Source organism: Apus apus, chromosome 3, assembly GCF_020740795.1.
Source record: "Apus apus isolate bApuApu2 chromosome 3, bApuApu2.pri.cur, whole genome shotgun sequence".
In the NCBI taxonomy this organism is placed as follows: domain Eukaryota; kingdom Metazoa; phylum Chordata; class Aves; order Apodiformes; family Apodidae; genus Apus; species Apus apus.
Genome location: NC_067284.1, coordinates 88,866,297 through 88,938,385, shown reverse-complemented (window position 1 = coordinate 88,938,385; position 72,089 = coordinate 88,866,297). Strand labels below are relative to the sequence as shown.

The 72,089-nt window shown below is 39.8% G+C and overlaps 1 protein-coding gene across 2 annotated transcripts; it reads right to left on the bottom strand.

The window, feature by feature from the left end:
* Nucleotides 1-33,284: 33,284 nt before the first annotated feature.
* THBS2 (thrombospondin 2) lies at nucleotides 33,285-68,426 on the bottom strand. 2 transcript variants are annotated; one of them, XM_051615237.1, is made up of 22 exons: nucleotides 68,355-68,426; nucleotides 67,002-67,076; nucleotides 65,481-66,037; nucleotides 63,888-63,972; nucleotides 59,265-59,461; nucleotides 58,334-58,474; nucleotides 57,440-57,536; nucleotides 56,100-56,270; nucleotides 55,096-55,272; nucleotides 53,581-53,754; nucleotides 53,012-53,139; nucleotides 52,757-52,909; nucleotides 51,483-51,701; nucleotides 47,605-47,712; nucleotides 45,708-45,867; nucleotides 44,158-44,276; nucleotides 43,312-43,546; nucleotides 40,323-40,550; nucleotides 39,593-39,864; nucleotides 38,551-38,648; nucleotides 36,166-36,305; nucleotides 33,285-35,485 (listed from the first exon to the last, which is right to left on the bottom strand). In XM_051615237.1, exons 1-22 carry the CDS (start codon nucleotides 68,359-68,361, stop codon nucleotides 35,478-35,480), a joined length of 3,549 nt encoding a protein of 1,182 aa, XP_051471197.1. In that variant the 5' UTR covers nucleotides 68,362-68,426; the 3' UTR covers nucleotides 33,285-35,477. The 2 variants fall into 2 exon arrangements, with proteins under 2 accessions (XP_051471197.1, XP_051471198.1); XM_051615238.1 differs by having other exon boundaries at nucleotides 67,002-67,073; nucleotides 68,355-68,421.
* Between the last annotated feature and the right edge of the window lie 3,663 nt (nucleotides 68,427-72,089).

Here is a 72,089-nt window from a genome sequence, read left to right as displayed (position 1 = left end):
GGCACAACGAGCTTGTGGGCTTGAGGCAGCCACTGACTTGGTGTGTAGGTTGGAGTCTGACAGAAACGGCCACACTCTGTTTTACTCAAGCAAGAACCAGCACTTAGGTACAACTGCTTTGACATCAGAGGTTGTAACCCAGTTTTTACCTGGAGAATAGTGTCAGGATCTGGCAGGAGGCAGAGTTGTCCTGGTATCTGTATCAGGATGCTGAGCCTTGAACAATATGGTACACTGGAGCCCACAATTTACCTTGCCTGAGCAAAGTCTTTTCTGTTTTCTTCTTCTATGAAGCACAGAGCAGGACCTAGCAGGATGATATGTAACCTTATCTGGGAGTATTTGGGGCTGCAGTCATCATCATGAGATACTATTTATCAAATGAGTCAACATCCGGACTCATCACTTAGGCCCCAAGGAAACTTTAGCATGAAAAAGATTTATGTCAGAGAACATATTATTTGGTTTACAATGCAGTTTTATCTGATAAAATAAATGCAGAGCAGCTGCCAAGAAAAGACAAACAAGGAGCAAAAACAATGCAACAACACTGTTGTTATTTAGTTTACCTTTAAGAAGTTTGCTAAATAGCTGGAAAGAATTCACACATACATTTATCCTAAGCATGTAAAATCCTGCTTTGTCATCACTACAGAGCCTTCATAGGATTTGCCCAGGGCTTCTTAAATTGCTTTTCCCTCCATGAAATGCCAAGTTTTCAAGTACTTTTAAACAGTTTCAAATTCCAGACGATTAACTGACTAGTGAAGCAATCTCTAATCTCATTTTTGCATGTTGTAACTTAGCCAAGAGAGTAAAATACAGTGAGATTTCTGAACCAAAGCCTTTGTGGGCTATCACAGAGCAAGACTATCAGAAGATTAGGGAACAAGAATGTTAAAAACCGTTCTAGGTTTAGATTAAGAGGGCTTCATAGACAGATAAAACTTATGAAATACAGAGTAGGTTGCAACTTCAACTCATGAAATATTATACTTTTCCGCATGTGTTTTGGACAAACACAACTGAAAGGAGGAGGAACTCTTCCTTAGAAGAAAAAAGACACCCTGGTTTAGGCAGGGTATTTCCCAGCCAAGAACAGCTGAACTGATTCTGCTTGTCTAAGCCATGTCTGTAGCAATTAGTGACTAATACAGATCATGTCAACAGCTGGCAGTATTAATTCTATTCAAAGGTTTTATTTATAATCCCTGCATCTGATATTGTCCAGTGTACTCTCAACAACAGCAATAAGAGGGTTTGTAAATAGCCACACTGAAGAGTAAAGTTCTACTGCAATGGATTTTTTTTCTTTATTTTTGTTTCTGACCCATTTTTTACAGTTTTATTTCACTTTATCTTATAAAATATGTCCTTCTAAAAGAAAAGCCTAAAGAATGAGGGAAATTACACTCATTTGTGGTCAGTGGCCTGTATGCAGCTTACAAGAACATATGAAAGTTTGACTCTTGAATATGTCCTGCCAACAAAAATTTAAATCATTGGCATAGATGTAATCTGTCCATCATTTCTAAATGTTCTGTTTAATGTCAAATGGTTTTCCACATTTGCATATCACACAGTGTATGAGACCAAAATTTATGGTTGTTGCTCTCCTAGGAAAGCACTCTTTTATAGGGTTAGAACTAAACAAATATGAATCATATCCACTAATTGATGTTGGGTTTAAGTTAATTTAATAGAATTACAGATTATCAAAACCTTATGTTGGAATTAGAGATGATCCCAAGCTCTCATATCATAAAGCAGGAAAATACAGTGGTCTGGTCCTGGTCTATCTCATTGCAAAGAGCCAGTGGAGTTCAGATTTACTCTGGGTCTAAATTTACATAATTATTAGGTTTCCAAATCTGGATATCCATTAGAGCCTTGCCATTTGGAACATTATAGCTTACCATCAGATAACTTCTGTTATCTTTTCTAGGGGATCAGAATCCATAACCTCTCATTAGCCTGGATTACTGCAATGAGGTGAAAATTCATGTAACTAAATAACTGCATCACCTGCTTTAAAATGCATGTAATAGTAATATCAGAGAGTATCAGAAACTATGAAAGAAGCTATTGAATTCTAGGTATGAACAGAGACCTGAGACACAGGAATGTAACTGCCTGAAAAATAAACAGCAAAGAAACAAAGCAATAGGATCAGGCTGAAATATTTCAGAATTTCACAAAATATAAACGTTAATGTCAATATTACATTTTTTACACCACTTCAATAGAAAAATGCATTTGGGCCAAAACAACACACAGACCCCACTATAAATTTTGAAGAATAGGACAGATGCAGAAATTGGGGACAACAGACATGATAGCAGAAAAATTAACTTTTTTTAACCAAATTAACAAGGAAATATGTCTTTCTATAGGTTTGCTTTTTTTTTTTTTCAGTCCATCACATACCATTTAATTGGTAATAGTATACTGCCTGCATGGTAATAAAAAAAGGAACAATTAAAGCAACTCAATTCCATAGAATTGCATTTGCTTCTAAATAGCAACAATAAAATCCTCATCCCATTTTTTTGCTTTCTCCCCTCTATTACTGTTGAAATTTTTCTCTGGGGGTCAGCTGACACATTCATACGTTCAATACATTGCAAATAAGCAAACAGTAACTGAGAGTGCATTCTCCTTGGCATATCTGGGGATCATGATCTATGTGTACAGCCTTTTTGAAAAAGATATTCCCTGTAATCACAATATCCACACTTCTGCTGTCATTCTGACTATTCATCCACTAGAAGATGTTATCACTAGAGAGTAAGTCAAGAAAAGGGGCCTAGCTCAGCCACCGTACAAAGACATATATGTACAAACATGTCTACCTTTCTTCATTCACTGTAATATAAGCCACATAAATCCATAATGTAGTCAGGCCTACAGGAACGTTCTCTGATCTGCTTATTATCTGGCACTGCTTTTCCCCTGGTACCATCCTAAAACATTAGGAAAGGAGTACTTTCTGGAGGAACTGCGTGTGTGGCTACCTAAGTTAATCTCAGCATTGCCAGGCTGGAGGAAAGAAAGAGTACAGTAAATTTTGTGATCCAGAGTCATTAGAAAGAGTCAACACATCGTTTTTCTGGAGCAGTGGAATGTATTCATAGTTCAACTACAGTTATAAACACTTTGTATAATTTCTGGAAATTAATAACACATTTACTTCTTTCTGCATCATATCTGTTAAAGATTCTGGGTGCTGTGAGATCACCTGTTTAAATCTAAACCACAACAGTACATTTCATTTTGATTCCACCATACTCACAATTACCAGTGGTAATTTCCCTCAATTTAATGTTATGATCCTGTACTGGGTCTGGGTGGGATGGAGTTAATTTTCTTCATAGCAGCCTGTGTGGTTCAATGTTTCGAACTTGTGACTAAAACAGTCTTGATAACACAGCAGTTTTGACTGTTGCTGAGCAGTTCTTGCACAGCATCATGGCTTTCTCTTTTTCCAACACTGCACCCCAGACAGTAGGTTTGGGATGCACAAAAAGTAGAGAGGTGATGCAAGCAGTGCAGCTGACCCTAACTGACCAAAGCGATATTCCATGCTATATAACATCATACTTAGTAATTGTTCAGTAATAAAAAAGAGCAGGGGGTGCTGGGATGATAGCCATTGCTTGGAGACTGGCTGTGTACTAGTTTGCTTGTGGGAGGTGATGAATGGTTGCCTTTGAATCACTTGTTTTGTTTTGTTTCTTCTTCCTCTTTCCTTTGCTTACTAAACTATGTTTAGCTCAACCCCCAAGCTTTCTTATTTTTTCTCTTCCTATTCTTTGCCATGTTGCACTGGGGGAGGACAGGGAGACTGAGTGGTTGAGTGGTGCTTAGTGGTCTATTAGAGTTAGTCCACAACAGAACCTCAAAATGTTCGCCCCACCTGACTTCAGCTATCAATAGATAGGGTTCAGATAGTGAGGTTAGCCAAAGCTCTTCTGCCCAGTTCCCTTTGTAATCAACTGAGAGGCACAGGTAAGGACTCAGATCACTTAGACAGCTGTCCCAAGAGCTGACTTGCTGTCTTTGCCATTCCCTCTTCTCTCATTTGCTGAAGAGGGAACCTAAAAGGTACCTCAGATGGTGACAGTAGTGAAGCCAGATGACCAGTGTGGAGTTGGCATGGACAAACCATTCAGTATTCACTTCACTACTTGGACAGGTTTTAGATCCCTAGCTTTAGATTTCCCAGACATAAATATGCATGCTTTAATACATACATGTGGTGATACCTGTGTACTGTGTTTCTCAGACAAGAGTCCAAGGCCAGAACTCCAGGCAGAACTGTCCCATCTTTTCTGTAAGGTTTGTGTACCAAAGCCACCAAAGAAGATTTCAGTCTGTAGAAGGAAAGAATAAATATTTTATTAAAGAAAGCATTTCAGTCTGCTGTGTGAAACAGATGAAAATCAAATGCTTGAAAACAAAGCCCTTCTCTAACCCAGCATATTTTCGCAGCACGAGTCCTTCTCTCAAGCTTTGCTCTTTAGTCCAACAACTTTCCATAGCTTCTTCCATTGCCACAACTTTTGCGGAAGGTCCCTTGGGGCTTTGGGTGGGCTCCCTGTTGCAAACTGGCATGCGGCTGCCTTGAGGAACCCTGTGGGCTTTGGCAGTGCTTCAAGCTTGCTGCTTGCTGCAGCAGGCTCTGGCTGCTTGGGCTCCAGATGCCCTCCCTCAGCTCTGGGTTTGCTGTCAGAAAAAAAAGCAATTGTTCCATTTGCCCAGTGAATTGTGTCTGAGCCTCTGTCATAAGCATATAGTTTTCTGTGTTAGTCCAATTCCATGTCATTTTAGCAAAGTATAGTATCCGATTTACAATAGACAAATGAAGCAGCCCATCCATGACAATCAGACCTGCTATGCATTTTTTTCTCAGTACGAGTAGTAAATCCAATGTGCACAGAAGGCATTGAATTTCTGTTGCATGTGTAGACCACATGAGAAGAGGATGTTCAAGCAGTTTAGCCAACACTTCCTAGAACCTGTGCAATTGCACAACGCTGGGCTGACTATGTTTGGCAAACCAGCACAGTGTGCAGGAACAGCACTTCCAACCATGGGTTCCTTCACAGAGACTTAAAAACTAAAAACCATTAAAAACTTTGTATGGAACCAGAACTTGTGAAAATAGCAGACTTTGGCTTAGCCTGAGAAATCCAATCCAGGCCTCCTTACACTGATTATGTATGTATCTACAGGATGGTACAGGGCCGCTGAAGTCCTTCTGAGATCCACTAGCTATAGTTGTCCAGTAGATATTTGGGCTGTTGGTTGTATAATGGCAGAAGTTTACACACTGAGGCATCTTTTCCTGGCTGCCAGTGAAACTGATACTATATTCAAAATTTACCAAGTTTTGGGAACACCAAAGTAGAATGACTGGCCTGATGGCTACCAACTTTCAGCCCCTACGATTTTTCGCTGGCTTCAGTGTGTGCCTAGGAACATAAAAACCCTCATATCTAAAATGCTAGCAGTAAAGCAGTGCAGCTCATTAGAGACATGCTGCAGAGGGACCCCAAAAAGCAGCCAAGAGCTAGTCAGGCACTTTGCTATCCATACCTCCATGTTGGGCATGCCCTGGGTGTTCAGGAACTGTGGAAACAAAAGGAGCGGCATAATGAATCATCTTTGCATATTAAGCCTGTCCCTCCAGCACAACCCACTCCAGGATAGTACATCTACATTTCATCAAGGCCTTTTCAGCAAAGCCTGCTTTTTCAGCACTTGCTGTACCCATACAAGACAGACAGCTCTGGGATTAAGCACAGTAACTATTTAAAGGAGGACAAATCTAACCAACAAAAAGCACACTAAGGTTAATGCTTCTTATGACACCGGTTCAGATGATCCATAGATGTGTTGACTGGTCTGCAAAGTATTGTGCTCACCAGTGACATGTGGAAATACTCTCTGAATCAGTGCATGTTTCCCATGGAAGGGTGGCTAATGAGAGACAATTTGAGACTGTTTTATATACCTGTAAATTTAAAAGAAACTGAGTTTTCTATGAATGAGACTTTTTGAAGGGTTTTATTTACTTTTGTTTGTATTGATTTGGATGCAATCTTGCACCTTGTTGTGTAAAATAGTTTTGTTACATAATTGGGTCCAGTTATTTTCATAAATCTGATATATTCTCTATATATAGGATGAGGGGAAACAGCACCAAGTTGCAACACAGGAAGTTCCACCTCAACATGAGTTAAAACTTCTTTACTGTGAGGGTGATGGAGCACTAGGACAGGCTGCCCAGAGAAGTTGTGGAGCCTCCTTCTCTGGAGGTTTTCAAGACCCATCTGGACACATTCCTGTGTGATCTGCCCTAGGTGTTCCTGCTGCAGCAGGGGGGTTGGACTTGATGATCTTCAGAGGTCCCTTCCAAACCTCATGATTCTATGATTTTATGATACAACTTAGGGGGAGTTGGCATTTTTGTACAATACATTTTTATAACAAACTTTTTTTAACATTTAACTTTTCCATATTAGATTCAACTTTTTTTTTTTTTTAATAAATGTGGATTTAAAAAAGCAAAATGGCATCATATTGCAGTGCAAGAGGAGTAGTGAGTAAAGGGCGTTCATTAGACATTTTCTGAAGTTTATGTGCTAAATGAGGCTGTATAATTTCAGTGATGCCACATTTTGATGCCACCATTCTGTTGTCCTACACTAATTTGCTTTGTACTAACAAGAAAGGAATGGGTGACTTGACAGTCTAAAATCCCCTTTGCAGTCACTGAGAGACTGCTGAAAGTCAGCGGGGAGGCTTTTCTTTTCTTTCTTTTCTTTTCTTTTCTTTTCTTTTCTTTTCTTTTCTTTTCTTTTCTTTTCTTTTCTTTTCTTTTCTTTTCTTTTCTTTTCTTTTCTTTTCTTTTCTTTTCTTTTCTTATTTCTTTCCTTTCCTTTCCTTTCCTTTCCTTTCCTTTCCTTTCCTTTCCTTTCCTTTCCTTTAATATGGAGTATTTTGGAATTAATTCGCATTTGTTTGGCTGCTGTATTTGTTTGATTAGGACAGATTGCATTTGGATTTTGTTTTGTATTTTTTCTGTTTACTACATTTTTTGGCTTTTAGACATGAAACATCATGACAGTAAAATTAGAAGGTTTGTTTTTTTTTTTTTCATAATCTAAGAAATGTTATTTCCTTCTTACATTCCTTTCTTTCCTCTTAAGATATCACAATATACCTGTGTAAAAAACTCAGCACTGATCATGGAACATGAAAGAGTCTCCTCTGACTGCACAAGAATATCTCTTGGTTATGAGTCCTGACATTTGGGATTGAAAGTGCACACACAGGAAGAAAATGGGGGACATGCTGAACTTCAAAAGAAAACTTGGACAAAAATGACTGAAAAAAGATTAAGATGACTGAAAAAGATTAAGAAGTTATTTGCTCTGGGGGTTATAGGCCCTGCTGTGCCTCTGATGCTCATTGATAACTTTGATAACTGATAACATTGATAACCGATGTAATTCCAAAATTATAATCTCAAAATTACCCCTATGAAGGGCCCAAACAGGGCAGTAAATTGAGTGCTACAAATGAGTAGTAATAGCTACGTATCAGGTGCTCAACTTCAAACTTATGTTCTAAAATGGATCATCATGATGAATACACAAAAGGATCTCCTTCCCTGCAAAATTAAAAACATCTTGAAAGTATGAGTAGCTGATATTCTCTGAAAATAACATTCATTTTCAGGCTACTTTCTGACTCAGAACCCCAAGGTAGTAATGCTATGAGCAGCCTTCTGCTTTGTTCCAATACCTGCTATTGTTGAGCCTTTCAGATATTTTTCTTACCGGAGATAATGCTGGTAAAATATGTGAATTCAGGGCAAAATCTCTGCCCAGAATTACTTTATCTGGTACTATAGAAATAATTTGTTTTTTCTCCTAGAACATAGACTGTGATCATATGCAGTGCAGCTCTTCTAATAGTTCCTGCTTTGATTTCTGTCCTTTAGGCCGTTGCCATACTGGAGAGCTCCTGGAAATAATTCTGGAGTCAGAAATTCTTTCTGTGTAAAAAAATTGAGACTTCCTGCAGCTGTTGGATAGAAGCCAGCAGACAGCAGAGCTGGATTTTCTTGCCAACTCCTGCACAGTGCATGGCAGCAGAAAGGCCCATAATATCATCAAAGTTTGATATGAAGGTTTTCCATTTGAGAAACAAGGCAGCAGTGATTGTAATACACTAGAACAGAATCAGAGCGAAGAATATCACCTGGTTATTCAGGACAGATATGTAGAGAGCTTTTTCACACTAATTTCCGTGAAGAGGAAACAGTATCTGACATGGCACCTGGTCCCCTTACTCCTCTGTCTGGCATATCTCTTCCCCTTGTCCATCCCATAGCCTGGACCTGGACCACACATAAGGGCTGATGGTACCACATGAGCATCCCGATTCCTTGCTCCAAACAGAAGAGAGAGCTGATCCCAGAATGGCTACTCCCAAAGCAATCTCAGGAGAACATGCTCTGTTTTACAGCTGGGAAATTCTGCCTCTGGGTCATAATGGCATATAGCTTTTGTTATCAAGATAGGAAAAAAGCATACTCCTTATTATGAGTGGAATTTTAACCCTAAGGGAAGTCAAGAAGACATTAGTCTTGACAGGGTATCAGTGAAGACCGGATTTAACTCCATGTCTTTACCATCAAATTTAAAAGGTTTTCAGGTAAATACACTAAAAGCATCTCAAAGAGAATATGAACCCCTTGGATCTAAAATCCTTCTCATTAAGTTTTCAGAAAATTTACTAGCTAGTTTCTGAAATTCTATTTTAATGGTTTGGAAACAAGGATTCATCTAATGAAACTCCCATTAACAGCCAACCATGAACTGGTAAATTGGCACCATGACATTCTGCTTCATCTGGGACTCTCAGCTGATTTTGCTATTAGTTCAGTAGTCTCTTCAATGCCTGTTGCTGTAGACATTCTGTGTTTCCCTAAGATATGTATTTCAAGTAAATATCCAAACTGGACAAAGTCAAGGGTGGTGGTATCCAAGATGGGCATATGTGGCAAGGAAGTGTATGAGAGAAGAGTGTTTGTGGTTAACAGGTGCAAAAATATACATGCAAAAACAAAGCAATTCATTAGTTATTTGACTGTAGGAGCCATCTAACCTTCAATAGCAATGCAGCAATAGCGTGGACTTTGGACTTCAAACACAAGTAAGTGAGGACCAAACTTCAGTGGCTGGCTGGATAGGAAAAGCACCTGGACCTTTTTTTCCCTTTAATGGGACTTGCTCAAGACACCCTGCACCACAGTTCTTCCCTGCTACTACTGTACCACATTCCATGCCATCTACCAAATGTCGTGAGAACAACAAGCAGAAGCAAATATAAATATTTGTTCCTTGCCTCCTAACAAATGTACAATATTTAGCTAAGGCTAAAATGCTTAGCCGTATGTTTGTCATATGTTTGTTACTATGGCTTTGCTTTGTGCTAAATAATGTTTTTATCCATTTTGAAGTTCAGAAGTCGATTTAAGGGAAGGGAGAAACCATTGGTCAAAGGTAGCTCATAAGGGGAAAATTTCTAATTTTCTCAAGGAAGAAGAAAATGCAGTGAAAGAAAAAAATAATTCTTGCCTTGTAGTACAAAAGCCAAGTTAATCACAAGGTGGGCCTGATGGGCCTCAGGAGTACCAGTGAATCTTTGCACTTAATTACCTAGACACTTGCCTAACACATGATATTCAGTGCAATACTTCCTGAGCAAAGGTAGGTCCTAACTGAACCATTCGGTATCCAAAGACGCAGTACCAGAGTGTTTTGATCAATAGCCATGTAATGCATGCTACAACTGCTTAACATTGTCTACTATTCTTTCTGGTGCTTAGGTATGGTCTATATGATCAGTAAGGTGTTATTCTGCTGCCTGCATACAGGCTTTTTCATTAGTGATGAGCTGGGGTGTCCAAGGAATCCACATGGGGCTGGCAAATATATTTCAGGACCTGCAAGAGATCAGTGCTCTGCTGGGGGTCAGACAGGATGACTTGTAGCACTTAATACTCATGGACAAGCATCTGTATGGATGTCGATGAAGTCTAGAAAGTTATTCAGCTGACCATTCCTAAGTATGTGCCCCAGGGTCAGGTTAATTACTCCATATGGGCTCCATGGACTTTATTAACTGGACTGCCATTGAGTGCTCAGACACTAGTCCATGTACAGAAATCTGAATAAAGCTGAAGCTGAATCTGACCCTCACAGCCCATTGTCCAGAATTTTTTACTTAGATCTTTCTGGATTTTAATCCCACTGTGTTGCTATGGAGATATGAATCCTCTCTTCTACTTAGAAATCAGAGGAAGGATTTTGGGTTTGTAGTCCTGTGCCTTTGGTCACTTAGATATTGAGTATGACTAAAAGCAGAGCTTGACTTAATTCCAAATGCCATATCCAATCTCTTTCTTTTTTTGGGAAAAATCAAGTCTCTAAAAGACCATGTTTGCTTTGAGCATACAGAATGACACAGAATTTTTTGAGTTGGAAGGGACGTTAAAGATCATCGAGTTCCAACTCCCTCCACAGATAGGATTCAGCCTCTATGCCCACATGCCACAGGCTGGATTCCTCTGGCCAGAACTTGTGTCCAGGCTGTGCATGCAAGCTCATCACTTCCCTGCTGAGGTAGCATTGATTGCCAGGACCAAACCTTTGCTCCATACCCTTTTGCTGTCTGAGCTATATCCTGACATCTCCTTGTGTGTAATTAACTTTTTCAGCTACAGTGCTAGCCAGCTGCAGGATTTTTACCCAATGACACATTTACCCCACTGCCAAAAAGGCTTTGTTTTTTCCTTCTATTTTGTTTTGTTTTGCTTTGTTTCTGTGTAACAAAGACAGCCAAACATTAGCCTTTCTTTAGGGATTCCCATATTCTGGGACACTGTACCATATACTAATCTTTCTCAGAAGGAATTCTGAAGACCAAGCAACCTCAATTACACACGTTTTTACTTCATGGCTGTGTGAGGCCAGCTTCCCAGCTTTTGGTATTCCTGGCTCAGACACATGGTCCACATTCTTCCAAAAGTGCTTTCCTCAGCTGTGGGTTATACAGCCAGTTTAGATGGTCTCACACTCCTGGGCCACAGGCAATTTCTGCAGTGTTGTTTAAAAATCTCCCTAGCATAGAATCGATAACGCAAACAGTTGGGAATCAAACATGTAGTTTAACAAAGAAGCATCAAGACATTATTCTATTGACAGAGCTGTGTAGCAGTCTCTTTTTATTTAGATTGCAGGATTCAGTTGCCTTAGACAAACAATCTGCTCCTAAATCCCCCAGACTGACATGTATGCATGAAGAAAGCAGCCTAAGGTACTTTGCTTTTTTTCTAGTGCTTTGAGAAATGTTAACAAACACATAGGTGAGCAGGCAGAGGGGCAGTGACCCGATGCCTGTGGTGAAACCACATTTGAATAACAAGGGATCTATGGCCATCGTCCCCTCCATGTCATCTTTCACATGGCACAGAACCCTCAGAAACAATTTGTGTAAAAGCTCTGACTTTGTGAAACCTGTGAAATGCACATTTACCTGAAATGGAATATATTTAAGGGTAATATATGGGTAGGTATTGCATTTAGGGACAATTTTCTGGTATAACACCATTTTCCAAAGAACATTTAAAAATATTAAATGTTTCATTAAAGAAGATACATCTTCACACTGTGCTGGTTTGGTTTTGGCATGGTTTTGGCAGTGGAGGAGTGGCCCCAGGGGTGGTTCCTGTAAGAAGCTACTAAAAGCTCCCTCAGCTCAGGTGGAGGGAGAGAAAAGGAAGGAAGGAAGGAAGGAAGGAAGGAAGGAAGGAAGGAAGGAAGGAAGGAAGGAAGGAAGGAAGGAAGGAAGGAAGGAAGGAAGGAAGGAAGGAAGGAAGGAAGGAAGGAAGGAAGGAAGGAAGGAAGGAAGGAAGGAAGGAAGGAAGGAAGGAAGGAAGGAAGGAAGGAAGGAAGGAAGGAAGGAAGGAAGGAAGGAAGGAAGGAAGGAAGGAAGGAAGGAAGGAAGGAAGGAAGGAAGGAAGAAAGAAAGAAAGAAAGAAAGAAAGAAAGAAAGAAAGAAAGAAAGAAAGAAAGAAAGAAAGAAAGAAAGAAAGAAAGAAAGAAAGAAAGAAAGAAAGAAAGAAAGAAAGAAAGAAAGAAAGAAAGAAAGAAAGGAAGGAAAGAAAGAAAGAAAGAAAGAAAGAAAGAAAGAAAGAAAGAAAGAAAGAAAGAAAGAAAGAAAGAAAGAAAGAAAGAAAGAAAGAAAGAAAGAAAGAAAGAAAGAAAGAAAGAAAGAAAGAAAGAAAGAAAGAAAGAAAGAAAGAAAGAAAGAAAGAAAGAAAGAAAGAAAGAAAGAAAGAAAGAAGAGAGAGAGATACAAGAGAAAAAGCACAAAGTAGAATTGCTGAGCTGGAGAGGTGAGAGCAGTGCCAGAGCTGAGATGCTGAGGCTGGTGAGGAAGAAGAGGGAAGGAGATGCCCAAGCAGAAGTTCCCATGGAGAACATGGTGGAACATCCCCTGAAGGGCACCAGGAGGGGTGAATGTGGACCTGCAGCCCATGGACTTGGATCTGCAGCCACAGAGGACCCTGTGCCAGGGGAGGTGACTGTTTCTGAAGCAGCCTGTGACTCTGTGGGAAGCCCACACTGGAGCAGTCTGCTCCTGAGGGACTGCACCTCGTGGGCAGGATTCATGTTTGAAAGGTTTGTGAAGGACTCTCTCCCATAGAAGAGGTTACCATAAATGGTGAGTGAAACCGTCTTTGCCCTTTGTCTTGACCCACAAGCTTCTAGTTGGCCTTTCTCCTCCCCATCACACAGTGTGTGTTTGGGGGTGGGGGGACTGGAGTGAGCAGCCACGCAGCTGGTTCTTTGTTACCAGGTTAGGCCCAAACAATGACACATTCTTGTGTTATTTGCCAGCTACTTGGAAAATAAACCTACACAACGTGAATATCACTTAAACTACCTATCATGCTTCAGCCATCGCCAGTGACTTGCATATATATATATATTGCAATCCAAGACAACTAGGGAGCTCAGAAAGTTACACTGTATGACAGAATTTTTGCAGTGTTGAGAGGACAGAACATCTATCACAAACTGCAGGGGTTTTTAACCTGCAGCAAGCAATTTAAAAAAAAACCATGAAGTGTCCTTGAATGCTTCTTGCACGGGAATTGGAAACAGCAAAAGAAACTAGACAGCAACATGTGGTGCAGCTTTGAATGTGGAAAAATCCTGTTGTGAATTAGAAGGGGGTTAGGTTCAGACAGACTTCCGTAGTTCTTTCACGTGGCTGAAAATCTTTCAGATGGTTAAAAATTATTTTCATGACCAATCATGAAATCTTTCTATGTGGCTGAAATAATGAAGAGTTTTTAGCTCTGAGCATTCCACAGACATCAGGACAGAACATTTTTTACAGAGTTAGGACTGGGTGGGTTTTTAAAATTCTTCTTAAGGGTTGATGCAGAGACTCTGAAACAACAGATACATTTGCATTTTACAAGATTAGGGTGATTTATTCCTTAAAGTCAGGAAGTTTTTCCCATAAAAAAAAGAGAAGCTGATGACACAGACCAGGGAACACAGGTTATACACTCCAGTGATTGTGCCCTGGATAATGTAACACAGCACATAATTGAATTTACTGTTGGACACTACAACACTCTTTGTGTTTATGTAGACTTCTCTGGGAGGATATTTTAAATTTGTCTCTCAACTATTCTTTTACTCTGAAGTTCAGCTATGTAAAAATCACATTGTTCTACTCAAGATACCCTCTCCTTTCCTCTAATAGGCATCTGATCTTCCAGCTTCAGTGCTTGAAAAACAGTTTTTCTTCTCTATTCCAGGCCACATCATACAATCTCTTCAGCATGTTTTTACATAAATTGTGATTCCAGAATCTTTATTGCTAACCCTGAAGTCATAAAGAGCTCAGATAAGCTTTTAGATTTTGTGATGAGTTTTGCAAGTTTCTTAGCTAGGTAAAAGAGAACCTTCTAGTTGTGATCTGAACACATTTCACATGGAACCCATGAAAGATAATAAACTCATGCACAGTTTAAAGGCACTCTGAGACAGAATATGCAGACCATTCTAACATCCTGCTGCCATAAAATTCTTAAGCTTTGAAAGGCAGTTCTGTCTTTTGTCTTTACTGTCTATGCAGAACTTTTGTCAGTATTTTAATAACAGTATTTTATACCAAATTAATATAAAATAGGCTGAAACCTGCAATGCACTTACCCTTCTCTTACTTGAAATTCCACTTGTTATGTGCCCTAAAGGTTACAGAATGCTTGTAGTGTTCATGTAATTATGTCTTGTGATGTAAGCAGCACTCCAGAGAAAAAGACAGAAAATGTCAAAATGCTCCTCTTCACAGTATTGGTAGTGTCTGTATAAATCTGTTCATTCAGATTATAGTCTAGAAGAGCTAATGAAGTTTACCCAGATATTTTCAAAATTGCTAGTACATCTGGATTAAGATATCCCGAGGCTTGCCTCTCTTCCAACCTTCCAACCAGTTCTAATTTTTAAGCCCAGGTTATTTTAAGAAGTTTCTCAGTAGAATGTGATTTTCATTTCATTAATTAGAAGGCCTCATTTATTCAGATTCCCTGCTACAGAAATGATAATTCTCTGTCTTAATGAATGCAGAAGTACTCCTTACTGAGAAGATAATATTCTACTGATAGTTTTATGGCAATTGAAGAAACCATACATTGTCCACTGCAAAGCCACCCACACAACTCCTGACACTTAATCCTTTCTTCAGAACAGCAGCAAAGGGAAGCCAGGTGACAATGTTTTTCTTGAGCAGTTAATCTACTTCTCAATCTTCCAAAAGTGAAATCCCCCCTGGGTAGAATGGGACATACACAGACCTATATGCTACTTAGTTAATCTTAAATGCCACTTGTGTTTGGGAACGTGACTCTTAATTGTTGCACAGGGCTTATGCAGCCCATCATAATTAAGCTATTATTAGGGATTATAGATTATGATATCTGCTCTGATTTCAGCAAAAATTCCCAGAGTACATACTGAAAACATTTTCCCCTCTTGCATTTCATGGTTCCATTTTGTTCCCATCCCAAGTATACCACAATATTTCACACTTCAGTCAATCTCTTCTTCTCTTCTTCCTCACTTCTGCCTGGCTTACAAATTGGCCTCACTCTATATAAATGCAGCAGGGCAGTCACTGCTAGTAAAGTTAATTTGGCTAATTTCAACCTTGAAAGATGCAAGCCTACTTGGCAATTAATAAAACTGAAACTTTCTCATAGCTGATCAGATTTGACCACTTAGCTTAGCAGCACAGACTGAATAGCCAGGTGAATTTCCACACTAGGTTACCCACCACTTCACAGATTAAGTTTTGTGTACTCCAATTAAAAAATAAATTACCATATTTCAGTCTGATTCACAGAAATGAAAATGACATAGGTGTTTTTCTAAGCTTGAATTAAGTATAAAAAATCTGATAGTTGCACCAAAAATATATCATAGGGATAAGGTTCAATGGAAAACCACAGCACATATATGAACTAGAGAAATAAAAGTATCCAGAGAAAATACGTATCTGTTTAATACTTACCATTTGAGCCGGGCTCCAGGAGTCAGGACCAACTGCTTTTGACACAATAAGCAAAGCTAAAATCTGTGTTGTACTTAGCTACTACTGTTTTGATTGTGGTTTTTTATATTTTTTAAAAATCTCCCTATGCACATAAAAGAAATCATGTGACTTCTTTACTAACTTGCATTTTTATAAAGAAATAGATTGACGTATAGACTCAGAGAAGCAGAGATGATGACTGATACAATTTTTGTTTGTATGTTTGTTTGAGGATTTGAGAGGGAGCCGGGCTTCCTGGAGACGGTGAAGCCGGGGCAGAGCCAGGAGAGAGCCAGGAGACCCGAGTCTGAGTGGGAATCCTGAGAGAAAAGGGAGGCTGACGTGGCAGGAGGCGTGGCTGTGAACGGCGGCAAGGTTTAAAAAGCGGCCATTTGGCAGCCTCCTCTGAGCACGTGGCAGCGCAGGGCAGAGAGCGGCAGCGGCCATCACAGGAAGTGGCGCGAGGGCAGGCAGGGAGCAGTGGGTGCCTCATAGCAAGACAGGCAAACTAGTAGCTAGATAGATCATGGTCGCAACGCGCCCGAAAACCATAGTGAAGAAGAATGTGGGGACTCACACGGAGCTCCCAAGCAGGCACGCAGCCGTGCAGGTCTCTGGCTGCAGTGAATGCCTGAGCCTGGCACTGGTATCGGAGGGAGACAGTGAGAACACGTGTGTGCGGTGTGAACAAGTAAACGATCTCCTCAGGCAGGTGGTTGAACTGACAGAGGAGGTTGAAAGACTACGGATCATTAGAGAATGTGAGAGAGAAATAGATTGGTGGAGTTGTACCCTGAGGCAGGGGCAGATGCAAGAGGTTGAGGAGGTTGAGAAAGCGACGGATCCCCTCCCCTCCTGTCACCAGACAGAAGCAGAGGACTTAAGAGATATGAAGGAATGGAAGGAGGTCCGACCTCGTAGAGGCAAGAAAAAATCCTCCCAACCTCTTCCGCCCTCCCAATTGCCCTTGAACAATAGATATGAGGCCTTAGAAATTCAGGGACAGGAAAATGAAGTTGAAGGAGTAGACTTATCTAATGAAGCACCTAGGACTCGTCAGTCACCCCGAGTCCTTAGGACTTCTTCAATCAAGAAGGAAAGGAGAGTAATTGTGGTGGGCGACTCCCTTCTGAGGGGAACAGAAGGGCCCATCTGTCGACCGGACCCATCCCACAGGGAGGTCTGTTGCCTCCCTGAGGCTCAGATTAGGGATGTTAAAAGGAAACTCCCTAATCTTGTAGAGTCCTCCGATTACTACCCACTGCTGATTTTTCAGGTTGGCAGTGACGAAATCATTACACGAAACGTAAGGGCAATGAAGAGAGACTTCAGGGCCCTGGGACGGCTAGTTAGGGGGTCTGGAGCGCAAGTAGTGTTTGCCTCCATTCCTCCTGCAAGAATGGGTGGGGAGGTAAATAGGAAGAGGTTACAGGTCAACGAATGGCTAAGAGACTGGTGCCAAAGACAGGGTTTTGGTTTTTTTGATCATGGGCTGATATATGAGACACCTGGCCTGCTGGTGGCAGGTGGGATGCACTTGTCCCAGAGGGGGAAGAGACTTTTGGGGCAGGACTTAGCAGGGCTCATCGAGAGGGCTTTAAACTAGGCGTGATGGGGGAAGGGGAGAAAACTGAGTCGGTTAGGGACAAGCCCAAGAGGAACACACCAGGTCCCGAAGGCAGGTGGTCTGAGGAGGATTTGGTCCCACCAGAGTGCTCTGTTTGCTTCCTGAAATGCCTGTATGCTAATGGACACAGTATGGGGAATAAGCAGGAAGAGTTAGAGGTCTGTGTACGGGCTAAGGGTTATGATCTGGTAGCAATAACAGAGACATGGTGGGACAGCTCACATGACTGGAATGTGGTCATGGATGGTTATGTGCTTTTTAGGAAAGATAGGGTGGGGAAGCGAGGTGGTGGAGTTGCTCTTTATGTGAGAGAGCAACTAGAATGTATTGAGTTTTGTGCAGGGGCCGATGAGGGACAAGTTGAAAGTCTGTGGGTAAGAATTAAGGGGCAGGCTGGTGTGGGTGATACAGTTGTGGGGGTCTACTACAGACCTCCAGATCAAGATGAGGAAGTTGATGAGACTTTCTACAGGCGGTTGAAAGCAGCCTCACAACTACAGGCCCTAGTCCTCATGGGAGATTTTAACTACCCCGATATCTGCTGGAAGACTTACACAGCCAGCCTTTCACAGTCTAGGAGGTTCCTCCAGTGCATTGATGATAACTTCTTAATGCAAATGGTGGACAAGCCAACTAGAAGAGGAGCGCTCCTGGATCTTGTATTAACTAACAAGGAGGGCCTTGTTGAAGCAGTGGTGGTCAATGGCAGCCTTGGCTGCAGTGATCACGAGATGGTGGAGTTCAGGATCCTGTGTGGAAGGAACAGAATACCCAGCAGGATCAGAACCCTGGACTTCCACAAGGCAAACTTTGGCCTCCTTAATCAACTGTTAAGGGAAATCCCATGGGACAGGGTGCTAGAAGGTAAAGGGGCTCAAGATAGCTGGTCAACATTCAAGGACCACTTCTTGCGAGCACAGGATCAGAGCATCCCAATGGTTAGGAAATCTAGTAAGGGAGCTAGGAGACCTGCATGGTTAAAAAAGGAACTACTGGGCAAACTCAAGTGGAAGAGGAAAATCTACAGGTCATGGAAGGAGGGGCTGGTCACTTGGGAGGAATATAGGTCTGTTGTCAGAGGATGTAGGGAGGCAATTAGGAAAGCTAAGGCCTCCTTGGAACTTAACCTTGCAAGTCAGGTTAAGGATAATAGAAAGGGCTTTTTCAAATACATAGCTAACAAATCTAACACTAGAGGCAATATTGGCCCTCTGATGAATGAGGTGGGAGCCCTGGTGACAGAGGATATAAAGAAGGCAGAGGTGCTGAACGCCTTCTTTGCCTCTGTCTTTACTCCTGCAGGATTTCCCCATGAGCCCCAGATTCATATAGCCCCAAAAGAAGTCAAGATAGAGGAGGAGTTTGCCATGGTAGATGAGGATTGGGTTAGGGATCAGTTGAGTAATCTGGACATCCATAAATCGATGGGTCCGGATGGAATGCACCCAAGGGTGCTGAGGGAGCTGGCGGAGGTCATTGCTAGGCCACTCTCCATCATCTTTGGTAAGTCATGGGTAACAGGAGAGGTGCCTGAGGACTGGAGGATAGCAAATGTCACTCCAGTCTACAAGAAGGGCAAGAAGGAGGACCCGGGTAACTATAGACCGGTCAGCCTCACCTCCATCCCTGGAAAGGTGATGGAACAACTTGTTCTTGTCACTATCTCCAGGCATATCAAGGATATGGGGGTCATCAGGAGCAGTCAGCATGGTTTTATCAAGGGTAAATCATGTTTGACTAACCTCATAGCCTTCTATGAGGAAATTACTAGTGGATAGATGATGGTAGAGCGGTAGATGTGGTATACCTTGATTTCAGTAAAGCATTTGACACTGTCTCCCACAGCATCCTTGTAGATAAGTTGATCAGGTATGGGTTTGGTGATCAGGTAGTGAGATGGATCAAGAACTGGTTGAAAGGCAGGAGTCAGAGAGTTGTAGTCAATGGGGCAGAATCTGGTTGGAGGTGTGTGACCAGTGGAGTCCCTCAGGGGTCGGTACTGGGACCGGTGTTGTTCAACATCTTCATCAACGACCTGGATGAGGGTATAGAATGTACCCTCAGCAAGTTTGCTGATGACACTAAGCTGGGAGGAGTGGCTGACACACCAGAAGGCTGTGCTGCCATTCAGAGGGACTTAGACAGGCTGGAGAGTTGGGCGGGGAGAAACATGATGAAGTTCAACAAGGGCAAGTGTAGAGTTCTGCATTTGGGGAAGAAAAACACCATGCACCAGTACAGGTTGGGGGCTGACCTGCTGGAGAGCAGTGTAGGAGAAAGGGACCTGGGAATCCTGGTAGACAGGAGGATGACCATGAGCCAGCAATGTGCCCTTGTGGCCAAGAAGGCCAACGGCATCCTGGGGTGCATTAGAAAGGGTGTGGTTAGTAGGTCAAGAGAGGTTCTCCTACCTCTTTATTCTGCCTTGGTGAGGCCGCATCTGGAGTATTGTGTCCAGTTCTGGGCCCCTCAGTTCAAGAAGGACAGGGATCTGCTTGAGAGAGTCCAGCGCAGAGCTACAAAGATGATTAAGGGAGTAGAACATCTCCCTTATGAGGAGAGGCTGAGGGAGCTGGGTCTCTTTAGCTTGGAGAAAAGGACACTGAGGGGTGACCTCATTAATGTTTACAAATACGTAAGGGGTGAGTGTCAGGGAGATAGAGTTAGGCTCTTCTCAGTGATGACCAGTGATAGGACAAGGGGTAATGGGTGGAAATTGGAGCATAGGAGGTTCAAGGTGAATATCCGAAAAAATTTTTTTACTGTGAGAGTGACAGAGCACTGGAACAGGCTGCCCAGGGAGGTTGTGGAGTCTCCTTCACTGGAGACATTCAAAACCCACCTGGATGCGTTCTTGTGTGATGTGCTCTAGGTGACCCTGCTCTAGCAGGGGGGGTTGGACTAGATGATCTTTCGAGGTCCCTTCCAACCCCTAAGATTCTATGATTCTATGATATGATTCTATGTTTTCCATGTTTTTCAAAACTTGCCTGGATTGTTTAGTACAGCAGAGTGAACCTAAGGCTTTCCAAGTAATTCTTAGGTATTAGTGTAAAAGAGAAAGACAATTTCATTGCACTAACCAAGACAGGAAGGATGGAAAAAATACATAAAATCTTGTCTCTGTACAGCTCAAGCCCTACAGAAACACTTTTCAGTGAAGAATTATTTATTTATTCATGTATTCTTGTTTAAACTTGATGTCAGCTATAACTTGAAACTTTATTCCAGTGGTGACTAACTCTCTTTCAAGTTTATTTAGGTATTTTTTGTTGTGGTTTTAAGATGGACTTGGAAACTGACATGACATTTTTCAGCTTTGTGTTACAGCTAAACCAGAAGGATGACAGCAGCACTATTTTGCTGTCTTTGCTATTTCCCTTGTTTTTACTTTCTCTCCCTGTAAGTACCAAGCAGTTATATTGGCTTGGTGTGAGACATGAAGACTTTTTAGCCAGTAGTAATAAGATGTAACAGTGTATAGTACTCTCATCTGGGCACTTCTGAATCCCTGGACCAAAAACCGAGGTGCCCAGGAGGTAGCTCACAGCATGAAAGCAGAAGAAGATTTGAGTTCAGCCCCAGTGGGATCTTCAGAGGATCACCACCTCTGTTTGGAAGTTTTAAGGCAGACAAAAAACTGACAGAAACACAGACAGATCTGCCATTTCAGGAAGGTTTCAGGGAGGGCAGACAGGACAAGCTGGTTTTCATCTGCCTGTGGACTGAAATCTCATTACCAGTTGCAAGGCATGGGACATGCTTCTGAAGCACATCTGCTGCTTTAGTTTCATCCAGAAAATGCCAGGTTCACACACTCTAGCATGACGCTGCAGCAAGAACCACAAGGGAGACAGTGGGAGTGATCAGAAGATTCCCATCAAAAGCACACTCGTGATCTCACCTAAAACACTAACACAGTTCAGCCTGAGTTTATTTCCTAGTCTTTTGACTTACACCTTGAAAAAATCAGCAAATGAAGTTCCAGTAGTACAACAGGCAGAAGGAAGAAAAGCGATCTTTTAAAACAATTGACCCTCTTTCCTTCACTGACTGAAGCTGTACAGGGAAGGCTAACAAAGGAACTAGGTATTATTCTACTCTTCCCTCTCTCAGTCTGTTGTGTAGTAGAGAGAAAAATCTGTGTTATAACTGGACTGAGGATTGGCTCCAGCAGTAAACAGTTTCTCAAGGGATCTTCAGGAGCTGATATGGTTATAAAACTGCTCTCTACCTAGTTAACTTGTTCTTTCTGTCCCTAAGCAAGTTCACCTGTCTGACCGGAGAGGTAGTTCCTTCAGTTCGCCTTCACCACCCTAATACTTTCACCGGTCTCTGCCTTTGCTTTATCTAATGTCTTTTTTTCCTGTCTTACCCACCACTGCTCTAGCTCATATTTGATATACTGTCAAAGATGCAGTAAATTAAATCTAGCAATATGATTTAAAGTCACTGGTGGATAAAAAACTGAATTATTTTTTAAATGTAATAATTTTGAAACAAGATTTCAAAATCTTAATGTGTCTTGTGTGTTTCTCCCTTTTCCTGAGACTGGTTGTTTCCATTGCAGGACCATTCAAGAGAAGACTGTCTCTTGCCTTCTTCTTACAGAATGGGCCCTAATGATCTCTGGAACCTCCAAGGATTACTGCATTGCAATCAACAAGCAAAACAATAATGCACAAAAAGAGGAGAATGAGTCTATCAGACTAGTTCTTCTATTGCATAAATATAATAATATCTGACCAAAAGTTTTCATTCAAGTTTTCATTGCCAAGGAAGATTTGGTAGATCATTTTGACCCAGACAAAACAATTACATAATTGTCTGAACTATAAATATTCCTGTTTCTTTCTTCAACCTTGGCTTGCATTTCTTCTTCTACATAAGCGATACTATTTCATTCTGAAACATTCAAAGAGAGTGAATTTAAAAAATAGTAAATAAAACAGATATAAGATAGATACATAACAGAGCCCCACTATGGTTTATCTAACCCTCATTAGTCACGAGAAAAGAGTCCTGGGGTCTTACAAGGGTTATACAATTTGGGTAGATTTCCAGAGATTATGAAGATTGAGACTATAGCCTTGACATGAATTAATGGATAGTGTTGTACAGTTGACTCATAGTTTCCTATGTTTGCATGCTTGTTAAACAACTTGGGAGGTTAATGAGTCCAAGTGCATACTACAGATTCTCCACATAATTTTAATGCCCTTGAGACAAGAAGGTGATGCAAAAAAACTCTTAGCATGTCCTGATAAATGGTAGCAGAGAATTTTAGAGAACATACTGTTCCAGGGCCCCCCAGCAATGCAGATGTGCCATTCTTTTCCATGTAGTGTTGAAGGCTGGTTAAGTTGCAAGATGTAGCTGCAGAGGGCAGCCATTTCTCCCCTTTCCAGAAAGTTTATTGAGACCTTCATGCAGTGCTTGCTCCATCTGTCAGATCCTCAGTTCCTCAAAATTAACTGTATTTTTGCACTAGAAATAGGCCATTTCAAACTCTTCTTCCACTCTTGACAACACAGTGACACTACTGATCTGCAAGTGCGCCCTCTTGCTGTGGAGTCTTTGTCTCATGCACCATTTCAAAGGGTGAGCAGGGATGTACAGCCATCCCTCTGTTCATCCAAACAGAGCTTCAGGGCTGGGGTTTTATTTCTGAGTGTGCACCAGTAAGCGCAGAGATAAATGACATGAAAATAAATTTTTTTAAAAAAATATTATAAATTAATTTTTTAATAAAGCACTGATTTTTCTCCATGGCAGAGCTTCTTGAAAGAAAAGGGGGAAGCATCCACTAGACCAGCCTGCACCATTACTATAACTCATCTGAAAAAGCCAAAGGTCACTTCTAGTGGGATGTCAACAAAGCTGAAACTTCAATACAGCCTGTTCCAGTTGATTCCCTAATGAATAAGCAGCAGAAATTCATGCAGTGGGATGACTGTTGTCCTGCTGGGAGGCAAAGCTTGTTATTGAAACAGCATGGAGGGAAATGCAGCTCTCGAGAATATGTGCAACTCCTGGCTCTAAGTCCTGTGTGGGATTACATACCTGATTGTGTAGTTTCTGTTACAATGAGCATGAATACATTTTTAACTGATTTCTGTGGCTTGCAGAAACCTTTCATATAGTCTTTGCAACTCTGAACCACCTGATTTGGCAGGCAGGACTGCTTTTGTGTGTCACTGGAAGACCACCAGACTCTATAGCCTGGTTTGAACCACAAAATATCTAAAATTCTATAAATAGATTCAGTCCAGCCGAAATTTCGAGACCAGAGAAGTTCAGAATAGCAGTGGGGTGCATCTGAATACCAACAATTTGTCAGGGCCCTGTACAGTCTCTCTGCCTCCTTCCCTCCCTACCAGGCAGTCAGCTGGCAGCAGGCAGGGCTGTCACCCATGGCAAGAGCTATGGCAAAGGGAAGAGCTGGGCTGCCTTTCCTTGGGGGCTGCCTCAGCCAAGGTTCCTGTGCTCAGCTTCAGTGAGTCTTCTTGCAGCCATGTCTGACCCCAGTTCCCCTCAGCAGGCCCAAATCATGACCCCCCACTGCAAAACCAGTGGGGGCCCAGTCCCCACCCTTCACATGAGGTGCTCAGTGCTAGGACTGCCCCAATGCCCTCGGCTACCTGCTCCTGGCCAGAGGTGGGATAGATCTAGACCCCCATGGGGAACCCTTGGCTTCTGGGGAGCCCCATGTCTCTAAGCCCTGACACTGAGCGCAGCACCCAGCCTCCCACTCCCCCCACACCACACCACTCTGGGAGAGCTGGGCAAAATCTGGCTGAGGGAGAGGGGCAGTGGCATTTTTGGGGGCCCCGTTGTGCTGGGAAAGGCTGGAAAGCCAGGAAAATCCTAAAGGTGCTCAGAACAGCCAAATGGGGAGGTTTCTGGGAAAGTACTAACTGACTGCAGGTTGACCATCTAAATCCTCCGTACTAAACTTCAGCACTTCTTTTTTGTGTAAATCCAAAGACTTGCTCAATTACCACACACAAAAATACCTACAAACAATGCAAGTAGAATAAAGAAAAACAGTGGGCAATTTTGAGTAATGTCTAGGTTTGCTGGTGAAGGGGCAACCAGGCAGTCCTTTTCTATAATTTGTCCCTTTATACTGATGTCTCTGTTACGTAGATCATGTTTGCTTAACTTTACGGTACCCCTTAAAATCAGCTTACTGTCAGCAAGAGAGAAGTCAAAGGCTTGGACCACAAGCATTAGGACTGCAAGACAACCATGAATTTTGTGGTATAAGACTTAGCTTCCAGTCTCACTCTTCTGAATACCTCAAGCTTAAAAGATTTTGGGGAGAGTACCTTTAAAAACCACATCCATTTCACCAAGTTGCACAATAGCTTAGCTCCCAGTAAAAATGAAAAAAAATATGCTGCACACACTGGCATTGTTTATGGGATTTAGGACACTGAAAGTAAATTCATCATCAGAGTCCTGGCCTTAGTAGATTTGTTGTACATTATACAAACAAACGAACCAGAACAAACAATATCAGCATACATCCAGAAAGAACTACCACCTTAAAGCATTCTTATCAGAAAAATTGCCTCATTATTTGTTTTACAAGATTCAGGGCCAGTAAGCTCTTTTTTAGACTGTTTTTAAAGGCAGAATATCACCCATCTTTCCTGCAGGGCTCCCATTCTTTTCAAGACCTCATCACCTCGTGCTTGTACATAATGGAGCTGTTTAACTGTGGCACTAGGTGGTCTAATGAAATATTACCGCACCACTTCTTCAAGGACTCCATTGGCCATTTGTGTCATTTATCCTTCTCAAAATCACAGTGTTTACTTTGGACTGCTTTGCTGGAATTACTCCTTGGCGCCTGATTGATTTGATGAAAAGAAACACAGGCCACCAATGCCCCTTGACCCCGTTCAATAACAGAAATGTCACACCAAGGGCTGGCAGCCTGTGCGCGCTCCAGGCACTGCTCCAGGTTTTCCCCAAGAAGCAGTTCTCTGATGACACGTAGCCTGCTCAGAGGAGTCCTGTTGACATCACCAGAATTTGCTTCCCTTGCACACTGGCAGTAGGACGTGCAATTCAAGGAGACATAAAAGGCATGGGAGGATGGGGGAAGGAATGGTCTTCTGCAAGTCACAGATCACATGCTTTGTTCCTCCTCCAGAGATAGAAACCGATTTCTTCAAAGCCAAGCTAGGGAACTGAGGCTGTCAGTCAGAGAACTGCTGAGAATCCAGCTGAGCTGCTGTTGTTTGTTTAGTGACAACAATTTTTCTCAGCTAGGACCTTGAGAAAACTATGTGTTTGGAGAGGCAGGACGATGCTGCTGCTGCAAAGTACCAAGTATCCTCATCTCCCCACTCTGACTGCAGTGGGACCTGAGAGCCCTCAGCACTTTTTTGTCAGTGGTCATCACCTCGTGATTAGGCCCATGGACAATTAAGACTTTCACATATTCCCACACAGAAATGATGAAGAGTTGCAAACATAAGGTTCTGATTCTTACTGTTATGAAGTGTGACTGCTGAAACAGTTATTTCCACTTTGAATATTTGTCCACATGGGTACTCTCACTATTTCTGATACAGGCCAGGATCCTGCTGGCTTTCTTGGCCACCTGGGCATACTTCTGGCTCGTATTCAGCTGTCAACCAATATGGCCAGGTCCTTTTCCTCTGGATTGCTTTCCAATGACTCTTCCCCAAGCCTGTAATGTTGCATGGGGTTTTTGTGACCCAAGTACAGGAACTGACACTTGGCCTTGTGGAATCTCATACATTTCGCCTTGGCTTTTCATTCAGCCTGTCCAGATCCCTCTGTAGAGCCTTCCTACCCTAAAGCAGATCACCTTTTATAGAGTCACAGAATGGTTAAGGTGGGGAGGGACCTCTGAAAAGTGTCTAGCTTAACCCTCTTGCTCCAAACAGATCCAGCTGGAGCAGTTAAGAGCTGATTTTTGGTTTATTGATGAGGTTTCTTATATTCCAGCCATGACCTATATATCACAACAGTGTTCCTAAACTTTTAGGAGATTATTTGTATCTGCTCTAATATTGTTAATACCTCTAGAATTAGCAATGTCAAGAGAATGCAGCTGCGGGGATCCAGAATCACAGCCATTTGGGTCCATCTGTCTGGTCATATTCTTTTTGCTTAAGCTCAGAAATAACTTGTTAATGAGTCATCCTACTCGTATGTCTCAGTGTAGGGGTGTGAGTAAAGTAAAGGTCAAGTTGGATTAAGCTGATCCAGTGAACACAGGTGAAGAGCCTTCTGAATCAGTATAGTCAGAAACAAAAACTTGCTCTATTTGCCTGCATAATATTAAGGGCACCTTGAAAAAACTTTATGGGATGATTTTCTTAATACCTAACTAGGAGTGTGTAAGAAAAATGTTCTCATTACAAGACTATCCAGGAAAATACAGAATATCTGTAGCGTTATAGGCACCTGTGAATGGAGCACAACAGGAGAGATGCTTTTCTTCTGGATCCTAAAGAATAATTTTGTATGTGCATATCTCTTTTGGCTTGGATTTGAGCTTTTCAGATTTTTTTGTCCTATTTTATGTATCTGCACTAAAAGAAAAACTTTGTTCTTGGAAAGCTTGGGAGTTTTTCACTAAATGAAAGGTAAGTATAAAGAGCTAGGCCAAGTATAGTTTTCTGTCTCTCCGTTAAATCTAATTTCTTATTTGGTTTTGGTTTTGGTTTTGGTTTTGGTTTGTTGTTTGTTTGGGATTTTTTCCATTTATTTACCAGAATACCCTCTGTCTCACACATCTGGAAATGGAACAATTCTTACAGCCATAGCTGCACACGGGGCATTATGATACACAGACCAAATGGTCAATACGTTATAACCAGTAATCCCTTGGGAAATATGATTTAACAGTTGTCCTCAGGTCATCATTAACAATATAAATGCATTTCTGTTTCTGTCTTTAATAAGCCTCAGTATTTCTTAGTTATGAACATGGATCATTTGCCTTCATTCTGTTCTGAAAGGATTAAGAAAATGGAAAAAAGAAAAATCTCCAAAACAAAAGGTATATAAGGGAAAAATACTACCTTTGTAAACTAACTGTGAGGAGCATAACTTCTGTATTTTATGTACACATTTAATTCTTCAGCCTGCCCTTGTGAAGGTGAGGCAATCATTTGGCTCTCTGGTTTTATAATCTATTTAATAAAAAGCACACAGCAACAAAGAAAGACTAGCATCTGGCTTCTAATGCACATAACACAGCAGTTCCCTAGGGGATGCTGCCAGGCATCTTAGGTGCTTCAGATACTGGCTAATGATCCCTGCAGACTAGATCCTACATTTCTGCAAGTACTGATTATGATCTTGGGCAGAGTATTTTTCTCCCCCTCCCCACCATTTTTGTGTGGTTTGTCAGTCCCTATAAAATTTTGTGCAATTTTATTGCTGTTGCTTTTGCTGCACTCATTCCTCTAAGCCACATCTGGTATGTTACATGTCTCCATCTAATAGATTTCTGCTGGCTTTCCAGTACCTTCAGTGAAGTGGTATTGGCATAAATACTTTAGAAAGTGGAGGTCCCTTTGCAGCACAAATCTTCCCAATACGTCTCCATTTACCACTGAGTCAGTAAGTTTAGTGCTGATGTTTTTGCCTATGACTATTTTGAATCAGCAGCTGTGCTTTTGCTAGCATGAATTGTGCAAGAGATTAACTTTTCATTGTAATTTGCCGACAAACTCCTGTGTATATGAGGTCTTTGTATATGTCTATATACTAGCTTTATACTAACTGTCTATATGCAAGTGTACTTAAAAATGGATATAGGCACAAGTGCTTTGTGACATACTCAGGATGAGCAAAATTATTACCCTTGATGCAGTAATCAACAGAAAGTTTATATTATTGATTTTTTTAATTGATTAATTTTGTGCCTTACAGTTGAACCATGCAAATTCAGATGCCCTCCCCACTCCTCACCCTGCAATGTTTGTATCATCACAAGGGCCAAGTGTTTCCCTTCTTCCAATGGCAGCATCTCTGGCACTCATGAGGGTCCCTAGCTCTTTTTGAAAAAGTAACAAAACTATTCTCTTTATCGTATACAGAATGTGTTTCATTCAGTATAAAAATAAGGAGGAGATTTTTTTTGCAACATAATCCTTGAAGTTTTACCAATATCAAAGTGAACTATCACCCGTGGAAGAGAAAACAAGCAAACCTTAGACAGATCAGGTGGCAAATACTTTTGGCATTCACATTTTCTTATTAGACAAGTTTGAAAAAAAATCCCTTTAGCTTAATACACTTCAGGAAATTAATATTTAACCTGAAGAAAAACATTCAGTAACCCCAAATTATTTAGAAACCCAAAATATATAGAAACCCTTAAAAGCTCCCATCAGGACCTGCTATTTGGTGTTGTGGGATCTGGCAATTAGCACTACAGATTCCTCCTATTACCCTTTTTGTCTTCATCCATCTCTAGCTTCCTGCTCAGCACCTGCTGATCTGTCATACTATGAGACTGTGCTTCCCACCACCTTCAGCATTGCTGGGCACTTCTGAGAGCTCTGGCAGGTAAAATGGGGAGGATTTTCTGCTTTTTCTATAGTTAATCCCCAGGAAAATTTAAACAACTTCTCATGTGATAGGGACATCACAATACAGAGTGCAAAACAAGTGTCAAAGCCCTAGATAATGAGATAAAAAATAAGGATATAGCAGGAAATCAAAATGTTCTGAGATGTTTTCTGTTTGAATTAACAACTTCCCATGACTTTGGTTTTATTTCACATTTCCAATGCAAAACACTTGCAATATATGAAGTGTCAGGCTTTTTGCTAAATGGATATTCCTCAAATTTATGAACATGTATGAAAAAGTGATAGTCCTAATAAGAAAAAACTGACATCAGTTCATCCCTCATGGGCATGTCTATGCAGAGTAAACACTGAGCAACAGAAGGGATAAAGATGTCTCAGATATATGCCAGTTCTTATTTTACTTATTAAGCACTTAACAGTGAAACATTTACTGTTTCTTGTAAAAATTACACTTTCTTCTTGAGTAACACCAGTTCTGCATTTTGAATTATTTAGACATCACAGCCCAAAGGTTTTCCAAGCAAGTCAACTCTACTTCTCTCATCAGAAGGCAGTCAATGCCCACTGGAGAATAACAGTTCCTCCCTGCTGAAGGAAGAAATGGTTCTGACTAGAACCTTCCTTCCTGAAACACATGATTTCAGTAAAAACTAAATCAGGCATTAGGTCTTCCACACAGTTAAAAATGATTGGTAATAAAAAAAATCAGCTTCTCACTTTTATTCAGATAAAGTTACCAAAGATGGAACTGGAACACAAAAAAAACACCCCTAAGAGCTGAAAAGATTTGAAGCAGGAGAACCCTTCAAATGCTGCATAAAAATGGATATTATTCACTTATTTTCAAATGAAATGTATTCAATATTTTCTCCTCTCTTGAAAATGTTCTAGAAACATTGGTAATTAATTCTGATAACATACTAAATATTAGAGAAAGTTATTAAAGTAATCATTAGTTCTGCAACATGTTTCAACCTGCCAAATCTAACAAGTTACCAGAAGTGCATTCTTTTGATCTGCCTGTCCAGCGTAGCAACCTATGGTTGGATGAATAATCAGAATCTTTATATGTAAATAAGTGAATATGGAAGCTTTCAAGTAAGATAATTTTTGTGATTGTCTGTCTCAATTTCTCTTAAAGGGAGGTTAATTTATTGCTAGATACTGGTTTTGGCATACCTTGAATCACTGGCTCTTTATGACATGCAGATTCTTCCCTAAAATTTGTATTGGATGTTGTCACTACTTTCAAGAAAGCAGCAGCGACTCCAGGAAGAAAACGGAATTGATTAATCAATAGAAGACAGTCTGAGAGAAACCTGCCTCACATGAAACTTAAAACTCTGGGCTTGATTTCCTTCACATGTATAAAAAAGCATTAGTCAAAAGTTATCCACTGCAGCAGGTGACAGGGCACGCAGCTCTCCACCCTCTCCCTTGTTTTCTTTTGTGTCAGCATGATTTAAAGAGGGGAAATCAGCTCTCAAAGGGAGTGCCAAGAGTGGATCTCCTAAAAGTTACTGAATGACTGTGTAACCTCCATGACTAAAACCAATTTCTAAGTTAAAAGTTACCATATTACAGCTGTTGCTAACATCTGAAGTGTGATTTGAATTGCATGCCGCCAGCATCCTAAGACTGGTGCATTCAGCAGTGCTTCAAGGAGTCTAGAAATGTTTAGCAGACATCTAGAAAGGAAATAACTCATTTCTAAAGTAACAGTACCAAAAATGTCAAGATCAATGGGTAATTATCAGTGATCGATGACAGGATAAAAGGCTGTAAAAGATCTGTTTGATTCATTTGGCTGATACCAACTGTGACCAGTAGCAGATGGCTAGGAAAAGCATTAAGAACAAGGCAAGCACAGAACGACATTTATCTTTTGCAAAATATATAGGGGGGTGTGTGACATGTCTATACAAGAGCTGGTCAGAGAGACTTGGAAAAGGCCATCACCAAGGCTGGCTTCCTGTACCTGAGTAGAATTGAAACATGACAGCTGATCTTTGCAGCAAGCAAAAAAAATTCTTCTACCTTTATTGTACTGCATGAGCCCATTACAGGGACAGGAACAAAAGCAGTAAAAGCAAAGCAGTTTGTTTTTATTTTCTAATATGCACTTTTATAATGAAATATATATTATTCACTCCTTCCCAAAGTCTGTGAGAAATAAAGCCTTTCATTGAGATCAAACAGTAAGAGTCTTGAAAGTGGTAAAAGGATACTGTATGTGGTATATAATCAACCTCTAGAACTCTTAATAGGTTAAGAAGTGGGATTAAAAATCCAAGACATTTATATGAATGAGAAGAATATTTACAGCTATATTAGTGCAATATAAGCCATGCAGGCATGAAAGCAGAAACTACCTATTTATTGCCTGGGGCTAGGAATGAGGTCTTCCTTCCAGGCATGCCAATATGCAATATTTAATGATAAAGATTTTACACGTTCCTCTGGTGCATTTGGTACTGACAAATTTCAAGAAGCAGGATAATGGATTAGATGGACCTTTGGTGTAATCAGTCCCAGGTTTCTTTTGCTTCAAAGTCCCCCTTCCTGATCTACAAGGGTGGTCTTCTACACATTGGGAACAAGGTTGTGCCAAGTTATTACATAGTTATTTATTTTTCAAATGGCTTTAGAGAGCAGATGTTCCCATACAAGCCTTAGAGCTCTTCCTCTATAGAGGTTTGCAGCACAAGCCAAACCCTGGAATCTCATCCGGATATCAGTCAAGCCTATAGTAAGACTCCCACCAAGCTGACCAGGAGAAGGATTTGGGTCACTGACTGTGATACTCTATATTCAGTTGCTGCCCCCATGGTGTCACTAGCAAGTAGTAGACACATAGGTTAGCATTCATGATGCTTATATTTGGGCTGCTCAGTGTGTGAAATCACAGGTATAATCCTTGGGTGGATTTTAAAAATTATTTTCTGGAAGAAACCATGGTAAATGTATTAGTCTTATAACTGACAAATCCCTAAATGCTTCACTTTTCAGAATTTGGAGGCTTATCCAAAGTTTATCTGAGAAACCCATTTTTTGAAAGCAGTCAGGTCTTACCAGAACTCAATTCCAGGGACATTTCAGGATTTCCTGTTTTTTTGGCTGGCCCAGAAACAGTAAGAGACATACAATTTATCAAAAGGATTTTAAAGGGGAGGAAGTTTATCATTGTCTTTTAGCAGATGGGAGCCTGATGCTCAGAGAAATGAAAAAATTCAGCCCAGTATCATACAGGAGTCAGTGGCACAATCAATACCAGCTCTGTTCTGCTTCCCCTTTTGAGAAAAACAGCCTCTCTGCAGGGATTTCAGGCCTTCTTCTTCCATACCCGTATCTCTCTCAGAACAAGAAGACTCTGGGAAAAAGTTGGGTAGATGCTGCAACGTTGTAAAAGACATATTTTTCCCAAATTACCCAAATATTCCTGAATATCTTCATAAACCTGTACTTAAAACAATGGACAGAGGTCAAGGGATGACACTGTTTTATGTGAACCTGCTAATTCACAGTGTATTATTTGCTTTTTTGGTCCTTCTCTGTTTTTCTCAGAGGCCATGTACTAGTACTGAAGTGCCACTGTTATGTTTTCACATGTTGCCAGCTTTTTATTTCCCTGGGCCCGTTTTACAGGGTTTTTCTTGGTTGCCATGAAGATTTTTTTTTTCTTTGACTTATCACTAAGTGTTTGCACTCAGAACTGTCTGGCAGATCCATGCCTGAGAATTAAATGGGACTCTTGAGAATCTTGAGATCTTGATCACTGTTACCTGAACAATGTCAATCATTGAGGTCCTTGCATAAATAGAAGAAAGCCACCTGTGAAGCCACAAGACTGAACATCTGTATGAACATGTATTCTTTTAAAGGACTCATCAAAAGATTGGGCTGAAGACTACATGGCTCTCTTGTGTAATGTTCTGGGTACTCACACTGGAACCAAAAGCCAAGGAAACCTATGAATCCAAACAACTTACATGGGGCTCAGAGCAGAAGCAGTTACAGAAAAGGATTGGGTGTTTGTTTAAACACAAGAATTGGTGCGCAAGTCCAGCAAATAAAAAAAAAAAAAAAAAGAAGAAGAAGCAGGACCGAAATATCTCAATTACAAAGCTATAAATATAACTTGGGATAATTTACCTGATAAAGACTTCATGACGAATGATGTCTTGTCAGACAGACTAGGTAACCTACTGTTTACAACCTTTGAATACGTCAATGATTTGTAATCAAGCGACAGATTTGCTGGTTTGCTTGAAATGCACTGGTTTATAGCAAGGCAAGAGGCTTATTTAACTGAGGGCTTTGAGGAATGCAATATTTTCTCTAAGGAAACATTTTAATTATAAAAAAGGTAAAGAGAATTTTGTTTACAAAACCTTTTTACAGTTTATTTCCTATCATTAATTTCTTTATATATATATATATAAATGAGGATCTGACTAAATGAATAAGGACGTTAAAAGATAAAGTTCCGTCCATGTAAACAAATAAATAATTATTTACAGTGTTTGGCAAAACAAGATGAAATTTCATTGATCTCACTCTCTCTCACACACACACGCAAGGAAAAAGAAATTTTAAAACCATCATAAATAATTTACATAGAATAGGAAAATTATGATACAGTCCAAATATTAACATCTTCCTCCCCACACTGATGTCTCTCTCTGATAAAACAAAAAACCCTACACAGCCATTACAATCATTACATTTAATGAAGTAACCCTCCCTTCTCCTTGGGACTTGGGGATACAATTTGAAACACCAAAAGTAAGAAACGGAAACATTTAAAAACATCATGAAAAGGATTTGAAAAAAAAAACCACAACAACAAAAAACAACAAACCAACAAACCAGCAACAAAATAAAATTGAAACAAAAATTTTAAAATATTTGATAATATGAACACTATAAAATGTGCAATGAAGCCAGCAACTGTGGATTCCTTTCTAATGAATGTAGCAACAAAATATATTTCAAGGGAGAAGTTGATGCAACATTTAGCTCACTGTGCCCTGTAAGAGGGCAGAGGTACTGTATTATTCCATTAGTAAACCCATTTATGAATAAAATTACACCAGCATGAGTTCTTTTTGTGAACAAAGCTCATACAACTTAAACAAAACGTTAAACATGTTTATACTATGGTATATCGGAGTAACTGTTGTATCTGTTTAGAATAAACACTGGTATCCCTTCAGCATTATTTAAGAAGTTCTATATACAGCAGACATAGGTAACAATACAAAATATTAAAATTAGGGTAACTGGATATATATTAAGGTTCCATTTATAAATTCCTTATTATTATTCATAAAACTTTAAAGCATACATGAACATAACCCAAGAAACTATACTTATGTGTATGCCATGCTTTGACAATATCTACATATTGTGATATGCTTTTAAAAATATTTTTAAAATACTACTATTTGTGAATGTATTGCTGATGCATTATATGACATGCTTTAAAATAAATTATCAGAGAAGGTAGCTTGGTGTGATAATCATAATAAATATTAACAAAATATTTATACATGGAACCTTAAATTCATATGTTACCAAATTAATTAATAGTGGCGTTGCCACCTTTTCAAAAACCCACATCAGGATTCAGGATGTCAAAGTGCTTTTTTGCAGCAGAGGTGGGAAAGTGGTTTAGGTTCATTTTGCTCCACGCGGTTATGGTATACTCTTTATTACAAGGGAATTAAAAATATTATGAAAATGGAACAACTGGAAATAATTTTTGAAAGTCAGACAATAATGATATATTTGGAGATTTAAATTAATCACTCTTTCCTTTTACATGGGAGTTTGTAGGTTGATTCTCTTTGGTCTGAATTAAGTCTCGACTAGACAATGTTTTAAGTTGCAAATCTGACATTTCTACCAACTGTAATTTTAATGAATGTTATTAAGAGCATCCTCATCAGCTAAAGAAAATCTTTTTGGATCAAGAAGTGCTCATAATTGACCTTCACTTTATTATCCAAAGGCATTTTAGTTGTTATTATTTCATTGGTATGGTCCTTCATTACTTTGCTAAAATTAGATTCAGAAGCTTTGTTACTGAAGTCCAGCCCTGGTAAGAGCAAGGAAGTGTCAACCATACACCTAAAAAGTTATTGACATACAGTTTTCCTCACATAAAGACAGTGACTGATAATCATCAACCCCCTCTTTTTCTCCATATATATATATAAATACATTAATTACATTTTTATATGTAAACGTCATTCCTTTAAAAAGACAAACAAACATATTTTGCTACGTTTTCACTGTACAAAAATGTTCTAATGTATCAATCAGCTTTTGCTTCAGTGGTGGGTTGGATGCTCATGTTTAGGTTTCATTAGTCCTGGCTGTGAGAAGGCACTTGGGTGGAGGGATGGCTGAGGCACTCCTGGCATCAGGGAAGTACCTGGTGAGTGGAGCACGAGGACAGAGGACAAGAGGTACACAAAAATAGAAACTGGGAGTACCAGGATGTACTGAGGTGTCTAGTTTGCATAGCATTTACAGTACTTTGCTGGTAATGCAGCAACCACTGCTCAAGCATCTGAAAGAAATGGGAAAAAGATATGAATTGTGGTTCATTTATTCGGTTAGACAGGAAATCACACAAGAATGGATATCCATTGTGATACAGTATAAAGGTGCAGCAAAATGTTTCCTTTCTTCATATTCCTACAAATGTGAGGATATTTATATAAAAATAGGTATCTGTCTAAATAGTTAGAGACACATATGTGTGTATATGCATCACTATATCTGAATCTATCTAAAAAATCATATATATGAAAACTTGGGTAAGCATCTTCTCTATTTCAAAGAAGTTTGGACAAGGCACTATAGACAGACATCTCATTAAAAATATCTGCTCCCTCCTTCATGAGAGAGGGCTGATACAGAAGTAGCTCTCCACCTGCAGGATACCCTGAAATAGCCTACAAAGGAAAGTGGATACACAGAGAGAATCCTAAGTGCCTATCTCACTCAGAAATTTCTATCTCATTTTTTCTAGGTGAGTAGCATTAAATATCTGGGTTTTGTTATTCAAATTAAGATTACTATAGGAGTAAAGGGCATTAATGGTACTTCAACAAAGGAATGTTTACACCATGCTATGATAATACAGATTGCTTTCAGTAACTAGAAAATACTTCTCATTTTCATATTTTATGCTTGCTCCACAGGTTATCAGACTTCAGCCCTTTCCAGCCATTTTGTGTAACTAACCTCTGCATTCATATTTGAGGTCAGAGAAATAGACCATCTCTTGAGAGAAGACAAAAAGACCTAATCGTCCACCAGCAAATGTTGTATCATAGATGGGTCCAGAATCCACCATGACCTGTTTCCCTTCATACACTAAAACTCTGTAAAGAAGAACATAATTTAAATTAGGCAAGGAGGATAATGCAGTGTCCAGTGCTAAGGGCTGGTAACAGTTCCTAAGAACTGAGTAAGAACGAATTTTAATAAGGCACCAGAAAACCCAACTCTATTGTAAGCATCACTTCTCATCTCCATCTCACACCCACCTGGCTGGCAGCCATAACACACTAAACAGAAGCAGTGGAGCTGTTCCATAATCTTACGCACATCATCTGCAAAACTTTTCCCAGTTCTTTATTTAGAATAGTCATGTTTCTTGGAATTAACTAGGTCATATACTAGCATTTGGTGAATAGCCCATGTCTCTGTGAACTCAAAGGTTAGCACAAGGCCTCACCACATCACTTAGCAAAGTTGTCTTTACAGCTGTGTGAATGGCTAATTATTTATCTTTAGGTGCAAGGGCCAACATCAGAAATTGGAAGAACCATCCCTTAGAGTCAAACAAAACATTAATTGGAGACAAGCTAAATCTCAATTTCAGATATCTTAACAGCTTAATGAAAGCTGGAAGGATTTTAATACAAACAGCCAGACATAATAAATTGGAAAAGAAGAACTTAGGATGGTTTTAGTTTTTGTTGTTGGAGGGGTTTTTGTTTGGTTTGGTTTTTTGTCATGTTTCAGGCATCCAGCCTGGAGCCAAATGTCCCCTAAAGACACCTCTTCATTTTCCCATCTATCAGATACACTGCAGTTCCTTGAACTTGGATTCTCCACGTCCCATGGGAGACCTTGAGATAGTCAAGGTTCTTAGGCTCTAAAATAGCCTTTCAGTCAAATTAGAAGTGACTCTAGAGTGTGTTAATTACAGCAGTCTCTGGAGGAAGGGCTTATGGTCCTGCTTCAACTGATAATATACTGGTTATACAAAGCAGGATGGTTTCACACGAGGATGAACACATCTGCAGTTTCCTGTAACTCGAGGGTTAGGGACAGATTTCTACTTAGGCAGAAAGGCATGTCCAGCACTCGCTCTACCTTGAAGTGTGTTATTTTTTGAAAAGTGCCCAAAAGCAAGTATGAAACTGCTCCCTGAAAACAGTATTAAATGGATGGTGAGAAGAACAGCAAAAGGAATGACAGGTTTTCATGTTCATGTAATGCTATTCAACTTAAGTCTGAAATTCAAGAACTCAAAACACATGGGGATAGTTTAATAAATTATTCATCCCAGTAAAAAAAAAAAAATTACACAGCTCTAATAATATTAATACTAAATTTCTGCTTCTGTACAATTAAAATGTTTTCATTATTATATTAGTGAAATTTATTTTATTTACTTATTTTCTATAAAAAGACCTTAAAGAATGAAGGAATTTAATGCCCTTAACTTCAGAATTTGTCATGTTAGATTAATCTAATAGAATTAAGTAGATTCAGCAAAGAAGGATACAGGTAACAGCAACATGAATTTAAAAAATCAAGTCTCCTTTTGACCTATATCAGTCAATGCTTCGCACTGCAATACTTTGATGCATATAGAAACTCTGTTCTTTCTAAGAAACAAAGAGCAGGAGATTCAAATTTGTCTGCCCTTTGCCTTTCACAGACTAATGAAACTCCCCTGCTCATAAGCACAAACAAGACCTTAAGACGTAGGGTCAGACTCTGTCCCATGTGAAATGCCCTTCATGACTACGGTAGTTAGTAGAAGATAGAATTGATATGGACAGTTAATGCTTATTGTTTGAATGATCAGATAAACAGCTGCACTCTGAGGAAAGTCATATGCCATAGCTCCTTCTTGTGTGCATTACAGATGTGCTCATGGCTACTCCTGCAGTGTCTCACATAAGCCACTACAGGAGACAGGATGCTGATGTAGACAGGTCATTGGCCTACTTTCTTGTGGCAATTCTTATGTTTCTAGTTAATCTCATTCATTCAAATTCCAGAGACTGGGGAGGAATCTTTTGTTCTCATCTTGCTTTGAGTTTTGCTCAGGAATTTTTGGTCCCCTTACAGAGGAGCTATTGAGAAATTTTTTTTTTTTTCTTTAAGAATATTTAGCTGATGTAAATATTGAACCATCCAGACTAAATTAAACACATCTAAAAAGGAAAATAAGTTAAAGACAACAAAATGTCCTCAAAATTTTGGAACAGACTGTCACACAAGTATCATCATTATCAGTACTAGCAAAGAAACTAACACAGTGCTTAAATCAACAGAGACAAAAGCTTTGCTACTAGAAAAGTACAGACATGCAGAAACATTTCTTACTTTATTAGTCCCGTTTTAGGTCTATGAATCAAATGCCACCTGTAAGCAGTATAATCTTTCCAGCCAATGTTCTTGGGATCATGCCACAAAGTACGCACCTGCAGTAGGAATACAAATGCCTGATTAGAAACAGACTGTGCTCCAGTAACTGCACGTCCACTGTAGTAACTGTACATGCAGCCAAACCTTATTTGCAGCTAAGCATGAAACTGAAAATAGTGTTTAACATTTTCATGTTAGAAATGAGGTCAGCAGACCAGTAATTACAATTTCTATCTTAAATTATTCATCAGTTACTCATTTGTAGTTTCATGGCTGGAACCACTGAAGACCATTACAGCATTGAATTGGCTCCCCTTAGGAAGTCCTGCCCCTATTTGCACATACACACCCACACTGCCAGAGTCAATGCTACTTTTCCTATCTATATGAGTGGCTCCACTGAAGGAGAGGGACTGCAGCTCACACAGATGTTGCTGCCTCTGGCCTGCTCCTTGAAATATCTCGCACTCAGTAAAGGTTTTACTCCTGCAAGGAGCTTCAAAGTGCAAAATTTCTATCCACATGTGAAACCCCACTAACTTCATGTCCAAAGGACACAAGTTTCTTCCATGGCCAGGCCCTATTTGGAACAGAAGCGGTTTTTCTCTCATTGTTTTCATTTCTCTTCTCTTTGGCTGTAACTGGTTACTAAACTCTAAACCACATATAATTCAAACAAGCTGGAATGCTGAAGAAGCAAGTGCCAATACAGAGGTCACAAAGGATTTGTGGATAACTGAGAGCTCTCACTCCTTTTTATTTGGACCACACCACATCTTCCCTTTTATACATGCAATTTTTTCCATTCATTGTTTTTTATATATGTAATATTTTCTTTGAAACACAATGCAAATGTTATTATTGACACTAGTAACAGGGGAATTGAAGGACAGCTGATAAATATCTGCAAAAATGGAGGTGTGAAAGAAAATTAATTTTAAACACCTCCCTTCTTTTTAAAATATTATGCATCATTGTCCTGAAGTTTTAAATCTCTCACCTGTCCAGGGGTGTTTCCTGTATGCCAGAGAGCATTTCTCAAGTGTTCACCAGTACCAGTTGTTGAATTCACTACTTTGAGTGACACACCAGAATAGCCATAAGCCCTGGTGGGTTTGTCCTCCCAGTAGGTCTGTGTGACCTGCTTCCACATCAGAACATAAAACCGACTGCTGGACTGGTAGCCAAACACAAAGCCAGCATAGTCATCATCACGGTCTGTGTTAACATAGAATGTGCCACTGAAGTCAACAGAGCTGAACTCATCATAGCCTAGGAGAGGATGAAAGAAAAGAGACACACCATTCAGTTCCAATGCTAGGTCTAGTCATCCACACTCAAGAGTCTCAGGTCTCTTTATTCTGAGTTTTGCCATGAGTTGTAAACTATCTTTTTCAGTTTCCTTACCCGTAGAAGAGGAGGCAATTACACTTGCTTACCTATCTCATGGAGGCTTCTGGAGATGAATAAGTCATTTACAAGGGATGTTGAAGATAGCAGGCACTATACTTATATCAAGTTCTTCAGCCAGGTATTTTATGTGTATTACAGTCAGTGATGGGATGAATGATCAAAGGTAAATGGCATTGAGCTATCTTTAATTTGGGCATATACATCATACCCGTGTGTCAGTGTTTATCTACCTATTTTATTTATTTATTTTTAAACTTTCCTTATCACAAGATCATTGGTTATTTTTCCAAAGATGATGGGTAACATCTGATACTCACCTACAGCTATTCCAGGATCAGAGTTAGCAGTCTGCACCAGTTCCTTGCCTTGGTGGCGAATAACCCAGTTAGGATCAATCTGAGCTGTTCCCTTGGGGTCCAGGGGGACCATCTGGAACTTTCTGAAATCAGTTTCACTGATGGCATTGTTTTCAGGACATACATCATAAATATCTGGGACGTTGTCATTGTCAAAGTCATCTTTGCAAATATCACCTCTGCCATCACCTATAAGCAATGTGAACAAACAGAGAAAATTGTTGGCAATTTACCCAGCCTTCCTAACAGCTCTCACACTGATGGAAGAAATTTACGATACACGTCAGTATGTTATTCTCTTGTTTCTGAAAGAATGCTCCAAATCTCTGAAAGTCCTTCTGAGATGCTGTTAGTAATGACTGCAAAAAGGGCCAAAATAATTGTTCATAAAACTGTCCTGTCAGTGGTTTATAAGAGTGACCAATCTGGCCCCAGCCTATGAGCTGCTTTAGAATTGGGGTGGGAAAAGTTGGAAGTTTACTATGTCAATGTAATTCATGAACGCTTGTCTGATCTGTCCCAGATGTGGATAGAACACCACACTTTAATATATGCAGTGTAAATTATTCAAACAATAGCGTTAAAATCTTAATCTTCCTGCAGATTATGAAATCCTTATGTGCAATCAAAGATATTAAACTTTTTTTTCAGATTATTTTATCTCTATCTCAATATTCCTTCAGCAACAATTCATTTAAGGTGCTTCAGATTGCAGAAATGTCACATCTATGTTAAAAGACATTGGGGACACTATTTCAGTAAAATATGCATACATCCTCAGTCACTCTTCCACTTGTGGGTAGAACAATTTGTCTTATAGAAAAATGTAGTACTTCAGAAAAATGTAAGAAAAAATAAAGCAGCACTGTATCCAACAGGATTAGCCTAAAAAGAGCGGAAATATTAAGCTTTGTTATATGAAGTGTAGGAAGTTCTTAGAGAACCTAAAAATACACCCATATGGCCCAGCTACAGCTACGCTGCTGCTCAACACTTTTTTAAAAAATAAATAAAGAAATTCCTTTCTTTATTTCCCCATAATATTGGTGGGAACTAGTAGGTGTGACTTGCCTTGAATAGCAGGTTATGAAGGGAGGCATCTAAAAAAATAATCTCATTGCCAATGCCTCTGTTATTCATGTATACAATAGAACAAACACTTGAAACACTCCAACTTTACAACAGAAACCACTGCATATTACACTAGGATCTAATGTCAAACCAGAAATGGCAGCTAACTTCTATCTATCCTCTTATAGCTGAGCATCTTCTTTTTTTAAAGTGTCTGTGACTGCTCTAAGAAAATGGATATTAACACTGGGAAACAGGAATCATCCAGTTAATTATTGACCCACTACTAGGTGCTTCACATACAAATGGAAAGCTACATTACCATGCAAAACCAGCACAGCATTATCCAAATATGAAGCTTTCAGAGAGAAAGCAGAATGAGTTTTAGGCAACGGCCAAAAAAAAGGAGTTAGAGAAAGCTGAAGCATCTAATATCTCAAAGACTTCCTGCAGTTCAGATATGTGATAAAATGGCCTCATTTTGCTCCCTGGCAATCAGCCAGGTAGAACTCCAAATCCTGACCAGCTGTGCACTCATGCACCTGGTTGTCTTAGTACTTATTGGAGAAAACAGAATGAATTTCCAATTTTATTCCTTCTGCCAATATTAAAGAGATAATTCTGTAGTCACAGGAGAATAATTATGCACTGAAAGTCCTACTGAAGTGCATTTGGTACTGAGCTGCTGCTGACAACATTGATTCCCTGTCAAGGAAAGTTAGAAAGTGTCTGTTTACCCAGCAACGTCCAACAAACTCTCTCCATGGGCTCATCCTTATATGCTATAGCTCACATGTTCAAGAGTGAGGGAGCATCTTTTGGCTTTACTTATTGCTTTTCCAAGATTTCTGTTGGACCTGTCACTAATGACAGTGATGAGCTGGCTAAACTTTTTAAATTTTAAATTTATTATTTGTGAATACTTATTCCATACATAAATGCAGTTTCTCTCACAAGATCCATGTGACAGCTGGCTATAAAAAACTACTTCAATTTGGGGGCACCTCTATTGTGGAGCATTTCTGAAATAAAAGAGCTATTGCAGAAAGTGGCAAGTACAGACATATTCCCATTGTATCATTAGACTGAAGGGTTAAGTAATTTAAGAACTACTACTGACTACCAACCTGAAACTTCTTACTGCAAGCAGTTGTCTCATCAGGAAATGAAGGCTCAGGATTTCCTTTCTAAATATACATAAAACCATATTGTGTAGCTACTAAATTCTGCTTTCAATTTCACCAACATGGCATTACTCCAGCAAGCTGTATAACTCTGAACAAAAATGGCTCACCTGTATTTATTGCAAGGGCCATTACTCATTTTCAAAGGCTGAGATATATTTTTACTAAATTACATTTATGACTGTGAAACTAACACTATTTCATTATTTTAAAAAAGCTGCTCCAAAATCTTCTTTTGTTTTTTAATAATTACAGATTAACAATCATTATAGACTTCAGAAACCTGGAGAAATAGTCTGTTTTTTAAAAATATAACATCACTGAACTGTATTTTTTTCCATTTTAGTTTTCAGAAGACAACTTGTTTTGAAAGCAAAGCAGCTCATTTTTCATGTTCAATACATCTGAAATTCAAGCTATTTGAAATATTTTTTCAAAGTGAAAATTGGAAATACATTAAAAAAATATAATCTGGTGTAGAAATATGTATGTGCGTTTGAGCCCCTGTCAAAGAGGTTTCCTAGTGCCCTAACCCTGGACCAAACCAGCTAGTGCAGTTCCATTGAAGTCCACAGTCTCACAAATGTCAGAAACAGCTCAGTTTGACCTGAAGTCTGTCTTCACCAAATACTAATACACCAAGAACAGAACTGGATACTAAGAAGTAAATAAAATTCATATGACATTGTTCTTACCATCAGAGTCCTCCTGCCCAGGGTTGTATCTGAGGCGACAATTGTCCCTGTCATCTGGGACACCATCATTGTCATCATCAGGATCACAGGCATCTCCTTTGCCATCCTTATCATGGTCAGCCTGGTTAGCATTGGGGATGTAAGGGCAGTTATCTTGATTGTTCTGGTGGCCATCTTCATCTATGTCCTCATTGTTGTCACACTGGTCACCAACAAGATCATTATCTGCATCAGTCTAAAAAAAAAAAAAAAAGTAAATGTATTATTGTTACTAAATACAATAGTACAGATAGTCTAGTACTTAATTTCTCAACATTCTCTTCAAGGATTTCTATGGAGACAACTGATACCATAATGATAACCGTGCTTAAAGCAGAAACATAACTTCAAACTAGTACAGCTATTTATTCTGCCATCAGTGCATAAGATGTGGCTTCTGAGACATTTCCATGGCAGGTTTATGGCCATGATCTTCATTCTAGAGCTCACAGGGGAGCTGCAGCCTGGGAAGCACATTTCCTGGTTGCTTCTATATGCTTCATGTTACTTATGTGTGAAGGAAGCAACAAACTCAAGCATACCAAATACAACCCTGACGCTGTTCTCACTTCCCACAGAGGAAGTGAACAGTTCACCAAAGCCTTGAAGAAGTATTAAAGGCATCATGACTCTTTTTCCTTTTCTACTGATACAAAGGGATCTGACAACCTGAGATGTGAAAATGAGCAATACAGATCCATCCTCCTCTTCAGCTCTACAGCAAACAGGTAGTGATAGAAATTCTTGTGTTCTTTTCACTGCTCTTGTTCTGACATTACCATTAAGAAAACTGTCTCCAACATTTACCTGGTCTGGATTATGCATTAATGGACAATTATCACACTGATCACCAACTCCATCACCATCTGTATCACTCTGGTCTGTGTTATAGACATAAGGACAATTATCTCGTTCATTAAAAATATCTATAAGGAAAAAACAAACAAACAATAGAAGATTGAAGAAATCAGAATGATCCAGCATCCAACACAGACAACCATGGACTGCAGGAGTAATCTTTAAGGGGCTTGTGGGCTTTCTGATTGCTACATTACTGCTACAATATGAGAAAGTTATAAGACTAAAATTAGAAGAAATTATGGTAACAATTCCACTTTTCTTGCTCTGATAGACCTCTATGTATTTGAGTAAAGGATTTTGCTAGAGTAAGGGCTGATTATGTTTTATGAATTTAGCCCTTTTCCTCAGAATAACAGATAAAGGTGTGGGGTATTTTTAAAGAACTTGATTTGGCTTCTCTTCCCAGACATTTTAAGGAACGGCACTGAACACACAGCTGTAACATGATGGAATTTCTGAAGAGTTTTGTATAGGAACAACCTCATTAATGTTCAGCTGCCCCAGCATTAAAAAATTTCATTTTACCAGAATATGTGCATTATTTATTGTACTGTTTCAAAAGAACCAGTTCCCCCTCAGGAAACTTTATTATATAACTAACAATCTCCTTCAAAATTATAATATGTTGAAAGGAAACAAAAATCAGATATGTCAGTACAGCTGTCTGGAGAGGATACAAGTACCCTCTCCTAGATTATATGGTCCCTGGATATTTGCATAATCTTTCAGCCAATAACATAGGATTACATTTTTCTTCAAATGCACAACTTCCACAAGAACTACTAAGAACCTGATGATCAGAAGGGTAAGAGGACTTCAAAATATTCAGAAGTTCAAGAAGAATAAGCATCCAAAAGCTTAAAGTGTTAATTAAGGAAATCCAAACATTACTTTTTTCAGCTTCTAGTGCTTCTGGATTCTCAAATTTAAAATGCTGCAAGGATGTGATTTTTGAAAGACGTGTAAATGCTTTTCCCCCTTTGTAATTCTGATCAAATCTGAGTCATATAGGCATGTACTGATAGATTAAAAAAGCAGCTTTAATAGTATTTGAAGACATACAAAAACGTGTATTTGGATAACTGTGGGCTTTCAGTATGTTCATAAAAAAACATTAAGTTCTACAGATATTGTCTTAACTGCCTGGATGTTCTGATGATGTTTTCCCTCTCTAAGAGGGGAAAAAAAAAAGTCAACAGAAGTGTTATATTAGACCCTGATTACTTTGGAATACAGACAAAAGAAAGAATTCTTTTAAAGATCACACTGATAAAACACTTGGTGTGACTTATTCTTCAAGAACATCCGTTGTAACCATTCAGGGATTTTGTGGAGAGCTATACTACACAGGACAGAAAAAGCACAATCTTCTCATCCATTTTTGCACAGCTAGACCCAATTGTATCCCATGTTTAAATGCAGGTAGGTATTCTTACAGGACATAAAGCAAAGAATATTTACGGAACAATACTTCATTTTCAAAACTGAAAGCATACCATCTCCGTCAATATCCACAGCACACGAGTCACCCTCCCCATTATTGTCTGTGTCAATCTGAGCAGGGTTGTGCACATAGGGGCAATTATCACAGCGGTCACCAACTTCATCCTTGTCATAATCAAACTGACGAGGGTTGAACAGAAGAGGGCAATTGTCCTAATAAGAAGAGAATATTTCAGACTATAAATCACAGCTCCTGACAGCATACAATGAAGTGGCACTCTTCCCATTTATCTCAGAGGTGGAAAAATCAAAATATGAATCAATTGTTTTTGCAAGATGAGCTGTACCTACACTGAAGATCTTGGTGGCATCAAGACGGTACCTGCACCGCCTGCTTCACTGTCTGTTTTTGTGTTTTTGTACAAGGCATGCAATGTGTGTCCCATATCTCACTAGGAAAGCAACAGGCACTTTAAATCAGATCTGTACTCAGATATTTCAACAGAAGTGTACCACTGGTACATGTGAAGCCAATTTCAGCTGCATATTGTGTTTTTGGAAAAACTGGAATTGTTACTCTGTTTTTTTTTAAAAAAAAAAACAAACTAGAATAGATGTTCCATTTTTAAACACTTTTTTTTTTTTCAATTTGAACAATGATTGACTTTTTTGTAGGTTGTGTTTTATTGCATAGAATAGTAAAATTTTAACATTTCGAAAAGCAAATTCAAAGTACTTTCATTGACCCAAAATATTTCTTCACTGAGACCATTCCTTTTAGTGGAATTTTTAAAATTTCATTTCAGTTTAATCTCTGATTTCTAAGTGTGCCAGACCAAGAATTCTTACATTTCACACATCCTCAAATTACACATGGTCTTTTGCATAAGCACGAGGAAGTACTCAGTGTGGAAAGCAAAGAAGAATGGAACCAAACCAAACCAGCGGGAGTGAGAGCTAAATCAACATCATGGAATATGAAGGGAGGTAATTTGGAAAAAAACTTTACATAACTTCTTGTCTGCTAAAGCAAAAACAATTTACTAGAAAATAAGATTTTTAGCCCCACATTTTAAATTCCTCAGAAATGCATTTTTTATACTCAAGGACAAGATAGAAAGGCAAGCCAAAATTTTATACTGCTCATAAAACTGAACTTCTGGATACAATTTTTCAAATATATGTACTAAATAATATTATTTTATCAAATGATTCTTTGGTTTTTGAAATATTCTAAGGAGATGCTCCCTGAAAACAGTTCTAACACAGCTTCAACCATCTGAAGCATCTAGATTCCCTCTGAAAGGAACAAAGAGGAAAAATAAATTCCTAATGCCAAATCACCCTTCCTCCCTGTGTTAGAAAAGGTGGGGTGAATCCCACTCTGAAGGTGTCCTTTTGCTGAATGTACAGGGAGAAGAAGTTTAGACTATCTCATTATCTTTCAGGCTCTGCTGATAGATGATGTTCAGTCTTGTGGGCAGATCTAAAGGAGGAAAGCATGAACCAGGTTAGGTACTTTCCTTCCGTCATTTCCCTTTGCTGCTTGCTGTTTTTACAGTTATTTTTATTCATGTCAACTTGTTTCCAACATATCTCAAATATAATATTTGTCAGCTTTTCAAATACAATGGACCTATCATTCTCCCACAGCAAAACCAAAAATCCAATACCACCTTCTAATAAATTGTTTTCATGCACACAACTGACCCTAGTACTAATACAGAGAACATAATTCAGTCCCAGGTTTCCCACACTGCTTTGCTCTGCACAGTGTTACTCTCCTTTGACTCAATGCAGCTTTACTCTGCACCAGAAATCCTTCAGGGGAGGCAGTGCAGAATAGCTCAGCTAAAGTTCAGAACAATAAAGCTCTCATCTACTGTAATGCATTTCCTTGAAACCAGATGTTGAGCTCAAATATAATAAAGATACAGAAACGCCTCTTACTTTGTCATCTTCGACACCATCATTGTCATCATCCTCATCACAGGCATCTCCTTTGCCATCTTTATCAAAGTCTTCTTGGCCAGAGTTAGGCAGAAGAGGGCAGTTATCCTGGTCAAAAAAAAAACCATAATCAATAGGTTACATTTACATAATGTTAGAATTACTTGCCTGGGCAGAAGAGTCTATATGGTACACCAGAGACTATAAACCAAGAACAGTCAATCACAAATACTTTTTAAAGTGCCTGTTTGCTTGCTGCCAAGGATAGTAGTTAATTTGCTGCTTTTATATTGTAAAGTAAGTGAAATGCATCTGCAAATCATTCTATTTCCCAACACTCCTTCTGTTAAAGGGATGTTTCCAGTAAGTTTCAGATGAAACTATCTAGTAGAGAACAAACACATGACACGTACAAACATTCACTCTGACGTAATTTTTTTTATAGACAACTCATGCAGTATGCTTGATGACCAGGTTTGGTTGCCAGAAAAATAAACATACAAGCCAGAAGGTGGTCTTCAGAAATCGTTGTTCATATGGAAAGTTACTGGAATTAAATAGTACACAACAATAAAGGAGAACACTGTAAGAAGGAGTTTTGAAAAATGTGTCTTTATACTGTTCTGCAAAACAGTACCTTTGCAGTCCCATGCCCCCATGGCTTTGAAAATAAAAAGCAAATACATCTCTTTATTTTGTATCATGGCTTTATAAAGAATAATTCTTTTAAGTAAGCAAGTCTTAGGTTACACTGGAAAAAAAAAAAAAGAAAGCAGTGCAATACTTTGCCAAACTCTTAACAGGTATTCCTTTTCAAAATACTAAAATCAGCTAAAAATGGATTGCATTTCTACCACTGGTCAAGATTAAATATATCTAAAAAACCTCACTCTGCTATTCTCACTTTTTCCTCACATTCTATATCTACCTCAAACCAAAACTGATGCTGACAATAGAGTGCAGAAATAGCTTTTTTGTAACACATACCCTAAGAAAATTAATATTACAGTAAGATTCTTAGTCTTGTTTTCAATTATAGTGGTTTTAACGGTATAGATAAGAAAAAGAATGGAAAAATTTTGTCATAAATATCAAAATGCCAGTGCAACTCTGAATGGATTTTTGTACCAAATTCCTGTGAACAGCCTTGACTGTCCAACTCAACACTGGTTATCAGGGATACAAAACCCTATAATTTATAAACAACAAAAAAATTAGTTAAATCTTGATCAATCACTTTGTATCTATGTTTGTCGCTCTGTATTCTCTATAGAGTCCAATTTCATATAAATGAAGTAGTAAGATGGAGACCTTAAGGGTAGCAAGTTCCTCTATAGTGGGGTAGAGAGATCCTACCAGTGCACTCTAAAAGTCTCTTCTAAGTATTAGAAAGAGGACTCAGACAACACACTTTCCACCCGGGAACTCAACCTTGAGGCATAAGCCCCCTGGAAGCTAGACTTTTTTAGCTCACCTGTTGACAAAGTTGTGTGTTGGTATGATAATTCTTACAGAAAATAAATACTACTTTCCTGTGAATGAAAGAGAAATTTACACTAAAAGATATTGCTAAGGGGTTTTTATTATTATTATTTATAACTACTTGCTTTGTTCATATAGCTTTGCTTTTAGTAAGTTACTTTTCAATCATTATCAGCTCAAGGAAAGAAGCTTTTACTTGCTTTTCTAAAACCAAATTACTCAACGAGGATATTTCATAATGAATATAAGGACTCAAAATCACCTGGTATTTTTAAAGGGGTGTTGTGGGTTTTCCCCCTTACATGAAGTACTAATGTCTATTAGATCAACACACATATTACAGAAACCATGAATCAACCTCTGAAAACAGCTTTTTCTGAAGGGCTTCAGCATGTTGTGTTTTTAATGAAAACTAATAATTTGCATTACATCTTGAGTCAACATGTTGCAGATTCTAATGACAGGAACTGAAAAAGAATGCATGAACTGCAAGTGCCACATTGGCTGGATACACAACAAATACACATCAGCTACAGTGAGGAAAATCAATATTTGAGTCTCAAATTTCCATCACTATCTGAAACTCTTCTGCTAATAAAGGCCAGATTTGCAACTTCAACTGGATTATACCTGAATAACTCTCAGACAGCCTGATTTCAACCTTCCTACCCTTCTGTTAAACCTTTTTTTTTTTTTAACCACTGTAATTGTCTAGAATTTAGTAATTTTTGCACTCCTTTCCTCATTAGTTAATCTGAAGTTATTGTGCTAGAACTTCATGTCATTTTAGAGGTAGATCCCCTTAACATGGAGAAGGAGAAACCAAAATGTTTCAGGCCTGGGGAAAAAACCAACAACAACAACAACAACAAAATAGACAAATAAAACAAAACAAACAAACAAAAAAACCAACAACAACAACAAAAAAACACCTCAGGAGAGAAAGCATTGACTTTGTAGCCACAACTCATTCAGCAAAATACTTGAGCACATGCCCTAGTGAAAGCATGTAAGTAATCCAGTGTTGTCAAAAGTCCCATGGGTAGATGTTTAAAACTGAGCATTTGTTTATGCTTTCCGCTCAGGTAAAGCTCACTTCAGCCCAGTTGTTCAATTTGCTGCTGCAAACAGTGTGTGGCCCTCTGGATTGTGCTTGTCATTCAATCATCAGTGAGGCCACTGCTCCGAGATGTGATCCAGAGAATCACCTGTCAGGTGGTATCTTCACTCCTCATCTTTTTGGGTCATTGTAGAACTGGTGAATCTGGAACACTCAAGCATGCTCTCTGTTTTTGAGCAATTTCCACTGGAAGGCACCTCAGGCTATGAAGCCAAGAGGACTTATAGTGTGCTTCAGATGAGCACAGAACCAGGTCCCAGGGAACATACCAAATCCACTGTAACAGGTTGCCCAGGATGTTGTAGATGCCCCCTCCTTGGAAGTGTTCCAGGACAGGCTAGATGTGACTTTGAGCAATCTGGTCTAGTAGTATGTGTCCCTGCCCATAGATTGGGAGGGTTGGAACTAGATGATCTTTATGGTCCCTTCCAACCCAAACCATTCTAATATTGTATACCATGGTGGGCACCCAGTGTTAAACCTACATGCCACCATTTTTAGGCTTCTTGATGCTTATTTTCTTCTCAGTGTATTAATGTTTCATTTTCCATTACAATGGCACAGCTGCAGCAATAAGAGCTGAGAACCTGCTCTAGCCAGGTCTAGAGCCAATAGTGGCAGGCAGGTCATTCCCCTGAGGACGGTAAGAGCTGGCACTCCACATCTCTGGAGGCTGGGAGGCCAAATCTCCTATCCATTCTCATATAGCTTTCGTAACAAGGAGAACTCCTCTGTCTTATCACTCGTTCATTCCTCTCTTAGGTTCCTATTGCCAAAATTACGTCAGGCTCTGAATACAGTTTCCAAAGAGCACGTAATCTGCTTAACTCTTTAAAAGGAAGGAGTAGTTCAAGAAAGGATTTAGAGCTGCAGACCTTGCGTGACTGTCAGTGTCTTGTTACAAGCCCTGAATGTAAGATTCCATACTCACCTGCACCCAGAGATCCCTGTTTAGTTCTCACTAGCTGTGTGCTACACACTCATACTTTAGGCAGCTGCTACTTAGTGTACTAAGTCTACTCACAAGCATCCCAGCCTTCTGTGTATGCTAAGTAGGAAGAAATCCAATGAGGACTCTGGATTTCATTTTGAGAATCATCCCTTACTGGGTCTAGTGTTAAGTGAATACACATTTCACAGCATCTCTTAGAAAATAAGCAGGCTGTAACCATCAAAGCTTAATGAAAGCAGCCATCAACTTGATGGTTAAAAGTGTTATTCACAGCTATTTAGGAAAAAAGAGAAAATCTGGTTATGGCATGGCATTTTTACTTACCTTCACACAATGGTATGTTGCATTAGCAGCACACACCAAGTTATTGTTAGGCCAGCCATCCAAATCTGAATCCTCACCACAGATGCGTCCATCACCAGCATAACCTGTCCTACATTCACATTTGTACATAGGATCACTGAAATGGCCCAGGTAGATGCATTCTGCAGACTTATGGCAGCTGTGTGTCTTGTCCTTGCACGGATTCTCAGGTTCACAGACCTGTAACAGACAGAGTGTACTCACTGAAACATGATGGTATTTGCAGCCAGCTGTGGGTACCTCAAAATTTTGTCAACATCAGGCCAATCATCTAGATGCCTAAAGACTGGAATTTTGTTTTAATTGTGGTTAGTAAGTCATACTTCTCTGTCAGTTCACAACGTCAGACAATGTGTACAATGAAAGCAATTAAAACATACCACAGGAAAAAAAAGACAATTCAAAAAGCAATTACAGTGATTAACATTTTCAGAATTTGCTTTCTTCCAGATGTCATTAATCCCCAGAAATGAACTGCAACAGAAAGTACATTGTACTCCCTCCTTTAATTTCATGTTTTGCTCATCAATATGCAAGGTCTATTTTATTTTCTTAAATCAAATAAACCCTAATGAATTCTCATGTTTCCCTCAAGTAAGTTTTTGTTACCTCTTTCTTATCACTTTACTTATTTTCATTGACAGTATCTGAGGGTCTTACGCACGTTCTACATTTAGACTTCACATATTTAAATAACCAAAGATTGATTAAACAGCAACAAAGAGAAGGCATCCTATGACATCCATTTAAAAGTTTTTGGGTTTTTTTCTATCAAACTGTAGTCTTCAGTATCATTTTTGCTTCCTTCTGTCCTTCACCATTAATGGGTATTGGCCAAATGGAATTTAGTGAGTGGGAACTTCAAGCATATGTCTGATGACACTAACAGCATTATATTTATGGATAAAACGACCCTGACTCCTCAGTTTCCAATCCCTAGATTAGGTACATACACTTGAAAGAAACGATTGCAGAACAGGGGAATGCTTGCTCCTGGCATCCAACACTCATCTGGTGCAACTGTGCAGACACTTAGAGAAAATAAAATCCTTAAAAAATCCAACCCCCAATTAAATGTTTTGTTATTCGAACCAAAAATACCCTGGAACAGCAGTTACCCATTTCACATTATCTTTGTTTAGTACCCAAGTATATCCCATGCCTTCATTCACAGATATTACCAAGTGGAAATTACTTAGTTTCCCAGCCATCAGATTCTCTTTGACTTCACTTACTTGCTTCTCTGTCTTGGCAACTTCCAGCCCTACTCCATAGGGCTGACTTCCTTTATAGCGTGGAGGACATGGCAAGCAGTGGAAACCTGGATTTGTGTTCACACAGCGATGGACCTGATTCACCTTAAAGCAAACATCTGACACAGCTATACACTGCAGAAAAAGAAAGAAGAAACCAGTTTGATGGATGTGCAGTTCCCAAATAATGTAAATTTCACAGTGATTTTCTCATGTTACTGGAAACAAAGTCAGTACCTCATCGAGATCCTCACAGACAGTACCATTGCCAAGGTAACCTGCTGGGCATGGCCCACATGACCAAGACCCATCTGGGTAACTGTTGCATTCTGCTCCAGGAAAGCAAGGATTTGACAAACACCCGTCTGGCAAAGACATGCAGAAGTGCAAAGGAAGTTAGGAACATAAAAGGCATGTAACACTTCATTTAAGAAACAGGTATTCTCCGTTCATTAACTTAAATCACATCTGATGCAATACTCTTATAAAAGCCCTTAGAATTAGTGTTATCAAATGTATTTCATATACTATTGCTTTAATATGAAAATATATTGCTACATCCAGTTGAATACATCACAGCATATTGAAGCCATGTTTAAAAAATGCAGTGTTGTCCAGGAGAAGTCAGTATTAAGAATATATATATAATCCTAAATATCTAGACAACACCCAAAACAGTTAAATGTGCTTTCCTGAAACAGAGGTATAATTAGTAGATTTCTATAGTGCCAATTCATAATTATCTATCAAAGAAATAACAGTGATAATTATTTTTCAGACCAAATAAAGAATTAATAAATACCAACCAATTGGGCAATCCTTCTTATTGCACATATCATGTTGCTTGGTATCTCCCACACACAGCTTTCCTCCAAACTGTGGCTCTGGACTGTTACAGAGGCGAGACCTCTCGCGTATTCCTCCTCCACAAGTAACAGTGCAGGCAGACCATGGAGACCAAGGACCCCACTGTCCATTCACTAGGATATGCAGGAGAGGAAAAGAGCATCACAGGCAATATACTGGGGACAACATTTGGTGCCAATGACAACAACACTTTCTTCAGATCCCTGACTGGACACAGTTTCTCACTACACACATAAGAAGAAAGATGCTGACAAAGCCTTATACTGAGGTAACAGTATTTCAGAAACAAACAAACAACAGCAACAAAAAAAAAACAAACAAAAAATACCCAACTGCTTTATAGGCATTTTTTTGCCATTAATTAAAACAACATGCCGTGCCCACTGGCATGGTGTATTACCATTGATCAAAACAAGTACTGTGCCTTCAAAGCTCCCTACTAAGCTTTCATTTGTACAGAAAGCAGGGTGTGACCTAAGGATACAAATTTTTGCTGAGACAAACCTGAGCTCTATGGCTTTTTTATGGCAACACTATGCTCAGTAAGGTTGCAGCTATTATTCTTGTTTTGTGATCCATTCATTGGCATATCTTCAAAAGCATTGCTTGACTTGGCATAAATAGTTTATTTCAATTATTCCTCTGCATATTTCATATTGGTACAACTCTACTGACCCTGTTGTCATCAATCCTGAGTTTTCCTGGAATACAAACATCTTTGAACCAAACTCTGTTTGTTCTTGGTACTGCAAAAAAACCATAAGGGTGATGGTGTGCATCCTTAAATAACCTTTTATTTCACTAACTTCACATGCACAAGTAGTTTAAAAAAGGATGAAGCGTGTATAGCTGTTTTAAGCACTACTGGGTTAGAAGCTTGACATGCATTTCAAGCTCATATTCTAGAAGTAGAGAGGAAAGACTGAACAGAGAACAGAATAAAGAAAGATATACAAAAGGAAAAAAAGTGAGGAAAATTATATTAAATGAAGGTGAAAGTGAGTGCAATTAATAGCCTCTAAAAAAGTTAACAAGTGTAGATGAGTATAAAGAACTACAACAAAACTGTGTTGAATATGTGTAAAATATATAGGCACTCTTTCAAAGACAACTGGCTATTGAGGGCCTGTATGTCTATTTCCAACACCTGCAGTATCAGCTTCCTTTTAGATAGAAAATATTCCGATTTTTGATATGCAGAGACAAATCACTAAGTTTGAAAATGAAAATGTTTCACATCTTAATATTCAAAGCCAAACCATAACTTGGGAGGTTTACAAAACCTCTGACTGCATTGTTGTCTTCATTTTAAAAGCATCCTTGTGTTATTTCACCCCTAAGCCAGAAATTGTGTGTTCCATCATAGACATCCACTGTAATTTAGATCTGAATAAAGACAAGAAATTCAGCTGGAATATTATTGTGTTACCTTGGATTCAAGACCACAGACGTACCTGGACATGGAACCTTCTCACACTTCTCTGTTTCACGCCCATTTCCCACACAGTTTTTCCCACCCATCTGGGGGATAGGGGAATTGCAGAGGCGGATGCGGGTGATGTTTCCTGCTCCACAGGTAACTGAACAGGAAGACCAGGGAGACCAGTGACTCCAGCCACCATCTTGACGTACTGCCAGAGAAAAGAGCAAAACTCAAGGAAATAGCCCACCTGCAGCAGTAATACAAACTCACTTGTGAAGTTAACTTTCTAATAAGCCTCTCACCACATCTGATGAATATCCCATCTTTTTCCTACTGCTGTCACTTACAAAGCCCAGCACATCAGCTCAGACAGTCAAGTACAGCTTTCTTAAGAATCTCAGTGACCAAAATATTACTAACATGCATGTTATATATTTTACTTTAAAATAAACTTCTTCCAATGAAAATAACTTGTTTAGATTCACATTTGGGCATCTAGCAACTATAGGTACTATACCATCCTGGATATGGCAGCTAACTGCAATATTATTAATAACAGTTCTGAAGACAGAGTATGATCCTACTAAGTGCCTTAAATACAAAAGCAGTTTGATATTTTGCAAGTCTCCTGTGATTACTGTATTTCCAAAAACCATAATGGAATGGGCCAATAACTGTGAAAGAACTGCAGATCAAAACATGGCCCCATGTATCATGATTATGAACCGAGTGTTGCCTCCAAACTGTCGTCAAATAAGACTCCAGTTCACATTATTAAAGAAAAGATCACCCACAACCTTTTTGTTTGACAGAGTTGAGCCCAAAATGCACATATATATTGAATTGTCAGGAAAAGGATAAATATTTGAAAGGGGGGAAATTACAAAAAAATCTAATGATAGCTACTTTAATTACTCATATGACTGTTCAAATACATATTGTTCTAGTAAGTGTTCATAGCAAATTCAGACTAAGCTTGTTTTTGCTTAGAGAAGTCCAAAGAAGCTTTAAAAAATAAGAAATTGTACTACTTACTGCGATGGTCACATTTCTTAAAGCTGCACATCCTTGTCTGGATGTGAGGGCCTGTACAGGCACTCCTGGTGACATCACATGACCTTCCTCGCATCTGAGTCCCAGAGCCACAGGTAACTGAGCACTTTGTCCAGTCTGACCATGGTGACCAGCCTTCCTCACTGTCATCAGCTGCAGAGAGAAAGGTAGAAAAAAGTACTTAGCATTGAAAGTCAGTCTACTATCCTTCTCAGAAGATTTTCATGTCTCTTTGTAGAACATATGCTTTGTCCTTTCTTTTTATAATTTTGAATTCTCAAGTTGCCACTGAAGTAGGGAATTATGGTTTGCTGTAATTAGAGGCTTGCACAGATAAGAATCCTGGATCTTCATGAACTTGCAGTGTGTTTGCACAAGGCACTGACCATTGGAAGAAGAATATCTTATCTCTAGAACAGACTGAGCCAAAACTTCGAGTTCAGGCTGCCTTTGACTTCAGAATATAGGTCAGTATGATGAGATGTGGCCTTACCTCTGAACACAATGTAATGGTGAACATGACTGAGAGCACACTTTAAGAGTGCTCTATGCCTGAGTAGGGAAAAACTGAGAATATTTCATTGTATTTTCATTTAGAACTTCTAAGTAACTTTTTTTCTGTAACAGACTTGTTTAGTACAGAGGGAAATGGAATGAACCCACACTGAAGTCACTTAATTAGCGAAATTATTAAAACTATCATCACTCCAAAGTCCAATTCAAAGCCTGTAATGCTATCTTAAATGAACCTTGACAATCTGTTCCACAGAAGTAAAGCATTATACCAAAAGAGGATATATGACAGAGAAGACATAAAACAGAGTAAGAGAATGGCGACAACAGAGAGGAAAAATAACTTGCACTCTTAATAAATATTGCATCAAAACACACAAAATTTTTGTTCTGGAACTTCAACATCCTACAGAAGGACACAAGGTGACATCCTAACCTATGTCAGTCTGTTTTACCCAGACAGCATGGAAAATAAATAACATGGCACAGTGCTATTGCAAACCCACAAAAATCAAGATGTCCAACCTTGGGAAACACAACTAGGGAGTAGTGTGCATCTAACCTTTAGTGTCCAACTTAGGCAATTTATTAGCTTATTTCTTAGCAACCAATATAATCACCAGAGACACCAACTCCTCCAGAAAGTACCTTTAAACAGTCAAGTTACTTCATATGATCCTTTTATACATAAGGGTTTTTGAATTTGATCTTATCTGCCTCATCCTCTTATTTGTTTTGACTTCTCCAGCACAGGAGTAGTTACTTTAAATATTGGCCAAGAGTACCTTACTGTTTGGCTAAATACTCACAGTGAGAGCAGACTGGACAGCAGTCACCATCAACAAAAACTGGATCAGCACAGGAGACTGCAGGGCAGGTGATTTGATGGCATACAATTTTAGAATCCTACAAGAAAAGAAATCCAAAAAGCATTACTGACTTATGCTCACATACAGAGGCAAATAAAAGTGAGCATCTGGGGAAAGTTCCATGAGTGGAAATTTTATTTGTTCTAAATGTCATGGTCATAGGAACTGTCCCCCTGTACTCAGCACTGGTGAGGCTGCACCTTGAGTACTGTGTTCAGTTTTGGGCCACTCAATTACAGGAAAGACATCGAGATGTTGGAGCGAGTCCAGAAAAGGGCAACAAAGCAGGCGAAAAGTCTGTAGAGCAAGCCTTACGAGGAGCAGCTGAGGGAACTTGGGGTTGTTTAGTCTGGATAAAAGGAGGCTGAGGGGAGACCTTATTGCTCCCTCCAACTACCTGAAAGAAGGTTGTAGTAAGGTCTCTTCTCCCACTTAACAAGTGATAGGGCAAGAGGAAACAGGCTGAAGTTGCACCAGAGGAGGTTTAGACAGGATATTAGAAGAAAATTCTTCTCTGAAAGAGTTATTAAACACTGGAACAGGCTGCCCAGGGAGGTGGTTCAATCACCATCCCCAGAGGCGTTAAAAAGACATGGAGATGTGGTGCTTAGGGACATGGTTTAGCACTGGAGTCAGAGTTGGGTTAACGGTTTAACTTAATGATCTTAAAGGACTTTTCCAACCAGAACAATTCTGTGAATTTGTGACTAGCTTTAATAAATATAAATAAATAATTATAGCTATAAGTCTAGGCCAAACTCCAAGTAGGTGTCACTTGAAAAGGAGCAAACCCACTAACCATTTTTGCAGAGAATAATGTTTCCAAAACCTTACCTGGCAGGTGCATTTAGTGCAGCTATCCACAATCCAGCTTTCATTATCTGCAAAGACACGGCCATCCTGCCAGCAAACTGACTGGTTCTTCAGTGTTTTGTTAGGCCCAATCAATTCCCACATAATTTGGTTCTCTTCAGACTAGAAGATGAAGGAAAGTAAAAATTTGTGTTATTTAGCAATCTTTTGTAGTCAAAGAAGACAAAACTGAGACACTACTGGATCTTATTTTTCCATTTTAAAACGTGTATTTTCTTACATATTTCTGTATATAAAGTAGAAGTTTCCAGGTACTGCAATACCACATAGCAATTCTTCAGCAACTAGTACAAACACAGTCACATAATACTGTTCTTAGCAGTTTTGCTTTTCTCCAATACAACCCATCTTCAGGAGGGAAGACTTAGTCCTAAGACATGCGGCATAATAATAAACTTCCTTCAGCAAAGATCAATTTATTCAGAACAAGAAGAGAGGCAGACTTCAGTAACATATCATAACCTTACTCCCACTATGAAAGTCCCATAGATTTACTTATATTTTAGGTACCCTGTAGCCACTTGCTATTTATAAATGGTATAAGCATGGCAGCAACACTTCAACAGTATACAGGCAAGGTTGAATTTGTTAGCTTTCAATTTCAAAACCTGCAGTACCTTTAAGATGGTTGATTTCCTCTGTGTATAAATGCATGTGTGTGCATTCTTTTAAACCCAGTGTGAAAACCCAGCCTTTATTAAGGTGTTATACTCAAGCACTACTTACCTAGTCACCCTGAAAACACAGGTGATCTCTACAATATGTAGATATACCAGCAGGTATGCACATGTATGTACAGAAACCTCCATTAACTGCCTGTGGTATAAAACAAGGAAGGGAAGAGTACCACACAACAAACCTCTTTTGGTTCTTCAGACTTAGAGGTACCTACCACTTTTTGGAGGTTATCAGCTAAGTTGTTCACTACGATGCGCAGGCCAGTGAGCTCAGTGAACATTGATCCCAGCTCTTCACAGGAGCGGTCACAGAACTCTGCCTTCTTCTCTGACTTCTCACCCACATACTCAGATGTGACAGCAGGGCTCAAGTGAAGGATTTCAGTGCTCTCATTGATGGTGTTCACTTCAGCTGGTAGCAAGAGAGGGGAAAAAAAATAAAGCTGCATATACAAAGTCCTTTCACAGATTACAGATTCCTTCTGAAATTACATATTGGCACCCATGGGTTGGGTTTAAACAGATCTATTTTGGCACAGCTTCATGCCAGATTATACCCATGAATAAAAGAGAGGGGTTAGATGTCAGCTGTTTCCAATTATAAGCTTTCCCTTTTCAAAATTAAGAGCCAAGCTCTGTCTCACACAGCCCTCACTTAAAAACACTGTTGGCACTGCAACACATTAATTTATGAAGTAGGCGTAACAAAAGGACACACTATCAAAAAAGCAACCCATTTTATTCACTCAGAGCCATGAAAGGTTTCAGATTTTTTTCAGGACCTATTACATTTTCCTGACACAGAGGAAAAGGTAGGAGAAAGAGCTTCCTTGCAGAAAGTCATTGTCCTTGTTCTGCCCATAAATTCCATGGTTACTCGGCTCAGATTCAGACCATTATGCAATTTATACCAGACTCTGGGTTGCTCTGTGTGTCACTGCCTGGTATTAAACTCAGAGGAGCTGTTTGAGTGATAGTTGAATTCTGAAATGAAATGGATGTCAAGCTAAGATCAGGCTGAATATTTGACTGGTCACTCCAAACACTCCTTTAATAGACAGATCATAATTAAAACAGAACTTTACATGCATTATGCATGGAGAACTGGGCATGTTCTAGTATAATTTTAAAAGACCTTCCTGTCTATAGCAAATACTTGAAAAGAAACAGAACATTATCATATTTATTTAAAAAAAAAAAAAAAGCACAGATAATTACATAAAACAGTCTGCATTCTGTTGTGCATTTAATTTAAAACTCCCCCAGGTAAATATCTTATGGATCCCATAGAAGCTTTCTCCAAGGACTCCATGATACACTCAACTTTGATGTCAGCTATACAGAAATCCATACTGCCCTGTCTCCCGATAAAGTCTTGTTTACTCAGTAATGTTGTAATAACTCAAGGTCAACAAAGGGAAAGGAGAAGGAAAGGATACAGCAGTATAAAAATAAGACATCAGAACAAAAGCATGAGCCATAAAACATATTATTCAAAACACTGCAATACCATTCTGTGCTGACAAGCCACATAAGGTGGCAACTCTTTAAAAATGTTTAGGACTTGATTTGATGCTTGATTATCCAAGGTAAAACATATTCAATTCAGGCAATGAAAATGGAATCAGGAGGGATTATTCCTTCAATTAGAAGGATAAAAGTGAAAGGGCAAAGAATAAACCCTTAAGTTTACATTAAATAACTACCTCTCAATCATACTCAAAATGATTGGCTTGATGTGCTTTTCAATTAGCTATGGATTATCTGCCACAAGCCAAGGTCTACAATAAATTTTTTAAATTTTCCAGAGCTGAAGTAATTGTCCAGGTTCCCTTAACCATTATACCACATAAGAGATCAGAACTCTGTCATAACTGTTTATTTCAGCTGCTTTTTGATTCCCTGGAAAGAATGCAATTTTCCTACCACATTGGAAGACTCTGTTTCTCAGATTCCACCATAGCACTTCTCAGGTCGTTAATTTCATATTTTTCAAGCCAACACGGAGTGTGCCTTGACTGGAACATTCTGAGGACATTAATAAAGCTGCAATCTCAGCAGGAAACATAAACCAAAACTATGTTCGAAGAACTAAATCCACACTTCCTACTGATACTTGGCAGCAACTGAAAGAAGATGCCTAGGGATCACTGAGAAATCAGTTCTATGCTGCTGGCTTCCAGCTAATTTCCTAAGGACCACATGATTATCTTTAAAATGAGAAACCAGAAGAGCAGAGTGTGCACCCTTTCACATATGCAAATGTCATTCCGTTGTTCTAGCCAAAGAAGAGATTTTATTGATGTGCCTATTTAGGCATGTTTTTGTCATCTCTCCTACCCAGTGCTGAACCTACATCCTGCCTAAAGTATCTGCAGTCACCACACTCCAGAGATACTTTCCTACCCTCAACCCAACAGCAATCCCAAGCTACCAGTTCACCATACCTCACATTCTCACACTAAGTTTAAAGATTCAGATGGAAAACACAGTCCTGTCTCTGAAAAAGTAGCAAGCTTTTTGTGTTCTCAGAGTTGAGGGCACTTCACTGGTAACATCTGCCATGGGACACACAAACGTGTAAATGTGGCATCTTAGTGTCTGTACCACATCTCAATATGTGGCCCATCAAAATGGGAAAATACTTGCATACCTTGTGGTCTGTAACATATCACCCATGGCTTTTCAACTGTGGTAATTAAGTTGGAAAGGCAATGCCAGAAAATCAGCCATGCATTAACAAGCCTCTCAAGTCATGTTGATGGCCTCAAGACACAGTGTGCCACTAGCCCTCTTCTGTTGTTGCACAAGTAATTTCCATCTTGTCTTCTCTTGGTGTAGCAAAGTAAAACTGAAAATACTCTGAATTGAACTATTTGCTAATGCTTCCCAAGATGGATAAAAAACCCCAATAAATCTATAATGTTTTGGTCTTGAAAATTTGGATGTTGACAAATACATTATAAATATTATATGTTGGTTATTAGCTGCAACAGTTGAAGGGTGTAAGAATTCCTCCTAAGGTAGGTATCAGCATGCAGAACTCAATTATTCCCTTAGGCTCCTCTTGGCTTCCTCTTTAGAGTAGAAGTCAGTAACCTCCCATTTTTCCTTGATTTCTGAGTATTTGGACAAACTATTTCCTTGTAGTGATCAACTAATAATGTAAAACATTTGAAGACACCCTCTTTAATTGTTTTTGTTGGTCCAATCTAGCTACATCCTCTTGAATGAGATTGTTCTGCCTCTGATTGCTGAATGTGTCCTCAAGGTTCTACTTTTACTTCTGGGAATTTTGTTTCCACTGGTAAATGAAGTAGGATAGCTGAACTTCCTGAAACCATAGTTCTCTTTTATTCAGATTACAATCAGGCCTAAGTACACATTCTATGTTCCCACAGCAGTTCTGCTCCTCAAGCATTTCCTTCCACTTACAAAGCTGAAAACCACTAATAAATAGTTCTGAGTAGTCTCAATAGTTTCTGAGTACAGAAAACAGCTTGGCTGAAGTAAATGACAACCAACAAACGAGGGCATATCTTCTTGCCTATACTATCTAAGGCCACTTCCATTCTAGCCAATGTAACTCATTTCTACACATTATCCCACTTGTGTCTGAGGTCCTGCAGCAAGGCACACCTGTGGAACATATGAAATAACCAGCCAATAGCCTTTATCAAAATTTAAAAATGGATTAGGAAGCTCACTTAATATTTTTTTTGTGCATTTAAATATATGCACACCCCTATATTGATGTATGCATACTTTCATATATCTCAGAGATTTTTTGTGACAAAATGTCAATATTCTGGCCTTCTTTGAAGAAGTGAATACCTGCTACTCCTTAATTTATGGGTTTTGCATAAACAAGGAAAAAAGTTTACTTAACTGATTTCCTCTATGACATACATCTTGGTGAAGCGGCAGAAATAATGACATTTCAGATGGCAGGAGTCTCAAATGAAACCCCAAAGTCCTGACTGCCTTGTGTACCTACCACCACTCTGGTGGAATCAGTTGTCTCTGATTTTGACTGAGCTCCTGCCATTTACAAACACTGGAAAGTAAAATAGCCAGCACCTCCCATGAGCTGAAGGACAAAAGCTTAGTGTATAATTAACAAATTTTCATAACTCTTATGATGAATCCAATATACTCCCATACACAGAGGATTTCCCTCCTGATGAGGTCAGCATCGACTGGACTAAAAAGAGCACATGACAGCTTGTCACATACATGCTTTCCATACCACTATTTTTTTTTTATTATTTCCTTAGAATATTTTGAGTAACAACGCTTTAGGATTCAAACCCAAAGCCTCTTTGCTGAAGAATTCAATGTCTTTAAGACTTGCAGACTTGCTCATGGGCCCACTGAGAGTTGGAAGCAGAATTCAGAAGCAGCATTCCTAGTCTTGTGCTCAAAGAATCATGGATATCTCATGGAAGAACGTAGATATTTTCATACATAACCATTTTCCTTCTATTTCTAATCATTTTGGACTAGATCTTCACGGGTCCTTTCCAACCCCTACCATTCTGTGATTCTGTGTGACAGTTTTTCTCCCAACTTAAAAAACAGAGGCTCAGATTTATAAACCTAAGATATAAGAACTAAAGCAGTAGCCTAGAGAGTAGAACCAGTACCTCAATATAGCTAATATATTTCCTATTACCACCAAAAAGCCACTGCATTTTTTTTTATTTTGTTTTTTTTAAATAAGATTCCTCTACCATTTTAGAGGTATCTGTTGCATGGTTTTAGGATAATATGACACCGTTGAAGTTTCTCATTTTCAGGGTCAATCAAACATTATTAATGAGGTAAAAAAGCCTTACTTGACTGGCTCCTTTGGCATCCTTTTTTACGCAGAACATCCTCAATCGAAGTTTCAAAGATTAACTGAATATTTTGCAACAAACCCTGCAATAATAATTAAAAAAAACCAAACAAATAAAAACAACAAAAAACTCATTAAATCAATTTATGATTAACCTGATCTGTCTCAAACTTGTGCTATTGACTGGTTTAGCCTAAAGTAAATACATAAAACCCAATCTAACAGGCATTCAACCTGATGCACACTGAAAAAAATTATGCTGGTGGTTTTGTTATACAATTTCAATGCTATAAACAACAAAAGAACTTATGTTCTGAAATAGGTCATATTAAAACAGTCATTAATCAGCAATAATCTCTAATTTCCACTTCCATAGAGTGCATTTTAGATTGTGGTTCTATGAGACATTTTTCATGAAGTCAAGGCCAACTTTTGAAGTTCCTGCCCCATTCCAATTCCATCCTTAGCCAGTCATTCCTATACATACTTCACTGTCTCCTTAATTAGGCCGTCACTATCCTGAGACAATACTATTAAAAACAGATTAGTATTTGTTTCACTTTAAACAACAACAAACAAAACAACTTAAAAAACAAGATTACTTCAGTGATCTACTTAATGGTACAGCTCCAAAACCAGTTCTATGAGCACAACTGATGGGCTACAAAGGGAGGCAGGAATGGAGAGGCTGTGGACAAGAGCTTCTGGTTTTCCTGCCAAAACTGGTAATCCGGTGGAACCACACACCAGCATGTCATGCTCTGGCTGACAACTAGGTGGCATAAGAGGATGAGAAAGAAAGGGCTTTTCAAATTTTTGAAGCCATGAGTTCAAGTTTGATTTCAGCTCTGAGTGAAATGAAGCCACCCTTAAAGCGCTTGGGCCAGAACACATCACTACATGACGTAGGAAGTAATTTTCATTTCACAGAAAGGTCAGAAAGTTTCTAATTCCTTCATTTTAAAACAAAAGAGAAACAATAAAAGTTTTCCACCAAAAAAAAAAAAAGAAAAAAAAGAAAAAAAATCTCACTTACAGGATAGATCAAAACAGTTTGTTGGGTTTTTTTAACTGAAATGAAAGTTTATTCAGAATGGCAAATCAAGATACTCTGTTAAAAGATGGGCCAACACTACATGCTTGAGCTCCATTAAAAATTCTCTTTCCTCCATCTTTCTTTTTCAAATAAAATTTCATGTTGACAGGTTCCTATGACTTGAAAATAGGTCTTAAAGAAATCTCCAAAGAATTCTATAAATAATGACAAAAATGCAACATGTTCAGAATCCTTAAACCTGGAAAAGAAGGTGGATGGTTGCACAGAAAAGTCCACAAAATGGTTTTGTGCACTTTTCCTGGCCTTAGACTTTGCTCTACCAGTCCTTTGTTTTCAGAAACTCTCAAATTTACAGAATACTAATCCAGCAATGAATAAAAACATGCTCTAGAGAAATTCTGCTTGGGAACACCTATGACCCCAGCAAACCCAAGAGGCATTGGGACAACAATACTACACCTACTGCATCTTCTCAAACTAGTTGCAGCTGCATCCTAACCTCATCAGTGACCCGAGCTCCTCCAGGTTACCTACCCTGAAATGATTCTCCCGAATGGACCCTTTCGCCACATACATTCTGCTGTTTTCAGCTTTCAGCTGCTCATAGAAAGGCTCCTCCAGGATGAAGCTGTCAATAAGGTCACAGCCAACATAGAGGTTGTAGTTCTCCCCCGTTATTTGCACGGTGAGGTTCTTCCACTGTGAGTCAGCAAGGTCCACATCTTCCAGGGAAATCACGTTCTGGAAGCCATCCACCCAATAGATAAGGTCCAGGGTGTTGGCCCGGCCATTGGAAATTATCTCAAACTGCCTCTCACTGATGCCAGGACCCTCTAAAGCAAGGATAGTGCCTCTAGATTGCCTGTCCTGTCTCAGGGTGGCTGAAAGGATAAAGCCCTCGTTTTGCCGTATGAGTTTGACAATCTTTTTTAATTTCTCTGGTTTGCACGGAGGTATGTGGTCAAACCGAATGAAACGATACGCTGGGATAGCGGGGTCTGGGCCCCGGAACACTTTTGCTCCAACTGTCTTTCGGTTTATGTTACTGATTTGAAGTAAATCAAAGGTAGTCTCCTCTTCCTTATCACCATCTGAAAAAGTTAACAGTGTGTGACAATGTGTCTACAAAAAGTGCAACAAGAAACACAACTCTGCACACTATACTTAGTAACTGCAAGGACATGGCTGATGGAGAGGTCAGCAGAGGAAAGCCAGGACCTCCCTACTTCCACCAACGGAACCATTCCTACTAGGATGCAAGTGAATCTTATCTTCCACCTGCCATTTGCATGTACATTACAACTCTCACGCTCTCTGTGTGTAGGTATAAAATTCCTTGGTTACATAACTAAACATATGGTAATACACGTTATAGCGCTATATATAATGCACACTTTTACATATATACATGCTGTATGTTCATTTATATATGCCTACATATGGATGCATGTAACAATGTAATCTTTAAATATTTTTAAATGAATGAATGGAAAAGAAAGTTGAGCTATTTCTGTATTTTGATTGCCAGTTAATAAAAATCAAATTATGAGAAGCCATGTGGCCACATGACAACAGGAAGCAAGAGATTTGCTTTTTAAAGATTCAGGCCAAGAAGTCAGATGTAAACGAGGGCCTTGGCACTGTGCCAATTTATATTCTACCTATTTGCTCTGTAGAGGTCTACTTCTTCTATCTTTTTTTAAAGTTCACCCCATTCCATGATTCTATTACTTTCGACATTAATTTCCACTGCAGAGGAAAGTATAATAGCAATTCTTTCTGAGATTGTATACATTTCTATCAACAATTTCTAAAGAAAACAGGTTTTTTTAAATATATATATATATATATATATATTGAGGAATCTTCATGTAACAGCAGTGACAGCAGTTTTGGTATCTACCAAAAAAATCCCCAGCAATTACTATTCCAGGCACTTCTTTAAAAACCATTCATGATTACTTTGCCCACTGTAGCTCAGGTAAGACAATGTTTCACACCAACGTTTAGCTTTGGGAGTTACTCTATACCTAGTTAAGAAGTGTCAGAACTTACCCTGAGCATTTGAGGAAACCCAGAGGGTTATCAACACAGCAAACCACAACAGCTCACTCCTCTGCAGCATAACTCCTATAAATAAATGAAAAAGTTGTAAGTATTAGGGAAATAATATTTATCAGCTACAAATATTTTAATTTACCTCATGAAATGCCATAAAAAACCCCTCTCTTTATAAGGAACTATAAATATAAAATCAGAATTTCTATCTTGTCTAACTCTTGTAATACCTGTTCTGTGGTTATTCTTGATGCCAGAAGTTAAACATGACATCAAGTCAAGAGAATAGGAATTCTTGATAATCAGGATCCTTCGTATGCAAATATGCCTAATAATAAAAAGGAAAGTCATGCAGAAAATAGATGCCATTGCTTTCTCCATGATTTTTCAACAGCTGGCACAGGGACCACACAACACCACACGAGATACAGTGTATTAGGAGCTGCATCTGTACTTTGAAGCACAACGTTCAGCTGAAATTCCTTGTAGGACAATAAGAGCTCAGTACATGCTGGATTTGAGTACTAGGGTTACATTCCAGTACCTTTTCCAGTGGCATCATACAACCTTCTCTCTCTTTTTTTTTTTGTAAATATGCATGCATCATTTACCCATTCCTGTACCCAAGAGCTAACTAACTCCATAGCTGGATGAAGTGACTTTAAACGTGATGCTGTTTTTGCCTTTTGGCTCTCTGCAGTTATAAGCCACATAACTGCACCTCCGTGTGTGTGTGCACCCGCAATGAATGGAGCAGACTACGTTCCCTGTGGAATGCGCAGACATCCATTCCCCTGGATACAGCCGTACCGCCTCAGCACTGCGCTAACTCCACGCATTTTCGGAAAATCTCAGGGGTGTCACCTACTGTCAACATCTTCTTTTTTTCCTTACTGTCACCCCGAGGTATCACCGCTAACACAAACGACTACCAAACTCCAGGAAGCCCTTGTCACCTCTCAGACCCAGCGCCTGCCCCTTGGGACCCTGCTCGGACGGCTCCGGCGCAGCCCCCGCCGGCGCGGCGGGCTGCGGGGCAGGGCTGCGGGATAGGGCTGCGGGATAGGGCTGCGGGGCAGGGCTGCGGGGCAGGGCTGCGCCGCGGGCGCAGGTGCCGCACACCGCCTCCAGCAAGCGTTCCCCGGGACAGATCCCCTTCGTCTTTCACTCCGAGCACCCGCGGGGAACGGCAGCGCCGGACGCCCACCTGGCTGCTGCTGCCCACGGCCAGCCCCGAGCGGGCGGCCGGAGAAGCCCCCGTGGCTCACCCACCCTCCTCCCAGCCCGAGGGGCAGCCGCTCCCCGGAGGGGGCTTTCACGGTGGGGCACGGCGCCTTCCCTGCGCCTCACCTGGCATGGGGGGAGCCGAGGGTGCGCCGAGGCTCTGCCGGGGCGATGCCGGTGGGGAGCGGAGCGCGGTTCCTGCCGCCGTCACACGTCCCGCCGCGTCCCGCGCCAGCCCCTTTATCGGCTTCGGGCCGGGCCCCGCTGTCAATCAGCGGCGCCGGGGCGCGCCCCGGGCTCGCCCCTCTGTGGCGCTGACATAACCCCCCCGCCGCCCCCTCCCCACCTCGCCTACCTGAGAAGCCGTCCCGGGCCCGGGCCCTCCCCTGTGCCGCCCCCCGGGGGCGGTGCGGGGGCGGTGCGGGGGCCGGGCCGGAGGGCCGGGGCCTCCCTCGGGCAGCGGAGGGGCGGGGAGAGGGGCCCGGGAGAGCCCGCCGTACCCCTGCTTTGCCCGCGGTTTCGGCAGCCCCGGCGCGGCGGAGCCCCCGGGAGGCGGCGCCAGGCCCCAGCCGCGGGGCTCCGTGCGCTGCCCGGACCCGCCCCGGCCTTTTCCCAGCCCGGTCCCCCGGGAAGGGTGCGCGACACCGGCCCCTTCGGCCGGGCTCGGTGCGGGGCTTGGCGAAACCTCGCCGGCTGAGCGCTCGGTGCTCCTGCCGCCACTGCGGCAAAACTCAGCCTTCCCGAGGACCGAATCCTTTCAAGGTTATCTTTTTTATTATGATGATTTTGAAACGAGACTTGGCCCTGTCACCTTCCTCCCCTTCTTTGTAAAGTGCTAATTGGAGCAGCTTCTCAAGTGAGCCCCAGCACCGCGGTCCCGCTTCCCTCCATAGGATGCAGCTCCATCATCCCCCTCGACCTCAGTAAAGGCACGGCGGGCTTGCTCAGACGCGCTGCTGCCGGAGGGAGCCCTGCATCGGGCAGCACACAAGAAATCTCGTTCTTGTGCTGCTGCCAGTCCCTTTGGAGGGACTGGAAAGCACCTCCTCAAGAAAGGTCTGCAATCCCACACCTTCAACTAGTGGGTTGCCCTGCTGAGGAGCCGCCACTGTGGCTGAAGGCGCTTGTGTTCCATGTGGGGCGGGAGAATGGAACTTTGCAGAGGGTCCACAGAAGCTGCCCTGACATGCAGGAACGTTTCAGAAGTCAAACGAGAAAACGAGGATCCCTGCTGCTGAGGCCTGAACTGGGATTGCACAGTATCTGTGAAAGGATCTTGCAACTGATGCGAAGAGGCATGGATTTGGCTGAGTCGCCTGCAGAATCCAAGAAATGGAGCCCTGTTAAATGTAGAGGTGGATAAACACCACAAATGTTTGAAAAGAAAAAAAAAAAAAGTATAGGAAGTCATCAACTTTACTCATCACAATTTGAAATTCCAGTAGAAAAGGGTGTTGGTGTTTCAGAATTTAGAAGACTTCAAAAAGCTCAATCTGTCACTAGAGCAAAAAGTGCCAATGCAAGCATTGCTGCCTTTCCTTTTGCCATGGAAGCTCTTTCCAACTTGGCTGGCCTTGGTCTTGCAGGGTAGTGGGAGCCAAGGAGCCTTTTCCTTTCTCACAGGGTCCAGGGAATTGAGCCAAGCTAGGAGGGAGAGGGCTTTTTTGTCTTCCTAAGACATTTGGTTTTCAGTTTTGCAAAACCTCAAGAATTTAAAAAACAGCTAATGAAGTTCACAAAACCACAAATTCTACTGAGTTTACTCATCCCCCTCACTATATTAAGACTTGGTCTTTATATCTATATATGTAGCTGTATGGTGTGTTTTCCACAAGACTTTGGACAGCACTGGTACAACTCTTGTCAGGAAGCTGATCCGGGTTTACAGTTGGAGATGAGAGGGCAGCAAAGTATTTAAGACACCTAGAAGGTATCTTTAGATAATGCAGTTTAGTACTGGTACATTCAGATATGAACACTTTTTACAGTGGAAATTTTTAAGTCGGTAAACAAACAGTACAAAATAAAGAGAAAAATTTTATCGTCATTGCTTTTAACCAGCTACCTCATAACAGACATCTTCTTTCCATCTCCGTGGGTGTTTCAGGAATGCAGGACTGACAGCATATTGTTTCAAGAAGAGTGATTTATATGTAGGATGACGACCTTTGAGAAGACAGACTTGGTTCTGTTCTTTCCATGACTGTGAAAATGTTCACTGCTCACTCTCCCCTGGCCACCTTAGAAGAGGCAAATGTCCTCTTCTTTCCAAGATTCCCAACAGAAAGGCTGATAGGAACGTATGCACACTCTGCTTTCCCCATCTAGCCAATGTAGACAAACAAACATTGCAATTGTGGAAGTGATTTTCAATCTATCTGCTTTTATGGCAGAAGGTGAAAGTGAGCAATGGTAACTAGCAAGATAATAAAGTCAGTTTACTAACATAGAGGGATGCTAGCAAGGTACACAGGAGTTCTACTACTTATTTTCTGTAGTGCTTTACCTTTATTGTATTTTGCTTCAGACTGACATAACAGGCATGAGGACAGGTTCTTTTCGTTTCTTTGTGTACCTCCCACTGCTTGGGTTTTTGATTTTTTACCTTTCTGAACCAACCCTAGGAGATTTCAATTTTGGATCATCTGAGCATCATGCAAGGTAACATGGATTGCTGAAAATAGCTGGGGAAGTACAGGATTCTGGTACGGCACTTTCTCAGAAAAAAATGTGATGTGATGGGTAGCCACCAAATAATCTGTGGTTTTGCCTAGGATTTTGTCACTGATTTAGCTTAGCTTGGGGCAAGACTTGAACGCTCCTACACTAGAAAAAATTACACTGAAGAGGTGGAATATGCTATACATAGCATATTTATTTATTTTGCCTGCTTTTCTGATAAAATTGAAGCTACTGTGGCATGATGCCAGAAGACAAATTCCAGGGGTTTTGCTGGCTAAAATCCTGATCGACTTCCCCCCCCCCCCCCCCCCAAAAAAAAAAAAAAAAAAAAAAAAAAAAAAAAAAAAAGCATCTCCACTAATTTAAATTGATCTAATTGCATTAATATGATGAGGAGTACTTCAGGTCTTCTCCTGCGGCCCTGAATGTTCACCTGAGGCTGATAAACATTCTTTCTGAAATGCTATCCCACAGGCGTGAAGGATTTTTCATTTTTTAAATCCTGTGTTGAGGTTTGATTTTCATTATTGACTAATATTAGAGTTCCAAAACTGAAACAGATTACTTCAGATTAGCACATGGCTCAGTTTTTTCAGTTTTTTGAACGAGCTTGTAGAGATAGGGAGAGAGACCTGGGTGGCTCCTCAGACAACATGTTGAAAGTACTCCAGCTGAATGCAGATTTTGAATACCAGAACAGATTACACAAAGGACAGTGAATTCATCCATGATGAGGGTGAAAATGATTTTTTACAAAGCTTTATGTATGCTTTAGTTTAAGTTCTGGTGCATACCTAGTCAGAAAAAATGGGCATCATAATCAGGTATTTAGTTTTCCTTTCTTTTATTCAGAGGGATAAGTGGTTTATTTCCAACTTTCCTTAAGTAATTTCCTGGTATAAAATGCATCCAGATACAAATGCTAACACATTGTGTCAGAACAAATGGCCATGGGCAGTACAAGAACCAGCTGGTATACTTTTACAATAATCTTGTCAAAGAGGGAAATCTTGCTACCACCCATTTAAAAACCTCATCTTTACTCTGCAAAGTGCTTATACATAAAGGCTTGTTCAGTGGTGTTGGCAGGAGAACTCTGAGTTTAAAGCTAAGCACATGTTTAAGTGTTTTGCTAAATTGGTTCCTACATGATTTAACCAGTGTCACACAATAACTTAT

What these genes read in the sequence shown, in the direction of transcription:
- THBS2 (XM_051615237.1), bottom strand. An exon ending in CTGTCCAGTCTGCTCTCACT is followed by an intron (nt 56,271 to 57,439) that starts GTGAGTATTTAG and finishes TTCTCTCTGCAG; the next exon opens with CTGATGACAGTGAGGAAGGC. An exon ending in CCTAAAACGGGACTAATAAA is followed by an intron (nt 36,306 to 38,550) that starts GTAAGAAATGTT and finishes TCTTCTTTACAG; the next exon opens with AGTTTTAGTGTATGAAGGGA.